The sequence below is a fragment of the Thunnus albacares genome, chromosome 6 (genome assembly GCF_914725855.1).
Source record: "Thunnus albacares chromosome 6, fThuAlb1.1, whole genome shotgun sequence".
Lineage (NCBI taxonomy): Eukaryota > Metazoa > Chordata > Actinopteri > Scombriformes > Scombridae > Thunnus > Thunnus albacares.
In genome coordinates this window covers 10392869-10452261 of record NC_058111.1, presented here as the reverse complement: position 1 = coordinate 10452261, position 59393 = coordinate 10392869, and the positions used below count along the sequence as shown (strand labels likewise).

General features: G+C 37.2%; 10 protein-coding genes across 12 annotated transcripts in view; 7 read left to right on the top strand and 3 right to left on the bottom strand.

The window, feature by feature from the left end:
- Positions 1–2601: 2601 nt before the first annotated feature.
- Positions 2602–3534, bottom strand: LOC122984211 (olfactory receptor 4D11-like). Its single transcript, XM_044354545.1, has one exon. The coding sequence runs from the start codon at positions 3526–3528 to the stop codon at positions 2602–2604; it is 927 nt and encodes a 308-aa protein (XP_044210480.1). The 5' UTR covers positions 3529–3534.
- Positions 3535–8268: 4734 nt separating this feature from the next.
- On the top strand, positions 8269–11499 carry LOC122984210 (olfactory receptor 52K1-like). Its single transcript, XM_044354543.1, has 3 exons — positions 8269–8300; positions 8492–8944; positions 11031–11499. The coding sequence occupies exons 1-3, from the start codon at positions 8269–8271 to the stop codon at positions 11497–11499; spliced, it is 954 nt and encodes a 317-aa protein (XP_044210478.1).
- A 1438-nt stretch (positions 11500–12937) lies between these two features.
- Positions 12938–13903, top strand: LOC122984159 (olfactory receptor 52E8-like). The gene has a single exon (XM_044354486.1). The coding sequence runs from the start codon at positions 12938–12940 to the stop codon at positions 13901–13903; it is 966 nt and encodes a 321-aa protein (XP_044210421.1).
- Positions 13904–17110: 3207 nt separating this feature from the next.
- On the top strand, positions 17111–18079 carry LOC122984082 (olfactory receptor 52E8-like). The gene has a single exon (XM_044354387.1). It carries the CDS (start codon positions 17111–17113, stop codon positions 18077–18079), a length of 969 nt encoding a protein of 322 aa, XP_044210322.1.
- Positions 18080–21837: 3758 nt separating this feature from the next.
- LOC122984209 (olfactory receptor 52E8-like) lies at positions 21838–22800 on the top strand. The gene has a single exon (XM_044354542.1). The coding sequence runs from the start codon at positions 21838–21840 to the stop codon at positions 22798–22800; it is 963 nt and encodes a 320-aa protein (XP_044210477.1).
- A 2047-nt stretch (positions 22801–24847) lies between these two features.
- Positions 24848–25839, top strand: LOC122984208 (olfactory receptor 52B2-like). Its single transcript, XM_044354541.1, has one exon. It carries the CDS (start codon positions 24883–24885, stop codon positions 25837–25839), a length of 957 nt encoding a protein of 318 aa, XP_044210476.1. The 5' UTR covers positions 24848–24882.
- Positions 25840–26597: 758 nt separating this feature from the next.
- On the bottom strand, positions 26598–39641 carry LOC122984207 (protocadherin Fat 4). Its single transcript, XM_044354540.1, has 15 exons — positions 39587–39641; positions 38999–39340; positions 36912–37825; positions 36641–36815; positions 36342–36522; positions 35824–36074; positions 31376–35704; positions 31178–31279; positions 30775–31076; positions 30572–30657; positions 30274–30453; positions 30007–30134; positions 29691–29908; positions 29343–29601; positions 26598–28756 (listed from the first exon to the last, which is right to left on the bottom strand). The coding sequence occupies exons 1-15, from the start codon at positions 39639–39641 to the stop codon at positions 27342–27344; spliced, it is 8937 nt and encodes a 2978-aa protein (XP_044210475.1). The 3' UTR covers positions 26598–27341.
- Positions 39642–42375: 2734 nt separating this feature from the next.
- hmgb1b (high mobility group box 1b) lies at positions 42376–45004 on the bottom strand. The gene is made up of 5 exons (XM_044354866.1): positions 44890–45004; positions 43642–43797; positions 43363–43508; positions 43084–43258; positions 42376–42958 (listed from the first exon to the last, which is right to left on the bottom strand). The coding sequence occupies exons 2-5, from the start codon at positions 43786–43788 to the stop codon at positions 42818–42820; spliced, it is 609 nt and encodes a 202-aa protein (XP_044210801.1). The 5' UTR covers positions 43789–43797; positions 44890–45004; the 3' UTR covers positions 42376–42817.
- LOC122984416 (testis-expressed protein 26-like) lies at positions 44904–48283 on the top strand. Of its 3 annotated transcripts, none has more exons than XM_044354864.1 (7): positions 44904–45093; positions 46728–46812; positions 46923–47085; positions 47199–47355; positions 47544–47705; positions 47795–47956; positions 48062–48283. In XM_044354864.1, the coding sequence occupies exons 1-7, from the start codon at positions 44904–44906 to the stop codon at positions 48184–48186; spliced, it is 1044 nt and encodes a 347-aa protein (XP_044210799.1). In that variant the 3' UTR covers positions 48187–48283. The 3 variants fall into 3 exon arrangements, with proteins under 3 accessions (XP_044210799.1, XP_044210798.1, XP_044210800.1); XM_044354863.1 differs by having other exon boundaries at positions 47541–47705; XM_044354865.1 differs by lacking the exon at positions 44904–45093 and adding an exon at positions 45593–46293 and having other exon boundaries at positions 47541–47705.
- Positions 48284–48867: 584 nt separating this feature from the next.
- The window catches only part of wdr95 (WD40 repeat domain 95), a 17516-nt gene continuing 6990 nt past the window's right edge, over positions 48868–59393 (top strand). The window contains exons 1-21 of the mRNA XM_044354867.1: positions 48868–48942; positions 49420–49678; positions 50959–51012; positions 51106–51189; positions 51374–51439; positions 51838–52068; positions 52853–52938; positions 53047–53139; positions 53231–53276; positions 53384–53430; positions 54843–54960; positions 55113–55182; positions 55655–55895; positions 55977–56082; positions 56212–56363; positions 56632–56734; positions 56886–56992; positions 57080–57159; positions 57274–57328; positions 57415–57460; positions 57841–57900. Coding sequence (XP_044210802.1) covers positions 48875–48942; positions 49420–49678; positions 50959–51012; positions 51106–51189; positions 51374–51439; positions 51838–52068; positions 52853–52938; positions 53047–53139; positions 53231–53276; positions 53384–53430; positions 54843–54960; positions 55113–55182; positions 55655–55895; positions 55977–56082; positions 56212–56363; positions 56632–56734; positions 56886–56992; positions 57080–57159; positions 57274–57328; positions 57415–57460; positions 57841–57900 — 2172 coding nt within the window. The 5' untranslated portion in view covers positions 48868–48874. The remainder of the gene's footprint in view (positions 48943–49419; positions 49679–50958; positions 51013–51105; positions 51190–51373; positions 51440–51837; positions 52069–52852; positions 52939–53046; positions 53140–53230; positions 53277–53383; positions 53431–54842; positions 54961–55112; positions 55183–55654; positions 55896–55976; positions 56083–56211; positions 56364–56631; positions 56735–56885; positions 56993–57079; positions 57160–57273; positions 57329–57414; positions 57461–57840; positions 57901–59393) is intronic.

The window sequence follows — 59393 nt, the reverse complement described above, 5'->3', positions numbered from 1 at the left end:
AATATGAGAGTGTCCAATCAGCGACAAACCTTGTCGATAGCAGGTACCTACCTTTTCCAGTAGAAGTTAATGTCATTGTGTTTTCTGCTTTTGCTGTTTTGATTTCCAATTTGTTGTTGTGATTTCTGATTGTTGTTGTGTTTTCTCTTTTGTTAATTTGATTTGCAATTTGTTGTTGTGTTATGTTATTTGCTGTTGTGTTTTGTGATTTGTTGTTGTGTTTTGTTATTTGCTGTTGTGTTTTGTCATTGTTATTTGCACTTCAGGGCCACCATAAAAAACAGGCATTACTTGTTACTCATTCATCACTATCACTATATAAACCATTGTAGTAATATAGTGATAAAGATTTCATCCCACTACCCCAAGTTGTAATTGGGTAAAAAGAGGAAAACATCTTTTTGGACAGTACAGGTTTATGTGCAAAACTTTTATCTTGCTTAACATATATTACTTTTGACTGAAGAGCAGTTTTTCAGAGAGGAGGCTCTTGGCGGAGCTTGGAGCGAGTAACCACAGAGGATTTTTACCAAATGGCCATACTCCATTGATTGGAATCTGTTTATCAATTGGTCAGCTGATACTACAGAACTACAGAAATGTGGAGAAAGAAATGACAGCACCAATAGTCAGTGTAGTTATTCCTATTCATCCAGAAAATAAAAATATTACAAGAGTGTAGAATTTGAATCATGAAAACACTCTTGTAACTTTGTTCATTTTTCTTCATCACCCATTCTTCCTTTCTTATTCAAAGTCCAAGGTCATCTTGGCTCATTTAGGAAAAATACAGGCTACAGCTTAATGGTCCTATACAGCCTATAATACCAGCCTGAAAAGGACGACAGTACTTGTGGTGGTCTTTCATAAACTAGATTTTATATATATATATATATAAATATATATATATATTTATATATATATATATATATATATATATATATATATATATATATATATATATATATATATATATATATATATATATATATATATATATATATATATATATCTTTTTTTTAAAATGCCCTTCTATATGAGTTGTGATAATAATGTGCTAAGTGCATTTCCCCTTTCACCAGCAGCTGGCAGCACTGACATTTGTGAATAGCAAAGTCCTCAGATGGAGTATGACCTGATATGCAAAATTATTTACCATTGCATATATTTTAAGTTTAATATTAATTAGTTAGTGTTGTAGATACTTAACACTGATCAATTATTTTTTCTTGCAACTGTTTACATTTCCTGTCAGAGTCACACACATATACAGGTGTCCAGTAGTAAGGTGCCATTTAGAAGTGAAATGGACAGGTGTTGATTGTGTGGTAGTAAAAAAACAGACTGTTGTGAGGCAAAGCGTGTATCTAGCTAAGTTCTTGTCAGATAGCTTGAAGCTGGCCTGTGCAATAAACACTGCCTTTCAAAAACCACCAGTTTTCCCAGATCCTATCCCAGAAATAAAGTTCTTATAAAGTAATGCTAACACATGGTTTTAAGACCTCAAATAAATATGCAAACAAATTCTGCAAATATGCTACAAAGTAAAATCCTAATACAAGAGTAATCAAGGATAAATTATTTACTGTATATACGTTAAAGAAGCAAATGCAGGAGGCACTTTAGCATGTTTTCCATAAAGACTGAAGTAGAAGATTGAAAAACAACCAAATAAGCAAAAGGTTTCAGTGAAAAAAGGATCACACTGAATATGGCTTTATATACTATAGATGATATAGATCAATCAAGAGATGCCTTGATCAGTGCTGACACAGACTTCACAAATCTCAGTAAGTATTGGCCATATTTTAAGGATTAGAGCTGGTGAAAATCTTCTGGAGCTCAGGCAACTTCTTCTAGTTAGACACAGCAAATGGGGAGTTCCACTTTACTTCTCTGGCTCAGAAAAATATTTTGCCAAATGTGGGAATTTAGATGATAAGCACAAGCACACAGCCTCAACCACCCTAAATCTGATGAATTTGAATTTGAAGTTTTGAATAAAAATTAACCTCAACATTATTAACTCATCAGTTCTTTTTACCATGATTACTTTTTTAAAAGTTTGAGGAAAGTTTGTGAACACCTACAGCGGCGTACATTTTACTGACATAAACATAGTTACAGACACTAAATAATGCTGTTATATACAGTATGTATTTGGTATACTGAAAAGCACTGGGAAAAAACAAATAAAGTTTATTATATACAGCAATTTTTCCTCATAATATATTCCATCAAGTGGCACGGTGAAGTTGTGAGAGAATTGCATGTTTTTCGCTGGCTCTGTGTGGGTTTCCTGCAGTTTCCTTCCACAGTCAACAGACATGCAGGTAAAGTTAACTGGAAAGTCTAAATTACTGGCATGTGAACATGTGAGTGTGACTTATTGCAGACCTGTCCAGGATGTAGACTGCTTCTCACCCAATGTCTGATGGGATAAGCTTTTGTCCATTACAACCCTGAACAGGATTACTTGTTCAGAAAATACATGGATGAACGATTCCATCATTTTATCATAATAGTTAGAACATAAAAGGATGCATCTTCCATAATAAAGTATTAACAAATTGACAGTTCATGAAGATCTACTGAAATGTCTCAACTGTTTTTGAAAATCCTAAAGATTTTACATCTAATTTCTTTTGTCCTAAGACAGTACACAAAAGGATTTACAAGAGATGGACCAAGGATGGCCCCGATCATTAAGCCATGGCGAGCCTCAAGAGTTAATACCACACCCATCCTTGTCAAGACAATGCGGATAAATAATGGACCATAATAACATGTTACCACAATAAAGTGACTCAAACAAGTGCTGCCCATTTTCCTTTTGTTACTATCTGAGGATAATTTGACAAAAAATATGATCAAAATGTATGACAGGCAAATAAATGTGAAAGTGAAAAATAAAAGAAAAAATACTATGACAGTAACCAGATTGAAGTAGGGTCTGGGATCAACACATGTAGTTCGTATTATGGCAGCATAGTCACAGAAAGTATACTTCAGCGTTGAGTGGCAGTGAGGGAGAGGTAGCAGAGTTGCTGGCAGAATGGATACAAAACCACAGGCAACAATCCACAGGATATATGTAAGTACAAGAGTGCGCACATTTGTTAAATAAATGTGGTACTTAAATGGACAACTAATAGCAATCAATCGATCAAATGCCATAATCGATAAAGCAAACATCTCCATTACCCCTCCCAAGTGGAAAGCAAACATTTCAATGAAGCATGGCACATAGGATATGGTTTTAACACCAGCAACTAGAACCCCAATCATTGTTGGACTGGCACTGGAGGTGTACAGTATATCAACAACAGCAAGGTTGCAAATCAGAAGATACATTGGTTTGTGTAATCGCTTGTCATATATGATGAAGAGGATGTTCATCATATTGGCTAATATAGCAAGAACATAGGTAATTAATATAACCACACCAACCACAAAAGGCTTTTCAGTTTTGTCAAAACCACCTATAATAAATTCTGTTACTTTGATTGAAGCATTCTGTAAAGACATATTCAACAAAATATCAAGATGACCAAAATAGCAAAAAAGAAGTTGATGAAAATACTCTTCTTAAAGCAAAAGATCATTCAATATATATCATAAACAGCCAGTTGTAATCAGATTTGAAAAAGGTAAGTTGACCTGAGCTCAATCAAACAGATTTCAGAAGAACTAACAATTGAGTTTTAAGGCTCAGCTGAAAAGTAAGTTTTCATTTGACAGCCCCATTGTCCAATCACACTGGATACTGACACCAGCTAATTTGAGCTACTAGCTAGTTAGCTTATTCTAATTAGCAACATCTGAAATCCTATATCCTAGATAATCAGTCATTTATCTGCAAACTAGGGGGGGATGATATCACCTAAAATCAATATCAGGATTAATTGTCACATTTACCTCAGTCATGATTAATCAAACTATACCTTATTAAGTACACCTGTCCACAAGTGTCCTCACTGTGGAACTCTTATTAATTGTTTGTAATGAAATACTGAAAAATAAACAGAAAACCCTGGATTATGACTTATGTTGTCATATTTATTTACCATAGAAGAACACTTGCAGGTATTTGTTTGCTAAAACAGGAAATTCAGAGTAAAATAATGCCATTTCACATACCTTCCAAACGTCAAAATAAACAATATAAATAAATTTGAATAACACTTTTGGGATTTTTCTCATTATCTTATCAGGCAGATCTTTTAGAGTGACATTATTTCAACAAATGCTTTTGTAACAGACATCTGAAACAATGAGCCCCAGCTTCCCGAAAGTGGTCAGGAAGCTGAATGCTTTACAGACTCAGGGCTAAGTTGTAGCTAACCTCAGTTCTTCCATCAACATATTCAGCTGCTGGTAAACAAAACTAGTGAACTTCACTTGGTTGTTGAGGAGTTGTAGCATTTATTTTCTGACAAACTGTAGATCATACTGAAGATTCTCTGTTACATTTACAGTTCACGGCCAACATCCAGCATACCTGCCTGCCTGTCTTGAGCGCAACCTCTTTCTCTGTCTCTCCTGCACACTCACACAAGAAGCTTAGTTTTGTCCTGTATCATGTTGAATGAAACCAAAGTGTTTCCATATGACAAAACATCTTTTTTTCTGTGCCAACTTGTTCTCATCGGCACCTCTCCCCAGCTGCATTTCCCTTGACTTGAGTCTGAGTTTTTTCTTCACTGGACACATTAGATTAAGTACATTGCTTTAAACTGCAGGTGGACATTCTGTATGAAGGAATGAATTTATTGAAAATTTCCATATGACTAAAACGAGGTCGATTAGAAGGCCATAATGTTGGTTTCGGTTACTTTTCCATTAATTACCCCACCATACTGCAAACAGTGTTTTAATACCCATCACTGAAGAAAGCGAGCCAACTGTTGCAGCTCAGATCACATCCCCTAATAAAGAGGTCATCAATGCTCCACAGAATACAAGAAGAAAACAACAAGCAGGGCTAAGATGGGCAGAGTGCAGGAGTCAGTGAAAGGCTGGCCATTCCTTGGGCTCAAGCAAGGAAGAACAAAGGCCAAAACAAGTTTAGTTGATAGTGAGCTACAGGCTTACACGGCTAAATGGTAATGTGCCTCATTTTGTTAAAGGAGACAGCTCCATTTATTTATTGTTTATTTAATAGGGACCATGCACAATACATTTATTGTACCAGATATAGTCAAAAGTTTATTTCCATCTGTGGTCTCTGGGTGGAGACCACCAGTGACGCGCAAGTTATTGAATTAAAAGAGGACATTCCCTTTGAGCCACCCAAAGCCCCTCACTAGAGTCATCCATGCCTGACTCAGTCGCTGATTAAAGTGCAGCCATTGCCTCTTTGGATTCAGGAAACAACTTCATACGCCAGGGGAGTAATGGATAGGCTGAGTCACCCAGGGTAACTAGCCGTCACGTCTATTCCCTCAAATGTTTCCATCCATCTTGGTCTTTTGTCCTGGCCACAATCATATAGAGAAGAGGAAAAACAAGAGCACTGTGGACTTTGCCAAGTCCAACATTTATATCCTAAAACTTGGTTATTGTCTACCACACCTTGTAAAATTCATTTCGATTGTAGTAGTCTGTTGGAGCATGCGGTAGAGCCACAGCAACTTCTAATAATCCCATGTCATGAAAACCTTGAACTATTGTTCTCAAATCAGCTGCAGAGGGTGTTTTGATGTGAGCGTTTGTGTGTTTACACTGGCACAATGTTGAGTGTCGGTCACCCACAATTTGGAAGCATTCAGCCCAATACAGTCACTGTAGTAACGCATAAAAAAGGAAAATAGACTTCAAGCATAAATAAACGCTTTGGATCGCTTTTCCCGTGCATGAATGTGACTCAAAGTGGTCCACATGGCCCATGTCCACAGCTGGATTGATTAAAATAGTTTTTCAGATAACTGAAAAGCTTGGCTGAAACGTGTCACTCTGATTATATTAAACATTTATCAATACGGAGGTAAATATGGACCAATGTCAGAAGAACTAGGATGCTTTCTGTGTAAATGGGGTTAAGTTTTGTTTTCCTGTATCAGCAAGGATTGTGTTTATTGGTTATTTAACCAGCGAATTGTCTTTGCATAAACAATGCCTTCCTCTAACTTTTCTTATTTTTTTATCTGTTTGGCATCAGAGGAGCTGGAGTCTCCCAGCACACTTTGACCGAGAGGCAGGGTACATCCTGGACCGATCAGTCTATCACAGGGATAACATTGATATTACTGGTCAACCACATTCATATTAATGGATAATCTAGTGATTCCAGTTTACCTTAATTGAATGTCTTTGGACTAAACAAGGAAACCCATGCAGAATTGCGGAAAGTGTGCAAACTACGCAAAGAAAGTTCTTGGTTCTGAGTATTGACCACTGTGTCATTCAATTTTTATTGTGTGAATTCTCATCCAATATGAACTTTTATGCTGCCAAAACTAACCTCTTGTAAGCACCAGTTTATTGTCAACAAATTTGTTAAACTGATTTGCAAAGTTACATGTGCAAATAACATACAATTAATGATGTTGTGTCAAAAAGTTTTGTCTTGGAGGCAGAGTGACATGTTTGTGCAACAATACAGTTGAGCTCCAAGAGGAAGCTAATTAGTCTCTCATGTCAAAAACAGTCTCAAGTGTGTGATTAAAGTGAGCATGTGTGAGTGTAGGTCTCTCTGTGTGCATCCTTGTACCTTAGTGAATTCTCCTCCCAAAACAATCTTATGTAATGTTGTTTTACCCTGAAGGGCATATTTTTATGTACATATGCCAAACACTTTTTTCACACAAATTTGTTACATAAATTATTTTCATTTTATTTTTTTGTGTTTTTGAGAACATCAACTCTAAAACCAGTGAATTTCTACATCAACATCTTAGATAAGTTCCATACACTTTGGAGACCAAAATATTACATGCTTATCTGTGTAGCCTGTAAGGCAGCAATACTTTCAGTTCAGTTCAGTTTTATTTATATAGCGCCAAATCACAACAGAAGTTATCTCAGGGCACTTTTCCTATAGAGCAGATCCAGACCATACTCTTTAATTTACAGAGGCCTAACATTCCCCTACGAGGAAGCACTTGGCAACAGCAGTAAGGAAAAACTCCCCTTTAATGGGTAGAAACCTCGAGCAGAACCAGGCTCTAGGTGGGCAGCCATCTGCCTTGACCATTTGGGTTGAGAGAGAAAGAGGGAGGAGGAGGAGAGAGAGACACAGAGAAGCATACATACCATACTTGAGGCCTAAAGCCTCTCTGGCCAAAATACATTTGTTCAGAGGAGGAAGCACTGCCTGAGACTGCATGTTTGTTCCACAACAAGAATAGAGCTCTTATTGTTTAAATGTTATGAAAGATAGAAATTTAAAAAAAAAAAAAAAAAGCTGTAACTAGCAAATGTGACATTTTAATTGATAACTGCTTCTTGTCATTACCTAATTGACGTGACTTGTTATAAAACTAAATTAAGTGTGAGACATACATACACAACTTCTTTCATGGTAAATTTACCATCTGTGTATCTGAAGCTTCAGTTAAGTATCACTTACAGCACTAATCATTTTTGCTACCACTATTATCATTATTATTATTACAATTATATCACTAAGACTATAAATATACTAATAAATATGGTAATAACAACAAGGCATTGTCTAACAATTTAAGAAATTTAAAAAGAAAAGAGAAGCTAACAGGCTCCATATTTCAAGTTTATTATTTGCTTGTAATCTTGAGGGTTATGCTGTAAAGACATCCACTCTGCGTAAACACACGCTATGTGCTGAGAGACCACCATTAAACACTAGGGATATTAACTCTCCTTATGCAGAGTCAATTTAGATACACATTGGGATTTTCTTAAATGACAGTTGTTTACTCCTACAGGCTTTATAATTCATTAGCATAATTGAATTAATGCTTCTTTCCTATTAACCATCACGAGGTGAGTGTTCCTTGCTATGAAAAGTATATACATTTTTCCAGTCACTATGTGGTTTACACTCCAGACCACTGGATATGCATCTACTTTGAAATAAGAAACTTATAAGAAACAATAGTACTTTTACTATTAATGTTTCAATTACACAATGATACACAATCAATGACTCCAGTTGGTTTACTGTCATTTTTATTCATCTTCAGAGTAAATGATGGATGTGTTTCTGCTTGATGGAAACCTACCATTAGTGTGGCCTAGAGAGACTGATTGAAGAAATGTGAATAATCCACAGAGAATAAAAAAAGAATGGCTACCATTACTTCATCACAAGGCATATGGTAAAACGTCACTTTAAGAGGTAAATCCACATGTGAATCAGCAGAGTCAAAGACAATTGACAAAGACAATCACCAAAGACAATTGGTTATCAGTATAAGAAATGGCATACAAGCATTACTATAGTTTATATGCATGAGACAATGTTAAAATGTTTTATCTAATGTGTTCAGTGCCTCCATTTTTCTTTTAGGAAATTCCCTGGACTTCATTCGAAGTACCAAGGCATTGCCTCAGCTGTACTGTTCTTAGTTTATTCCTTAAATATGATAGGCAATGCAACAATATTTTTTTTATTTGCAACTGACCGCAGCCTTCATAAACCAATGTATCATATCATTCTAAATCTGAGTGCATGTGACATTCTCTTTAGCACAACCACTTTACCTAAGATCATCAGTAAGTACTGGTTTCAATCAGGGACCATTTCATTCACTGCTTGCTTTGTCCAAATGTACTTTGTTCACTATCTTGGCTCAGTGAATTCCTATATTCTCTTCCTTATGGCTTTAGATAGGTATCTGGCTATTTTCCATCCTCTCAGATATCCACTTGTTCTTAAAAACTCCACTATCTGCATTATCAGTATTACTGCATGGGTTATTGCCAATGCAGCCCCTTTAATGTTAGTTATTAGGGCCTGTGTATGAAATTACTCCTTGTGCCTTGGTTTTGGCATTTCTATCTCTGAAACATCTAAACGCAGCATAAAAGTCTGGTATTCTCTACAGTAGAGAGTGACCAGAACCCTGGGCTAATACAGTTCCAGTATACAGTATCCGGGCTGAGACGCGCCTCTCAGCCCGGATATGGTATCTACACCTATAAGCATAGCGATGGTTGAAGAGCAAAACCTCCTATCTGAAAAATGCACTTTTTTGAGAAAACTAAAAAAAACTTGTTTTCTTGCAGAATGCTATTTGTTAAGGATACCCAATACATAATACATTGTTTTTGGACTATATTATTATATTATGTGTTAACAATACCGACTAGATATTAAAGCTTTTGCACTTTTTGCAAGTTGGAAAAGGTTCTCTAAATTAAGTTAATAATGTAAATTAAATTAAAAATAAAATTAAGTTTGTTTTCAGGTAAAAAGATGTAGTAAATGTAATAGTTACTACATTGTAGTATACTAGAGTCAGAATTCCTTAAGTGGGAAATTCCTTAAAATCAGTGTATTTGCTTCCTTGTCCACTGGAAATGAATGTTCAGTGATTGTGTAACCCACTCGTGCTGTAGCCTCTCTACACACCCAGGGACTCTGCGTTGTGTTTTTGTTTTGTTGTGTGACTTTTCTGTCACAACGAAGGGCGGGATTATCTTGCAGACAGACTGAATATGAGCAGCCTTCCTTGTTCTCATCATTCAAAGTGAAATCCGCCAATCAGAAAATTCCACAGATAGGAGGTTTTGTGCTTTGGCCATCGATAGCTGGATTGTCTGTGCATTTTTCCCCCCTGTGTGCAAACCCATTTTTGTGCTATGAAATTGGAAACTTTGGTTGCACGGACCCAAGTCCCCCTTTTTCTTTTTGGTTGAGTGATAATATAACTGTAACACCACAACCAACCACAGTATATGTAATCCAAGATTATAAAATAGTCCACTATGAGGAGGATTTTTTTTTTTTTTAGATAATAAATTCAATGCAGGCCACACGGCTGTATGGGAAAGGCTGGTGGAAAAGTATCCAAAGTGCAAATTTAAAAAATGATGGAAAGAGAGACAGAGTTTATGAAATTTCAGATTGTATGTGTGAAAACTCAGTCTGTGGGTGTCTGTGTGTCTGGCTTAGCAGTCGCAAAACAAGATGTTATTTTGATGGGTTAACTTAATTTGCAAGTTGTTTATTTCAAGCTGTTATTCCATATCCTAAAATAATACTAAGTCTGCTAAAACTAGAACTGCCTAAATCAACAAGGGAATTCATGAGGTAAGCATAGCATAGTGCACAGAGAGTATCCCACTCCAAACATTTCATTACGTCAGTCACTAAGGAACATTTATAAGATGCTGTATAGAATTCAGATCGGCTGGGTATGCAGGGCAAACTTGATATTCAGGATTAGGTTTTGCCTCTAAGTTCTCTAACTAAAAAAATGTTTCAGTCACTTCAAAGGTGATGGACGCTATAGAGACAAACTATAGATAATGTCTGAATGATGATCGATGACTTAATAGAATCATGCTCATTTCTTTTTAGAGAGCCTTTTTTGCACATAAATTATAATGATTTATACAAATATAACAACAATCAAAGACTTCATAATAACTGGATTCCCAGGACTTCACGCTACATATTATGGACCAGTGTCTGCCCTTCTTTTCTTCACCTACTTGGTTATTCTTGTTGGAAATATTTTTATTTTAGTTTTAATTGGAGTTGAGAGGCGTCTTCATAAACCAACATATCTGATCTTCAGTCATCTGGCAATGAATGATTTATTATTTGGTACAGTGACCTTACCAAAAATAATATCCAGATATTGGTGGGATGACAAGATAATATATTTTGGTGCCTGCTTCACTCAGATGTATTTTGTTCATGCCTTGGGAGCAATTCATTCTCTCCTTCTGCTGATTATGGCCCTTGATCGTTTCATCGCAGTTTGTCTTCCTTTAAAATATCCAGTTCTTATTACAAATAACACTATTTCTATTGCTTGTGGGTTGTCATGGATTGGGACACTTCTGAGGATGATTGCAGTTGTATTACATGCCCTTACCTTGCCTTACTGTGACTCAAACTTCATTGTGCAATGCTATTGTGACCACATTTCAATTACAAGGCTGGCATGTGGTGAAGATGTAAAATATGTTAAGAGTGTTGCTCTCGGTCTTGCAATGTTTAGCCTCCTGCTTCCACTTTCATTTATTCTGTTTTCTTATTTTTCTATCTTTTTAGTTGTTATGAGAATACCAAACATGGAGGGACGATACAAAACCATATCAACTTGTACACCACAGTTATTAATTTCCTGCCTATATTATTTACCAAGATGTTTTGTTTATCTGTCTAATGCGGTAGGGTTTACTTTCAGTTTGGATGTCCGCATTTTACTGATATTGTTGTACAGTCTTCTTCCTTGTGCTGTTAATCCGGTTATATATTGCTTCAAAACCAAGGATATGAAAGATGTTTTGATGAAGATATTTAAAAAAGCTAAGATTGGAATGAAGCAAGTTTCAAAGTAATGCATATAGATTATGTGCATTAACTCTTACCATATGTATAACCATCTGTATAACTAATGAAAAATATTTGCCCCGCTAATTCACATCAATTCTAGAGTAATTCAGATTTGCAAGCTTCTGCTAAATGTCCTATATTCAATACAGTAGTATGGATTAATTGTTTTACAGATATGCACTTTTGCAGATCTGCAAACTAAGTTACAGTACTAGTTATATAAGTATATATTTTCTGTAAGTTCTGTAAGTAAACACAAATAAAAAAGGAAAGCAAGATTGTCATGATTCATGTTGCATTCAAATAGAAGAAACAATACACAATCCCACACACAGCAGCTACTTGTTTTTCTTTTACATTTAATGTATGTTTGTTTCACATTTTGATACATTTTAATCAGCCTGATGCTTTTTCTTGTGAGTTGCAAATAATATTTACAACGCTATAATGTCAGATCCAGCTAACTGCACAGTATTTACAACACAAACCTAAGAGAATGAACAGAGTGTATTATATTAGCACATCTAATCCAACAGAAAACCAGCTGCTCATTTGACCCTTTATCAAGGTCTCACATGGCAAGTCAGGTCTTATCTAAACAGGCTAGTCATTTTTATTATTATTTTTAATTAATAAATATTAATTTATTAATTTAAAATTAATTTTTATTCTCCAAAAACATTCTTCACATATATTCAGTATAAAAAGTTTCCTTGTCATCTTGATAAAAAGCATTACATTTAGTACAAAACATGTTATATATAAACATAATTTTTAAGAGAAAATATTTAGGGAAATTAATTTTCTGGTCAAGGCTTGTTGGACACAAACTAAGTTGAAAACACATGGTGTTTCAACTTTCTTCAGAATGATGTATTGTCTTCAATGAAAAGAATTAATGAAAGGAAGAATGTTTGTGTTTGTTTTTTATTTTATGTTGTTTTCATTAAAAAATCATCAAATTAGTTTTCTTCTTTCATCAATATTAATTTTTGTTTCATCTAAGCTTTGAAAAAGTAAAAGAAGAAGTAGAAAGTGTCTGCACTGTTTTGATTTGTTCCCTGAAAAAAGAAAAAAAAAAAAGAAAGTGTGATTCACGTTATGATCCTTTGAGGATATGTTAGGTCAAACTTGATAAAAGGCTGATATTACCTGGCACCCAGACATTCAAATGAGCTTTTTGATACTGAACTCCAATCCAAAGAGTAAGAGCCACATTAAGACTCAAAGCAGGAAAAAGAGAAGAGCATCGGTGTCTTTAGATATACTTTGTTCATGGGGTATTTTTGATAGCTGGGTTTTGGATGTCTTTGTCAGACTGCATGGCATGCTATTAGTATATTCTAATAACTAAGAAACTAATATTTTAAAGGTCTAATCGGTGCTTTTACCTTCCAGGTGCTTAGTTGTGTCTTGGCTCTGACTTTATTGTGAACTCAAATTATGATTGCCAATGTCACAAGGATGAAAAGCTTCGTCATCCTCGGATTCCCTGGACTTTCACAACAGTATTATGGACCTGTGTCGGCTCTGCTTTTTTTCTTCTACCTAGCTATTGCAATAGGAAATATTTTCATATTAGCATTCGTGATTTGTGAGAAGTCCCTTCAAAAACCAATGTATCTGGTCTTTTGTCACCTGGCACTGAATGACTTAACATTTGGCACTGTGACTCTCCCAAAGATCATATCAAAATATTGGTTTGGTGAAAGCTTAATTTCATTTTATGGGTGCTTTACACAGATGTTCTTTGTTCACTATTTAGGATCAGTGCAGTCTTTCATCTTGTTGGTAATGGCTCTTGATCGATTTATTGCAATTTGTATTCCACTGCGTTATCCTGTCCTTATCACAAACAACATCATATCTGTGCTCTGTGGCTTTGCCTGGTTCATTCCTTTGCCTTTGATGATAGCTGTTGTACTCCATGTTCTCACATTACCTTTCTGTAAAGCTAATGTCATTGCTCAGTGCTACTGTGACCACATTTCTATAACAAGTCAGGCCTGTGGTGAGGATGTTAATATAGTTGCAGTCATTTCTCTTGTTATTGCCATGTTTTGTCTCTTGCTTCCTCTTGCATTTATCTCGTTTTCTTACATTTCCATCATTGTGGTTATTTTAAAAATGTCTAACGCTGCAGGCCGCAAAAAAACCTTATCAACTTGTACCCCACAAATATTCATCACTTGCCTTTTTTACCTTCCCAGATGTTTTGTTTATGTGGCAAATACTGTAGGATTTGCTTTCAGTTTAGATATTCGCATTTTATTAATACTGTTATACAGTCTTTATCCTGCTGCTGTTAATCCAATCATATATTGTTTCAAAACTCAAGACATCAAGCAGACTTTGATAAAGAAGCTGAAAAAAACTAGAGTTGGGATTGAGATAAAACTTGCATTTTAATAAAAAGCTGACAGGTGAGGCTGAATGCATGTGTGACACTGAAGACAGACTTCACCATCACAATTTGGGTTTTACATTTAACTTCTACTGTTTGAGTCAGTTCTCAAATGCGAGAATTTGCTGCTTATCCTTGTCTTAACATTGTAGTAAATTGAATATGTTTGGGTTTTAGAGTGTTCATTGGAGAAAACAAGGCATTTGATAACATTGCCTTGAGCTGTAGGAAATTGTGATGTGCATTTTTCAGTTTTATGTTTTAGGGAACAAGCAATTAATCAAGGAAAATAATCAGCTGATCAATATAATCAATAATAAAGTAATTGTTAGTTGCACAACTGCAACTAAGGATTATTTTCATTACTGATTAATCTGCCAATTATTTTTTTGATTAATCAGTTCATCATTTTATCTATAAAATGTCAGAAAATAGTGAAAAATATAATTTCTTAGAGCCCAAGGTGACATCTTCAAATGTTTCGCTTTGGCCAATCAACAGTCCAAAGTCCAAAGATATCTAGTTCATTACTATGTATGACACATAAAAGCTTCAAATTCTCACATTTAAGAAGCTGCAATCTGCAAATGTTTAGCATTTTCCTTAAAAAATGACTAATCAATTATCAAAACAGTTGCCAATTAATTTTCTGTCTATTGACAAATCAATTCATCGACTAATTATTGCAGTCCTAAAAAAAACAACACAAGGACTTTGTTTGACATGAGCAGTACACTAATAACCACCAGGCTGAGATTTAAGCTGAACCAACAATAGTAATTAATGTCCAGGTTATTCTAAACCATGTTTGAGCCAGTGACAGCCATTATTTGCATGTTGTAAACTTTGTAAACTAGATTTTTAATCACCTGACTTTTTGTGTCTTTGTCTTCTTCTTGTCTTCATTAAAATACACTTATTTGTACATTTCTGTCCAAACACCACAGACATTTCGATGAAATGTTGACAATGTTATCTCTGTCATGGAATGTTAATAAATATGGGGCAACCAGTGGGTCCTCCCTTCTCTTCAGGCAATAAAGGAAACTAATCAAATTTGTATTATTTGTTCATTTAGAGTAGTTTAAATAAAGATTTCATATTATGATTCCATAAAACACACAGACTTGCAGTCCTTAGTTTAGACTTCCTACAGTAATGCAGAGCAAGTTTTATCTTTTTCACTTATTTAATCTTTATGTGACCAAAACAAAGTCCCTTAACCATCTCCAATTTGACATTACACAATGTAAGATAAAACTTTTAACCACACAGAGTGAACAATTGATACATCAATTCCTGCTCCCATTCACACATGACCCCATGCAGGAAATGCTCCTGAACATTTCAGGGATAGACTGCATGTTTGAACTAGGCATCCTATTTTTTTGACTGTATAAAAAATAGATTTAAGTGTGACCACACATAACATATTGATCAAAACTGTTTTTGTGAATCATTACATTCCTAATATTCAGCTGCTTCCAATACCAATTTTAAAATTTATTTTAAGTCACCCAGACCCAATGTATGGACACCAGAATATATTGGCCAATGGTAACACAAATGCAATTGCAATTTATTTCTTGTTAGGTGGTAGTCTGGTGATTGAAGTGGTGCAGCTGTGGGTGTGTTAAATGCAGATCAGACAATTTTGCTTCACATTTTGGCCTAAAATTGTGCTTGCATTTCCGACTGCTTAAACTGCATCATATTGCAAACTCAAGCACAAAAGACATTTTTCATGACAAAAGGCTTTTTTTTTCACTTTCTGCATTGGCACAAAATTTTGCTAGTTAACATATTATGTCACTATTGCAGTAACTGGCACTAAATATAGATGCTTTAAGTTCCTAATTAAATTGTATGGGCAGGGGGGTTGTATATCTTTTTTTTTTCTTTCTTTTTTTTTTTGATACAGTAGTAGCACTAGTAGTTGCCAAAGTCAAAGGTTTCAAAATCTTAAGTCTTTCACAAAATTGTACTGATTTGTGGGACATATTAACACATACAGGAGAAAAAACTTCAGTCAAAACAGTCATTTTAATATGTTTAGTTCAGCGTCAGAAATGCCAGATTTTAGCTCAAGCATAATATTTCAAGTTTAGGCTGTAAATCGTAAATTTGTTTTGCTATATGTTCATGAGAAAGTTCAGCGGGAGCAAAGTCAGAGCCATTCAATCTTTTGTCTATAATAACATTCAAAACATTTTATGACAAGCTCTATAAAACCACTTGGAGTGTTCCTGTGAGAAGTTAACCTGAAGGAAAAAAAACATCTTTGTTTAAGGATTGCCACAATATTTTTTCTATACGGATTTTGTTTGGAACAATTTAGCTGAAACTGTTTTTATATTTATTCCTCATGGAGGCATGTAGGCTTTCCATTAAGTAAACTTTAATTTGTTAATGAAGGGAAATGGAAAACCATAGCGTTATTTGGGCACTTCCATTCATTCATTTGAGAATATGATCCTTTGAGGATATGCCTGGTCAGCTTTTGAAAGGAGCAGATATTATCTGTCACCCGTCCTTTACACTTTTACATGCTGGTCTGCGATCTAAAGGGTAAGCCTCTTACTTAGACTTGCAGTTGAAAACACAAGATAACTCATGGCTTTAAATGTCTGATAACTGAATTTACATACTTCTATGCTAACAATTGTGAAGCAAGTACTGTAAAGGATTTATGATAAATGCTTTTACCATCGGGTGAGTTTGGAACTAATAAATTCTTATCAAAGAGAGTGTAGAATGAATTAGATGTTTACTTTAAGGGCTGGAAATTATGTTTTATTGCAGTGCTCACTAATGTTAATTGTTTTCAATTAATTGGTTTGATCATTTACCTTATTAAATGGCAAAACAATGGTAAAAAAAAAGTTACGAGAGCCAAAACCAATGTTTCGAAATTGCTTGTTTTTTCTGACCAACAGTCAAAAAACTCAAAGGTATTTAATGAACAATATAATGAAAGAAGCTTCAACTTGCAAATGTTTGGTGTTTTTCATGACAATCAAATGTAGTTGAGTTGATTTATTGTATCTAATTAGTGACTAATTAGCTCCACACAGCATTATGTATGTTATTGTTAGTTCATGTTATATATTACTTTTGACTACCATAACTAATTCATTTTTTATTGATAAGTATATTATATATATTGATAATTTTGGCTTCCCTTGTCTTTGTTCTGATTGTAATAGGTGATTATGATCTACACCAATGTCACAAGGATGAAAAGCTTCTTCATCCTTGGATTCCCTGGACTTTCACAACCGTATTATGGACCTGTGTCGGCTCTGTTTTTCTTCATCTACCTAGCTATTGCAATTGGAAATATTTTCATTTTAGCATTCGTGATGTGTGAGAAGTCCCTTCAAAAACCAACATATCTGGTCTTTTGTCACCTGGCACTGAATGACTTAACATTTGGCACTGTGACTCTCCCAAAGATCATATCAAAATATTGGTTTGATGAAAGCTTAATTTCATTTTATGGGTGCTTTACACAGATGTTTTTTGTTCATTATTTAGGATCTGCGCAGTCTTTCATCTTGTTGGTAATGGCTCTGGATCGATTTATTGCAATTTGTATTCCACTGCGTTATCCTGTCCTCATCACAAACAACATCATATCTGTGCTCTGTGGCTTTGCCTGGTTTATACCAGTGTCTTTGATGGTGACCATTGTACTCCATACACTCACATTACCTTTCTGTAAAGATAATGTCATTGCTCAGTGCTATTGTGACCACATTTCTATAACACGTCAGGCATGTGGAGAGGATGTTATAATAGTACAGGTTACTACTCTTGTTATGGCCATGTTTAGTCTCTTGCTTCCTCTTGCATTTATCTTGTTTTCCTACATTTCCATCATTGTGGTTATTTTAAAAATGTCCAACGCCACAGGCCGCAAAAAAACCTTATCAACTTGTACCCCACAAATATTCATCACTTGCCTTTTTTACCTTCCCAGATGTTTTGTTTATGTAGCAAATACTATAGGATTTGCTTTCAGTTTAGATATTCGCATTTTATTGATATTGTTGTACAGTCTTTTTCCTGCTGCTGTTAATCCAATCATATATTGTTTCAAGACTCAGGACATCAAGCAGACTTTGATAACAAAGCTGAAAAAAACTAGAGTTGGGATTGAGATAAAACTTGCATATTAATAAACTTTCATTCTAATAATGGATTGATAAATTGATGAGAATTTAATCATACGTCAGCTATTCACACTGAAAGTTTGGCTTCATTAACAAGAAATGTGACTGTAAAACAGAAGAAAAAAGTTCGCGCAATGTACAAATTATATTTTTGTGTGTCTTTGTGTTTTATCATTGTAAAGAATGCATTTTACAGGAATAATATCTACCTAAAGGGTACTCACTGGTTATCTAATGTGTAATCACTTTACAAATACTGCACTGTTTATCTTACAATGGATAAACAAATAGGAAGAAATAGTACTCCACAGTTTGTGCATTATGATGACTCTTAAATGACCACAAGTCTTGTTTTTACTCATGCACTACACAAGGGTATATTTTTCATGTCAGTTTGGAGGGTAACATCTACTGGGAACTACCTCTTTTGTTTGCCTATACCTCTCAAGCTTTTGATGAATACATTAGTGTTACCATTTTGTAGTGTGATTAGCTGAATTAGATGAATGCTACCAAACCATGCAAGTCTTCATTTTATGTTCAGCTCTCCAGCTCGTAAAGTCCACTCTCATTAACCTTATTTTTTCAGCTGCAGCAGTCAGCTTTTTTTCCAGTGAGAAGGCTTTGATAAACCCACCGTACATTACCTGCTCTGCACCAAATAACAGATAGACATTGTTAGTGACTCGCTGGTCAAGATACTGTAGCATTTAACAGCTACAGAGCCAGATATTTCTATCAGGACTTAGTGGAGACCAAAACAAAAAAGGACTAATTATTGGACTTACCTTCAGAAACATGACTCAAAATGAATGCAAATGTTGCTCTGTCTACAGAATATGTGAATAAAAATGTTTTCTAAATGTTTGCCATCCCACCTCATAAGGTGACAAATACAGTATGTCAATGTTGTGTTTTCAACTTGTTCCACTGCCACCAAGTGGCCAAAATAACATATTCTGCCTAATGCAGTTTTAAAGGATGGGTCGAAATCTTTTTAAGGCTATCTAAATACAATACTCAACATGCCCATGTGGATGCTGAAAGACCATTGTTTTTCTGTAATTATTACTGCTTTCCATACTGAAGTGATTGCACCCTTGTGCAATTCCACTGAACTTGTTAAAGTTTAAATTGAGTGTGTGATGAAATCTTAGTGCTTATCTGTGGTGCATGTCATCATCTGCTGTATGTCCATTGTCAATGGGTCCAACAAACAATCCACTTTTCTTTTCAGAGACCATCACAAGCATAAAAACAACCCACAAAGACAAGGCTACATTACTCCTATATGAAATCTAAAAAGCACCCATTTTTTAAAAAATGTCTTAGCAAGACTGACTCATTTATAAATGAAAGAGAACCTCAATGCTTTCTAGAGGAACTGCTCAGAACAATGTTAAGCTAGCATGGCTAACTCCAGAGAAAATAAAATGCTGACATCAAAATCTGTTAAGTTCTGCCTTTTACTCCTCATAACGTGCTTTGGATGAATCGTTTTAAGAGCTTTGAAATATTAACTCCATGTTCTGTCCTGTCTAGCTGTTGAAACACATTTTCCTCTGAGGCACTGCCCTCTGCTGGAGAAAAAATATGCACTGAATGCAGATGGAAATAAACTGGAAATACACTCAGTCTGCTTATAGTGTATTTTAAATGGGTTATATTTAGACAGTGTTAGGCAATCAGGTATCACTTACTAATGTAACTTACTAAGTACTTATTAAGTAACAAGTACTTACTAGAATACGATGTGAAATCCCAGTAACGTAATGGGACTTCAACATTTGGGGTAGGGGGGTGGGGGTCAGCTTATTTGGTGTTTTATTGTGAGTTTGAAGGATTGATATCAGCTTCAAACACACTTCCCAGTAACTCCTTGCAAGGGTTAAGAGCTGGTACACTGTAGTAGAGTAGTGCGATCCCCTGATAGTTGGGGCACACCCTCCAGCCCCCTTTTTTGAAAATGGGAACCACCACCCTGGTTTGCCAGTCCACAGGCATTGTCCCCAGTCTCCATGCGATATTTAAGAGACATGCCATGACAGCCAAGCAATGTCCAGAGCCTTCAGCATCTCAGGGCGAATCTCATCCACACCTGGCGCCTTGCCTCTGAGGAGCTTTTTGACTACCTCAGAGACCTGTGCCAGGGATATGAGTGAGGCTTCCCCTGAGTCGTCCAACTTTGCCCCCTACATAGAGGGCATATTGGTCAGGTTTAGGAGATCCTCAGAATGTTCCTTCCACCACCCAACAATGTCCCCAGTCAAGGTCAGCAGTTCTCCACCCCTGCTGAAAACAGCTTGGACTAAGCCCTGCTTCCCCCGCCTGAGTCACCTGACAGTTTGCCATAACTTCTTTGAGGCCAACTGAAAGTCCTTGTGACTCTTCCCACACCCAGGTTTTTGCTTCAGAAACCACCTGAGCTGCCACCCTTTTAGCCCTTCGGTACCCATCTGCTGCTTCAGGAGAGCCCTGAGCCAGCCAGTCCCAAAAGGCTTCCTTCTTCAGCTTGACGGCCTCCTTCACTGCTGGTGTCTCAAAGCAGGTTCTCAGGTTGCCGCCCCGACAGGCACCAATTACCTTCCAGCTACAACTCTGAGCAGCCACCTCCACAACTAAGGTCCTTAACATGGCCCACTCAGATTCCATGTCCCCAACCTCCCCCGAGATGCGGGAGAAATTCCTCCAGAGGTGGGAGTTGAAGACCTCATGGACAGGGGCTTCCGCCAGATGTTCCCAGTCCACCCTCACTACTCATTTGGGTCTCCATCTAACTCACCACCAGGTGGTGATCAGCTCTGCTCCCCTCTTTACCCAATCTAAGACATGCGGCCACAGATCTGATGACACAATTAGTCAATCATCAATCTTTGGCCTAAGGTGCTCTGGTACCAGGTACACTTATGAACAACTTTATGCTTGAACATGGTGTTTGTTATGGCCAACCCATGGCTAGCACAGCAGTCCAGCAACAATGCACCACTTGGGTTCAGATCGAGCAGGCTGTTCCTCCCAGTCACTCCCCTCCAGGTTTCTCCATCATTGCCCACATAAGTGTTGAAGTGTTGACTTGCTGGGCTGTGCCCCCCCCCCAGGGCCCCACCCAGAGACTCCACGAGGGCCAGATACTCCAAACAGCTGTTCAACGCATACGCACAAACAACAGTCAGAGTCGCCCTCCTAGCAACATGAAGTCGCAAGGAGGCGACCCTCTCATTCTGTGGGGAGAACTCCAACACCACTGTGCTCAGCCAGGGACTGGTGATATAAAATGTGTAATTTTTCACCACCAAGTTTTGTGAGTTTCTGAGCACATTTAGCCCCTCAAAAATGTGATTCATTTACAAGAATAATAATGATAATAGAGAAAAAAAAGAATAATTCCTTCAGATACAATAGGCCCTTCCCACCACTCAGTGCTCGAGCCCTAGTAGGCTAGCACAAACTCAGTAGGGATTTAACCTTAACAAGCACATATTAGGTGGCGCTACAGTGACATGTTGCAGTACGTTCATGGGTGCAGCTCTTCTGTGAGTTTTACAAGGTAAGATTTACAGTTTAGATCCTCCACAGAACACATGAAATGACACTGTGGTGGTTTATGTTTTGTTTCCTTGAAATGTGTGCATAGTTGTCAGATTATAAATTCTTGAGTATATTGTTAACACTTCCATGTTATTTAGCATTTTTGTCAACTTGTCACATCAAATAACTCTCTGTGCTTTCCTTTTAATAGGTTGTTATTGTAAAATCAAGTGATTATGTTCTACACTAATGTAACAAGGATAAAACATTTCTTCATCATTGGATTTCCTGGACTTTCACCAGAGTATTATGGACCTGTGTCAGCCCTACTTTTTGTGCTCTTCCTAGCTATAGTGGTGGGAAATATTTTCATTTTAGTGTTTGTTAAATGTGAAAGGTCTCTTCACAAACCCACATATCTGATCTTTTGCCACTTGGCATTAACTGATTTAGCATTTGGGATTGTTACTCTACCAAAGATTATATCAAAATATTGGTTTGATTACAGCATTATTTCATTTTATGGTTGCTTTGCCCAAATGTATTTTGTTCATTTTCTTGGGGCGACTCATTCTTTCATCTTGATGGTGATGGCTCTTGATCGCTTTACTGCAATTTGTACTCCACTGCGTTATGCAGCCACTTTCACTAACACCACTGTTTCTGTGCTTTGTGGAATATCATGGCTTATGCCAATATCATGGATGGTGGGTATTGTTTTGGATGCTCTTACATTGCCGTTTTGTAATTCAAACATAATTGTGCAGTGCTATTGTGACCACATAGCTATAACAGCACTTGGATGTGAGAATGTAAGAGAAGTTCAGGTAGTTGCTTTTGGTCTTGCCATGTTGAGTTTGTTGTTGCCCTTGGGTTTTATTATCTTTTCTTATTTTGTCATCATCATTGCTGTTGTGAGAATGTCCAGTTCTGAGGGACGCATGAGGACTCTGTCTACCTGCACACCACAGCTTCTTATCACGTGTCTGTATTATATGCCAAGATGCTTTGTGTACTTGGCAAATAATGTGGGATTCACTTTCAGTGTTCCAGTTCGCATTGTTGTTGTAATGCTGTACAGTCTTTTACCTGCAGCTGTCAACCCGATTATTTACTGTTTCAAAACCAAGGATATCAAAGAAAACTTAAAAAAGAAATTCTATAGAAAGAAAATTAATTTCATCATGAAAACTGGATGAATTACAATCCAGAAATGTGCAAGGAACCAAATATGTTTCTTAAATCACATCTTGACACTCACTTTTACCAGAGAGCCTTCTAAGTAAAACAATTCATTTTTTACAATGCTGTACTTTGTTTTGAAATGTCACTATGTTATTGTATTATTTTGTTTTCTGCTTTTATATTTTCTCTGTCTTGTAATTTATTATTTTAGAATATTTGTGTCATTTCTCTCTGATTTACTATGTTTTAAAGTACTGTACCTATGTAAATAAAATCTATTATATTATTATTATAAAATTAAAGTAGTATTTATTTCTGATATTGAAGACTGTGCAGAGTTTGTGTCAACAGTGATCATCTTGAGATCAGAGTAGACACACACTTGAAAGACAAAAGATGGTGGTAATGCACAGTTCAAGTTCAATGCTGTCAAACCAACTTCAAGCTTAGTTAAATACAATTACATTCCATGTATTCACAAGCTTTAGCGTGCTGCTTTTAATAGTCTCATGCCTCACTCACCGAGCAGTTTAGTGACTACAGACCAGTGGTGGGCTAAGGCTGTCTGAGGGGCAGGGGTGAAAAAACATGAAGGGCACCTGATATGTTCAATGGGCCCCCATAAGCAGAGAACAACGATGCATGTTTGGTAAAAAAAAAAAAAAAAAAAAAAAAAAAACATCTCCAACTAAGATTAACATTTTATAGGGTGATTCAGAATATGAGGAAAACAACAACTCTGTATTAAAATGATTTACCTTTTAAACATTTGTTTTGCAGACATCTCTGTAATAAAATACAGGGAATGGATGTTTTAAATGTTTATTCCTCAAACACATCTTTAGTAAACACATCGAACTATTAGTCTACATACATTAGTAATGCATCCTTAATATAAATCAAGTGCAAATAAGCCTTGCTGTGACCTACCTCACAAATTGTAGTAGGATCAAGGTTACAGCTTAGACTGCATTGACCTAAACAACCTAAAGAGAGTGTGACTGAGCAAACTAGTGAGTACTACTGTGCCAAAATCAACTGAATGGAATTATGTCAGCTACAACAACTACAACATGTTTTAAGGGTGTTTTATTTCCTAATGGTCAGCCTACATAAAGGATACATTAATTTCTACCATAATAGCCAGTTTACTCAAACGTAAAGGCATCTTACAGGGCAAGATGTTTGTTTTGTTTTGTTTTGTTTTGTTTTGTTTTGTTTTGTTTTGTTTTGTTTTGTTTTGTTTTGTTTTGTTTTGTTTTGTTTTGTTTTGTTTTGTTTTGTTTTGTTTTGTTTTGTTTTGTTTTGTTTTGTTTTGTCACTTTTTGGGGTTCTTTACAAGCCACTATAAAATTTTCTTCCACTGACAGGGCACCCAGGAGGGCACTTCATTCCAGACTGCCCTCTATAGCGCATTTCATCCTGATTTACCCATAACTTGGACAGTCATTACAGAACTGTGGTATGTTTTCTCCTTTGTGCACTTTAGAGGGCACTGATCATACTGTGCAGTATTTTTTGGTCCACCAGGGCACCGGTGGTGCACTTGCCCACTCCCTAACAGACTCTCCCTGCAGTCAGGCCCTCACATTTCAATACAAACAATTCTTTCAAGAAATCTTCACAGGTATGCATGAACTGATCTTTGCTTCTGTTGCATTAAACATGATGTTTACCAAAACTTACACAGAAAACCTTCAACATCACAGACCTGAGACCTTTCACTGTATGTTTTTCATAATATATGCAGTCAGACACTTTGAAAAAAACCTTGAATTCACATGAGAGTTGACACCTCTGAGTGTTAATCCTCATCATTACACCAGACTACAATATTAAGTGATCAATATGGTCAAGATGGATCATATCCTTTTTAGAGTTTAAGACTAAAAGGTAAGATGTGTAGACAATTTGTGACATGCGGTAAAGTCATCATTGTGATAACCTGTGGAATATCTCATCTTATTCTTTTTTTGTATTACTATCAGTATTGACGGTGAAGTACTATTTCTTTCATCATTCTTTTCTAATTTCACTTCCAGGCTTTTATTTCATTTTCATTTTTGGTCAGAGGCTGTCTCTGTCTACAAGTGATTATGAAGTACACAAATATTACAACTATAAAAGACTTTATTATCACTGGATTCCCTGGACTTTCACCTAAGTATTATGGACCAGTGTCTGCTCTTCTTCTCCTTACTTTCACAGCTATTGTTGTTGGAAATGCTTTCATTTTAACCATTATTGTGTATGAGCGGACTCTTCACAAACCGACATACATGATCTTTTTTCACCTTGCAATGACAGACGTTATATTTGGGTTTGTGACTCTTCCAAAAATCATTGCCAGATATTGGTGGAATGATGTGATATCTTCATTTGGAGTCTGCTTTACGCAAATGTATTTTGTCCATTCTTTGGGAGCTATTCATTCTTTAATTTTGCTGATTATGGCCTTGGATCGCTTTGTTGCTATATGTCTTCCTTTCCGATATCCTGTTATGATTACAAATAAAACAATTTCTATTGCTTGTAGCATGTGCTGGGTAGTAACATTCATACGTATGTTGGGAATTGTGCTTCATGCCTTAACTTTGCCTTACTGCAACCAGAATGTCATCACACACTGCTACTGTGATCATATGTCAATAACTCGGCTGGGATGTGGTGAAAATGTTAAATATGTTAAAATGGTTTCACTTGGAAATGCCATGGTAATTCTCCTGGTTCCTTTAGCTTTCATAATTATTTCTTACTTTTCCATTATCATAGCTGTTCTGAAAATGTCTCATACTGAGAGCCGCCACAAAGTCTTGTCCACCTGTGCTCCTCAGATCTTTATTACCTGCCTTTATTATGTGCCAAGATGTTTTGTTTATCTCGCTCACAATTTAGGATTTAGTTTTACTGCTGATGCCCGTATTTTAATAACCATGTTGTACAGCCTCATACCTGCTGTAGTTAATCCACTGATATACTGTTTCAAAACTAAGGATATAAAAGAGGCTTTGGTGCAGAGATTTAAAAATAAAAAAGCCAGCATTGCAATTTGAAATTAAAATTGACTTTCAACAAAATGTTATGTGATATTTGACTTAATTTATTGGAATCAGTCAGAAAAGATGAGTATAAAATATATAGGACCCGCTATATAAAATAATTCAGTAAATGATTAAATATAAACTCGTTGCTATGAAATGTTGTTTCATTTTTCTATATTTTAGCAAATTTTATTTGAGAATTTGCTTTTTAACTCTATATTTTTCTGAAAGATTTTTATAATGTTTTTCTGGTGTGAATTAATCAAATAACTTTCTATAATTCTTGAAATCCCAAACTGTGATGGTCTGTTCATTTAACTGCAAAATAGAAATTCTACTGACTGACAACAACTTACTGCACATTATTATAATTATACTACAATTTGGTTGGAATCTCTCCTTGTGCAAGAAAGCATCTGGAAGATTTTCTTCAGAATATGAATTATTATTTTTGACATTGTGCAAAGTATCTTTTTGCTCGCAGGTTTGATTTAGAGTGCTGTATTTTCCCTGACTGAAAACAACTCTTCTGAGTATCTTGATTTTTGAGAATGCCTGTGAAATCGTTAACTCTACTTCACACTGTGCCCGAGCACTGTACTGCACCTCTGACTGTAACCTTGAATTTGTCCACTAGATAGAGACAAATCATCAGTGTATGATCAAATCTACTTACACCTTCAGTTTTAAATCAGAAAATCAACACGTGAGGATGTGAGTGGAGGGTTTGAAGGGTTTTTTTTTAATGTTATAAGTCATTTGTTCACTGTGGTTCAAAAACATGCATCTAGAGATAGTTGAACATTCTTTATTAGTACAGTACAGCAACAGACTCCACCTTCCATCCCCTGACCAGGATTTCTGTCTTTTAAACTAATTTTCTCTGCACACACAATTTTGCTCTCTTTGTTTTGTTATATGACATTAAGCTGTCATAACACAACTAATATCCTTTATCATTTACTTACATTCTCTTACTTATTGGTGTTGAAAGCACAAAGATTTCAAGTGAGATAATGGAGAATGTTTCATTTTAATTCATTGAATTTAGGAGCACTATAATCTATCATTTGATATCATGTTCTTATATACCTTTCACTGTTTGTGCAATACATGCTCCAATCAAAAATTTAGATTTATGTCACATTTACATTATTCATGTTTTTTGATGACGTAAACAGCATAATTGTATCAAATATGTTTCAGTAAAGTGTTGATGTAGAAAACTTTTATGCATCCCTTATCAATCTTCATAATCAAAAAGCACAAAAATGCTACTTTTCTGGAACACATTGTGAAGCACATTTGATATTGTGTCAACTCTTTTTTTAATTATTAGTTGTATGATCTATATTTTATAATGTTCCTGACTAATCTAATTATGGAGCTGCTATATATGTGCAGAAGCGTGTCTGTCATTCTCCTGTTCTGATTTTTAAATTAAAAAAAAAAAAAAAATCATATAAATACTTTGTAGTTTTCAATCTGACCCAAAAACTACAATATAATCCCCGTCAAATTATTTCCTCTATGTCACTATGCAGATCATAGCTGTGACTGGGTTCAACAGGTAGACATGCAATATCCTCAAATACAGAAGCATACATGCTAAAAGGAAGATTCATATTGAAAATATTTTCCCATTGCTCAAAAGTACCAGAGGGAGTACTGTCAGCTTCAAGCTGATCTGCAGCAGACTGGCAGGTGTGTTTGAACAATGAGTTGACAGGCAAGATGCCTTGTTGTCTGAAGCTGCATGCTGACAGAGTCGATTGTTTATGTATATATCTCCTGGTGTTGATGATAGAAAACTGTCCATACTCAGACTCCAAGCAGGTAAATGTGCTGTCTGTTTCACTGTCAGATGACACACTGATCATCGTGGTGGACTTGGCAGGTCCAGGCCTCAGGGATGCTCCATGTGGCACTGTTTGCTCTATAGGAGAGTTTAATTTACTTATTTCTTCAAAAGTGAGACATTGCACAGGTTCTAGGAGCTCTGGTTGTAGGATCCTCTTTGTGCAACAAGGCTGTGTTTTCTGGGACTGCACAGTATTTATCTTAGTCAACAACTGTTTGTTTAGGGATGCAACATGTTCAGGTTTTGTAGGACTGTGTGTGCTGTCTTCACCGGGGCATCCTTTCTTAAAACCCTCAAACAGCATCCTCAAATCTCGCCACTGTTTAGAATCAGCGTTCACACACTTTGTGCTGTACAAATGCTTGTGCCAGCTGAGCTTGAGTGAGGCAGTGTCTGATAGAAATGCACTACAGATGCTGCTGATTTCATAATACTCCAGCTCACTGTTTGGCACTGGCTGAACACTTGATAGACTGGTATCACTGTAACACTCCATACTTGACCTCTGCCGATTAGCACTCATCAGATCACGCTCTTTCCCTTGTTCTGCAGCATCTGTTAGCATTCTGCTGTCATCAAAGCAAAATGCCATGTTGTCTGTCCCTTGCTCTGTTTTCTGTGGTGAGCTGTCTCTCTGACACTTTGGATTCTGTCGTCTCACTCTGTAAAGAGCAATAAACATTCCTATAATAACCAGGATGGAGAGAACTGGAATAATCACAGCAATGAGCCACAGAGGCAGGCTGCCCTGCATCTCAGAGCATCCATCATAGCTCTCTGTTGTGGAGATGCACATATCACAGACATGGTCCGAAACATTATGCAAACAGATGCAGGATCCGTTCTGCACCACAGGTCCACACTGCCATCGGTTTTGACAATGTGTGGAGAGACAGTTCTTCCTAGCTGTGTCATCTTCGGTGCAGGGAGAGGGCAGGCAGTAATCTGAAGAGCTGCAGCTTGACTGGATGAGAGTTGAGCTCGGCCAAACATCCACCATCTCACTGTGTCCGCTGACTGGCAGAGTGTAACCTGTCACATTGAAATACTGCACACATCCAGTGAACCCTATCATTCAAAAAAGAATTAAGATAATTTGTCAGTTTTAAAAAGAGTTTACCACAGCATGCTTTGACACTTAAGACACGTCATACATACAATTTGTGTTTAGGGTGATCTATGTAAAAAGTAAGGAAAAATTTGTTCTTTGCTTCTGCTCTGCAGAAGGCAAGACCCAATAATAAATAAATGTTTTGCTTTTCTAATGCCTTTTGTTGAGAATATTTACATCTAAAAATAACTATATTTATTGATGGACCCTGTAAGGAACGTGACACTATGGCTTATACACAACAAAGATGCTCTCTTCTTTCTGATTTAGTGTTTTTACCTGTTACCTGTAAGATACACCTGCACACACGTTTTATATTCTTCGCTTGAATTTGCTAAATTAGCAGTGTGTGTAAAGTAGTAATGTGCCTGAGATTTATTCACTACTTACAGAAAAAGAATGCATTTATTATTGTCATTGGTATTGCATGATTATTAAAATCTAAATTGTACTGTGAAAATTAAAGCAGACAAAATCTATACATTTTGTAATTTTCACATTAAAATCGAAAAAAAGATAAGATTTATCTATTGTATATCTCACCTGCCTCCTGGGGCTTCGAATCTCCTGTCGGGGCTGAACCAAAAATAATCTTTTCCACATTAACAGGAGTGAGATCAATACTTCTGTCTGTGATGTTTAAGACTGCTTTTCCATCCAGAAGCAGAAAAATGTTCTGACCATTGCTGAACAAGGAGAGGACATGCCAGATCCCGTCAGCCACTGAGGAGTCCACAGTGAACTCTGACAGCTGTCCTGATAGGATGTCTTTGGAAATGTATACAGGCTTTCTGTCTTTTATCTGAGTTGGACAGAAGAAACAAGCTCTTTTACACTTCAAACATAAATACAAGATGGGTAAATGTCTATCTAAATATATTTTATACCCACCTTAAGCACAGTATATTCTGTCTGTCCGAGAACAAACATTAACACTCCATTATATTGGGTCTTGAATTTTATGTTAATCGCTGTTTGGTTTCTGCTGTTCCCCCGTTTCTCATCATCCAGCAAGTCCTTAAGCAGATAGTCTCTCTTGGATCTCTCTTTGATGACATACTCTATGTAGTCATTGCCGTTAAATCTCAATACAAGCTCCTGTGACATTTCTTCTCAAAGGGGAACGAACATGCGAACATATTTATTAACATACAATTCTAAGAAAAATAAATTCTGTATATCAAAAGGTTTTTTTTTTTTTTTTTACCTTTGGCACAGTTTCTTCCAGTGAAAGGGCTTTTGCACTCACAAAGATAGTCAGACCAAAGGTCATGGCACACACCACCATTCTTACATGGGTTTCTGTGACATGGTGATGCTGTTGCCCGAGGACACCTACATTAAAGAAATATTTTGCTGATATTAACACTTTTTAACACTTTTTTTGAAAGATTCTGTATTTAAAAAACAGGGTTTTTGTGTTTTACTGACGTCTACCTACAGCATGTAAATGTTTTGAATTTAATATACTTACCTATCAAGAATGTTATATGTTGTAAGGGCCATTGAAGGTCTCAGCAGGACGCCATTCACATAAATGTTTCGAATACACCCAACAAAGTCATGGGTTCTTATCTGAGCAAAATGCAGCAAAATGGATTCAACGGTCCTCAGTCCCCCAAATGTTATATTACTATTTTCAACATCCAGTGTCCTGCTTGTAGATACACACAAAGAGAAGACAGAGAAATAGATTTTATGAAGAATGATAAAAGATACACTGACACAAAATGATAAATTATGGGGTAGTGGCCATATTATTTCACCGCTACCTTTCTGAGCTACTGCCATCACTCTGTGAATAACAAAATCCACTGCTCTGAACATCTGTGCAGTTGTCCACATACAAAGAGCCCATCTGTTAAATACAAAAAACTTGCAGCATCAGTCATTTTAAATCCAGTTCTCCCCCTTTAACCACTGAAAACGGCTAGCTAATTAACCTTGTGTATGTGCTGACATATTTAAAACTCACATTGCCAATCCTCCTGGCAGTGATGCTGTGGAAATGTCCATCTGCCACTTGCTTGTTTGTCTGCAGCCTCACAGGTCCTGATCCCAGGTCATAAGAGAGACACATGGCCCCGTCAAGTATCTCCAGTGCAAAGAATTCCCTGCTGGATGATCCTCCAGGGTTGAACAGGAGCAAGGAGTTCCTTTGCACTGTGGCAAACTCAAGAGAGATTAAATTAGTCCTGCGATCCAATGGGGGAAACTCCATAAAGGACATCTCCTCAAAGCCATAACTGGGCTCCTCGCAGTGGACACCACTGACTCCTAAAATAAAGATGAAATAAAGATGTTGTTAGAGCATTTTAATAAATAAATTGTTCTCAGTTGTAGGTTGGAAATGTTTTTTTTCTTTGCATTATTCTTACCAAAGGCACAACTACAAGAGAATCCTGTCTGTGAATTGATGCAGCTTCCTTGGACACAGGGGTTTGATCTACAGTGGTCTAGGAATTGCTCACAGGTTTCTCCTGAAAAAAAGCAAATAAACCCAAGAGGTTAAAAGGATTCTGGACTCTATTACTGCAGAATAATGTGATTTGCTTTAAATATATTGAAACGTCTACCTTCAAATCCAGGCAAACAGTAACAGTGATATCCATTTTGAGTGGGGCTACAAGTTCCTCCATTTTGGCACTTCACTTTCAAGCATTCATCTACATCAGAAGAGCAGATAGGGCCAGAAAAGCCATTCTGACATTGACAGTAGAAACTTCCTGGAGTATTCACACATGTGCCTTTATTCTCACAGGGACTCATCTCACATTCATTAATATCTTCCTCACAGAGTGAACCAGTGAAGCCGGCTGGACAGGTGCAATTTAAAATCTCTTTCTGCGGTGACACAAAGATGACCGCCATGCTTTCCAGGACGGCAACATCCTGACTGATGTATATGTTTTTGTTGCACGTTGCCCCGTTTTGACACGAGCTGGTGAGACACGGATCACTAGTGATGTGAGAAATTGTCACATTGCTCTGTGACTCTAGTAATTTCCTGTGTCCGGCGGAGATGCCACTCGCGACTTCTCTGCTTAGATATTGACCATTGTAGTTTTTGACCGCAGCAAACAAAAGCATTTCAGTGCCAATATGTTTGATTCCAAATACATGAGTCTTAGAGGCCTGTAAGTTAAACAGGCTGTCCAGAGCTTTCACAAATCTCAAATACTTGTGAGACAAAAATTCTTCCAGTGAGGATGATGACACATAAAAGAGTATACAGCTGTCCATGGTAGCATTTGTGAAACCTTTGTAGTGGACATAGACACTGTTGTTGACTGGGAAGTGAAGCTGATCTGTAGCTTCAATAGTGATGTTAAAAGTAGCCTCACCTTGGAAAGGAGATGACCACAACTCACATGTGCCATTAGGTATCGTGAACATATTAAGGGACCCGCTTTTGATGCTGCAGTTGAAAATGTCAGACTCATCCTGATCATCAGGATGGACATTACCAATCATGCCTCCTTGGAAAGAACTGCCGAAATATTTCACCTCAATAAAGATATTTCTGGGCAATGAAGGGGTATCATTTTCATCCACAATCCTAATGTGGAACAGTGTTGTGGATGACAGCGGAGGGATCCCTGCATCCCGTACAACCGCCAGGACTCGATATGCAGAGATTTGCTCCCGATCAGCAGCCCTTGTGGTGAATAAAATGCCATCGGGAGTTACTGAAAAAGCACCATCTGTTGAAGTATTCACCAGCCAGTAAGTAAAAGGTCCCTGTTTTGGTGGCAAATCAGAATCAGATGCATTTAACTTCGTCACTATGGTGCCTGGAGGCTGGTTTTCCTTCACCTGAGCCTCGGTAAACGTGAGTTTGGGGGCGTTGTCATTGACATCACTAATAGTTACAATGACATTAGTGGTGCCAGTGGCTGGTGGAGAGCCATTATCAGTGGCTGTAACAGTCAGGTTATAAACTGGCCACTGTTCTCTGTCAAGTGGAGCGTTCACTGATATAACACCACTGGATAGATCAATGGCAAAAGACAAGTTTGTGTTTCCATGTTCAATGCCGAAGAAGAAACGATTCCAGTCCAAGACAGAGTCCTGATCCTGAGCACTCACTGTTATCACAGATGTCCCAACCAGGTTGTCTTCTGTAACATTCACCAAGTAGAGAGCAGAGGTGAACATGGGTGCATCGTTTGTGTCTATCACACTGATCTGGACCAGAGCTTCATCTATATCCATGCCAGTAATAACACCAGAGTTCTTTGCCAGAACTTTTAAAATGACATGACTGTTGCCTTGTTTCCTCAAACTGCCTGTTGTGTATATTTCACCGGATAGATTGTCGATTTCAAAGCCCAAATATTTGTTTTGGCCAAACATCAGGTAAAACACCTTGCCTTCAGAGCCTTGGTCATAATCTGTTGCTGTTACTTTCCCAATCCTTGTTCCAATGGGCACATTTTTAAGTATCGAAAAGTTAAACTCCTTTTTCTTGAACGTAGGTGTGAACTCATTGACATCTGAGATTTGGATGACAACATGTGCCAAACTAAATAAAGGATGACCACCAGTGTTTGAAGATTTAATTGTTATATCAAAGATCTGCTCTTGCTCATAATCAAAGACGTCCAAAGTGGTGATTGTGCCATTTCTTGAGTCCATTGCGAACTTATCCACATGACCAGCAATGAGAGAGTAGGTTATTTGGGCATTTGCACCAGAGTCAGCATCAGCAGCCTTCACATTGAAGACATTTGTTCCAATTGCAGAGTTTTCAGGCACTGAGATGATGTACTCTGAGGCTGAAAAGAGTGGAGGATTGTCATTGACATCCATAACTATCACTGTCACATTTAATAAACCTGTTTTAGAGACCCAGCCTCCATCCGTGGCTTTGATTCGGAGATGATAAAAACCTTCTTTTTCAAAGTCTAGTTCCCTGATCAGCGTTAGCAGCCCAGATGCTTCTCCTAGAGAGAATGGTAAATATTGATTTTCTGGTGTAATGTGGTACATGATGGCGCCATTGAGACCATAATCTCCATCTTCTGCTTGAATTTTCCCAATTACTGATCCTATAGACAAATCCTCAGGGACAGAAAAAGTGACATCTATCTCTCTAAAGCTTGGAGAAAATGTATTCTTCCCAGTAATTTCAAATGTGATTTCAGTTTGTGATGATAAAGATGGGGAACCCTGATCTTTTGCCATAACTAATACAGTAAGAAATAAATTTACACTCTCTGTCAGACTCTGATTTAACATTACTTTTCCATTGTCAGCTTGGATCGAAAAGAAATCAGATGCATTACCTCCGACCAAAATATATTCAATACCAGCACTGCTGTTATTCACATCTGGATCTATTGCTGTAATCTGGACCACCTCAGTTCTCAAAGACACGTGATATGGGACAGGAATCAGAGGCTGTAAAGGCAAAAACATTGGTGGGTAGTAATTATATGGCTCTAATCTTACTGTGACAGTAGCGTTACTTTCCAGAGGATCACTGCCGCAGTCAAATGCAATAACTGTAAATTGGTAGATTTCAAAAGCTGAATTGTGTAAAGTTAATGGCTGCTTCGTATAGATATCCCCAGAGGAAGCGTTCACCCAAAACTCCTCATTTGGAGGTTCAATAACATACAGAATCTCACTGTTTTGCCCCATGTCTGCATCTGTAGCAAGAACTTGCATAACAAACACCTCTTTATCTCTGGTTTCAGGAATCACAACAGTGTAGAAATGATCAGAAAATACTGGTCTATTATCATTGACGTCTGTGATGACTATAGTGACATCGGTGCTTATGCTCCATGCTGAATCATTTGCATTTACTTTTATAATATAATGATCCTGCTTTTCCCTGTCCAGAAGTCTATCAACAGTGATGTAGCCAGTGGTGAAATCAATATTAAACAGATCATCAATTTGGTCAATTATGGAATAATTAATCAATGCATTGGCATCAGTGTCATCATCAGTTGAAGTCACTTGTATTACTATGTGTCCAACAGGGGAATCTTCAGGTACTTCTGTTAGAAAAATTTGTGAAAAACGAGGTGCATTGTCATTTCTGTCTAAAACAACAACGATAACGGTTGCTCTGTCTTTATGAAGAGGATTGTCTAATTCTGCAGCTTCAACTGTTAAATTGAATTCAGGGATATACTCTCTGTCTAAACTTCCCGTCGTGCTCAACATACCATTTTCAGGGTCAATTGTAAAAGCGTTATCAGTGTTTCCCTCTGTTATATTGTACTGCACTGTGCTGAAACTGCCAGAATCAGCATCAATGGCAAGAACATCACAAACCCAGGAAGGTGGGGAATTCTCAAAAACCTCACACCTGTACTCAACTTGAGTGAACTGTGGAAAGTTATCATTTACATCACTGATGCTTATGTGAATTTCTGCAAATGATGAGAAAGGAGGCGAGCCTGAGTCTCTGCCTTCTATCAACAAAGTAAACTCCTTTTTGTTCTCATAATCCAGGGGGCTCTCCACTGTCAGCGCCCCACTTAATTGCTCCACATGAAACGTGTCGTCAAAGTTTCCAGAGGATAGATAAAAGGAGATGGGCTCGGCCCTGAGGCTTTCTGCAGAGACCACAGCCACTAAAGTTCCCACTGGCTCATCCTCAGAGAGGGAATAAGTCAGCAAATCCACATTTATCTCTGGAAAGTCGGAGACATTCTGAAACCGGATACTAATGGTGCTGATGTCAAATTTAGGATTTTCTCCAGCATCTTCCACACGTACGTTGACAATAATGTCTTCTGTTCTCCTGAGAGCACTTGAAGTAAACACAGTGCCACTATATGGATTGATGGAAAACAGATCTGAACTTTGTCCATATAAGGAATACTGAAGTTCTGCATTCATCTCAATGTCTCCATCCTCTGCCCTTACTGCGCAAACAACTGAACCTGTAGGGAAAAAAACACAAATAATGAACAAAATAAACTCAACTCTAAGTCTTTTTTCAAGACCATGTTATCCAGGATGAAATAATGTATATAAATGTGAAATGGAAGTAAAAACTCACCTGGAGCCATTTCAGTGGGCACATAGGCCACATAGGGGCTGTTCAGAAACTGGGGCCAGTGGTCATTAATATCCCCAATGAGCACGGTAACAAGCACAGTGCTTGACAGAGGCTGAGTGGGATGCTTATCACTGCCAGTCACCGTCAACTTGTAAATGGCTGTCGTCTCCCTGTCCAGGACATCAGTGGTAAACAGCTCTCCAGATGTTTCCTCAATGGAAAAAGGCACATTGGGGTTCTCCATGAAATACCTAATAGGAAGCCAAAAATACAGTAGCTCAATAGAGTACTACCATAAAGTATAAATGAACATGATGTATATATAGCATCCAAGAGTGATTTCTAATTGTTGTTATGCAGCAAGTTCAGCAAATTCACAAAAAAAGACTCATGCTACTATCTTCAGGAAACATGATGTCAAAATAGGCCACAGCCAAAATTGTGTAACTTTAACAACAAGTTTAAAATATACAATGATTTTGATTTCCCCAAAGCAACTTTTTGATGTGACATTTTACCTTATTTCCCCGCTGACACCCTCATCGATGTCAGTCGCCATTATCACAGCAAACACAGTGCCTTGAGGACTGTCCTCAGATACTATGGTGTTGTAGACTTCTTCAGTAAACTCTGGACGATTATCATTAATATCATCCACAACAACATGTATGGTCAGAGTACCTGTTAGGGATGGTGATCCTTCAAATGACAAAGTAAAGAATGAATTATCAAACTGTTTGAAGTGACCCTGGCATTTAAAATTTTGTAGAGCAATATACTATAAAGGTAATCGCATTTTAACTTGGATCAGAATTACCTGAATCAACAGCAATGACAGTTATGATGTACAATGATTCCCTCTCCCTATCCAAGCTGTGTGAAATTTGAAACGTGCCATTGGGAGAGATGTAGAATAAACCATCTCCATCTCCTTTCTGAATGAAATAAGTAAGCTGACTGTTGACACCTAAATCTTCATCGAAAGCTGAGACCTAATCAAAAAACACATGAACAATTCAGAAATTAACACCAAAAATCTCTGTTATTAATATTCAATCAAATCTTCAGCTTGTGAGATCCAGTAGTACCTGATGTTGTAGCTGAGAGGTGTCCTCTTCATTCTCCATGACATGTATGATCAGTGTTTCTGGAGAAAAGAGGGGTGCAAAATCATTGATATCCAAGACTGTGACACTGATAGCAGCAGTTGCAGATCTGGGCATGTCACCCTGATCTACAGCTTCTATGATTAAGGTGTAGTTTGAATCTCTCTCTCTGTCCAGTTTATCCATGACTGTGATGACACCTCGAACCATGTCCACCACAAACGGACTCGTCTGTCTCAACAAGTACCGCACTTGTCCATTCATGCCAATGTCCTGATCATGAGCCTGAACCTGCAACAGGCTTGTTCCCCTGGTGACGTCCTCTCTCACTGTCAGGCTGTAGGTACTTTGTAAGAACTCAGGGTCATGGTCATTTGCATCCTCGACTTTTATAGTGAGATTAATAGTGGTCGCCATCCTGGGTGAGCCTTTATCAATAGCTGTTATAGTAATAGTCAGCCTATCTAACTGTTCTCTGTCTAATCCCTCCTCCAGGTATATTCTTCCATTTGTGTTATTGATGCTGAAAACGCCACCAGATATATTGTTTAAATAATATAAAACCTCCCCATTGGATCCAAAGTCTGCATCCTCTGCATGTACAGTCATTACAACAGAATGAAGTGCAGTGTCCTCTGGTACACTGATACGTTTGGCTGACGTAAACCATGGAGCATTGTCATTGACATCCTCCACCACAACTTTAACATGTGTTGTGCTGGTGAACTGTAAAGGCAAAGGCTGGGCGCAGTCATTGGCTGTCACAGTCAGATTGTAGGAGGATTGTCTCTCTCTGTCTAACTCTGTGTTCAGACATAAACTACCAGTGGGGGTTATGAAGAACACTTCCTCTTCATCACCACCAACCACTCTCAGGTTCAAGTCTCCATTGTCACCTGACAGAGAGGAAAAGATCATGCATGACTTTATCACAATGATGAAATTGCCTTTAAGAGTCTGCTGTGTTAAAAGGTAGTATTGTGCACATTGATCTTGCCATGCATATAATAATAATACACTTGACTCAAGCACTAATTAGTAACTAACAAAAGAAGAGAAGAGAATTGAACTTTACTGGCAGCCAAAGTAGAAATGTGCAGACATTAGCCTCCAACTCAACATGGTGTTTTCAGCCAACAGCAAGACATGACCAAATAAGTAAATATGTTTAATGATAAATGACATTCATATCTTGATTTGCTAAATCTGGCATGTGTAGCCAAAAATATGTGTGTATATTAACAATGTGTTTTTGTTTGTTTGTTTGTTTGTATGTTTGTTTGTTTGTTTGTTTGTTTGTTTTCTCACTGGAATAGTTTGGAAGGTTTTATCAGGACATCATGACATGATTGGCAGATTGAGCCCATGTGTCTAGTTAAATCCAGTTAATGAGAGATATTTTTGTTACCATCATTTTCATTGCTATAATGAAATGAAATATATGGATGAGGATTGATGCCAAGTACAGAAAGTGTATAACTAAATGCTCAAATTTGGTAAAATAGCTGCCATAGCATCTTGTTAGGTTTGGCTAAATTGTGCAATGCAGTGAAGGTAGTGTATATGATCCCTTTTCATAGCTGGAGACTAACTTGTTCAGTATTAAAATGGGTACAGGACTTTGAAAATTAATCCTATTTTTGTAGTCATGACTAGTAAGTACTTACAAAGATTTTCACCATATATTATGTACTTTTGCATGACTTTTGCTTGGCCTTTTCAGTAATTACATAACTGAACATTAAAAAACACTTTGAGGTTTTGATGCCCCCTCTATATACTATAGTGAATTATCCCAATACTATACATTTTGATCAATAGTGCTTACAAAGCATGCAGATACTGCTTTAGCTTGTTAACAGGCCAGTTAATTGTGCTCTCTGGAGGTAATGTTTTGGTTTTTTTTTTCATGTGGGAAGAAACTTTAGCACAACACCTGAACTACATGGCTGTATTTCCCACAACTCTACGCAGTCGGCAAAAAATAATTTGATATGTGTCCTTTTTTCAAGAGTATTTAAATGCCATAATCATCTACTGGATGTTGGAAACATACTTTGTTTACTCACCATCATCTCTATCTGACACATTTAAGGAAAGGAAGCATGTGCCAACCCGAGTATCTTCCAGCAATGATGTAGAAAAGGTTTCCTGACTGAAAACAGGGGGGTTGTCATTCACATCCAACACATTGAAGTACACCCTGACACTGGATACCTGCGAATCCCCCTGCTGCACCACCACTGTGAGAACGAAAAATCTTTGTGTTTCGTAATCCAGGCTGCGGGATAATAGGAACTCCCCTGAGAGGGGGCTGAGAAGGAACAGGTTCTCTCCATCATCCTCCTGCACAGAGTATGTGATAGGCGTGAGACTCTCAAATTTTGTTTCCACCTTTCCCACAACTGTCCCTGTGAACACATTAAATAATGAATAATTATTGTGTGATCTAAAGACTCTAGAGTGAAAAGAAATGTATCAAACACAGAAGGGGCTGAAGAAAGTATTAATCTAAAAACACAGATTAAATAACATTTAAAAAGCTATCATGTAATATTAAAAGCATTTGTTTTCATCCTCTTCATCTTGTTGTCAACAAACATTATACATTACTGCCTAATTGACATGGATAAGGCCTTGCTCCACAAATGACTAACCTGGCACTGTGTCTTCTTTCACTTCAAATGAATAAACAGTTTTGGAGAAAGCCATCTGTGCTCTCCATCTGTTTTCAGAGTGTATGCTGACTGTGCCATACTTGGGCACAGCATCAACAGATGTATGATACCAGGAGGGGAGCGTATGCTGCCCTAAGACGATATTTGCAAACTGCCTCTCGCTACTTGCATTCACTGTATTTCCAGATGAAGGTTCATTGGAGGATACAGTCTGAGGAACCATAAAAAGGAAAAAAAAAAAGGGTCTCTCAGTTTCTTGTTAAAGTGCAATATGCAACTTTTCAAGCATTTCAGTACACTGTAACCTTATAATTTAATAAAATATGAAAATGTATCAAACACATATTCTTGCTGCAACATATAGTTTGAGCTAACAGGCCAACTTACCAGAAAATGAAACATTAAAAGTGTATATTTTCTCCAGCGTCTAGCAGAGTCCATTGTAAAGTTTACTTCCAAAATGCCTCTTACTTGGTCATAATGGCACAGTCAAGTAAGTCCTGGAAACTGCACTGCGTTACCTCCACAAAGGACCGACAAATGGACAACTAAAAAGCTGTATCCATAGTGATTACTCAATCTTCTCAGCTTGTAATCCTGATTGACACGCCCCTTTGACATCACTCTATGCAAATCCTGCAGCAGAAAAAGTACTTTGGGGGTCCAATATGCAGCAGATTGAAAGATTCAAAGTTTGTTCATGTTCTTTAGTAACATGTATTTCATAAGAAAAATACCAAATAAGCTTGAAATAAATCAATCCTTGCTTTCTTTAGAAGTGAAGTAAAAACATAGTAATAATATAACCTACAATGTTTTGCTGAATCATTCTGTTTTATATTCTTTCCATGGTATTTGCTATTGAGATTCCTGAGTGTAGAGATGAAATGGAGTCTTTGAACAGTTGAATCCAGTAAGGTAGCCTAGACGGAGCCTTTTTTGCTGCATGTCAGATGGGGAATTCATTCAGAGTGCAAGGCATTCATTCAATGGGTGAAAAGAGAGAAAAGAAAAAAAAAAACTGCCGCTCTGAATCACAGATTTCAAAAGAGCTCAGACATGACACTGTAGCACAGAATGTTAACTGAATTTGGATTAACAGCTTGTTACGGTGTGTACCAACATAACAGTCTCTTGGAGCAAAAGCAAATGGTTCACTGAATTACTGTTGGTACATATGAGAACAGGACCACCATCTTTATAGTGCTTTAAATAAAAACTTTTAACCCTGTTTAAGCCTGATTCTGTGATAGACCCACTGAAAGAAGACCTGGCTTTATTCATATTTGCAAACACTTTTGAGAGGAGGACAGTTCTTTGTATGGCAAAGGGCAACGCTGCTGAGAAAAGTCTGATAAATGGACATGTGAACCCCCCTTAAGTGACTGTGAGGCCACTGTGACTGTGAGATTGTCTCAAATTACAGGCGGAGGGAACTCAACCCAAGCAAAAGATCACAAAAGGTCCCTGCTTGGATTTACTGGGGAAGTATACACACAAAACACAAAAAGTACTTTTCTCTGGACATTTGGGTGATACCAAAATAGATGTTTTAAATAGGGTCAATCCAACTCAGCCAACAGTTGGGACTCGTCCTCCTTTAGCCACAAAAAACCCCCACTAAACGTTCTTATGGCTATTTGTCTTATTTGTAAAGTACATCAGTGAAAATAATTTAATACCCTTCCAATATTTAGGGATATACAATAAACATACTGTATAGTAAAGTTTGGCCTTTTCGCTACTGTACATTTTACTTAATACAGCACCACCGTCTGGATTCAGGTTGTTCAAACCATAAGGATCAACCAAAAAGACCTCATTCACTTTTCAAACGAGATACAGCGAGATAACATGTTTGTTTAAGGCTGTATCACTGAAAACTACTCAGCTCTGCAACCACTGAATCTAATTTGCTCATGAACGCAAATAATCTTGCTTTTAATTTGACAAGTTTACATTATTCATTTCTAGTTGACATTGTGGGTGTATGTAATGTGCTATTGTGCATAGCTTTATATTTTGTATAATGTGTCCTGTGTGTTTTTTGCTTTGTACCGTTTGTTATTGTGCTGTTATATGTTTTAATTGTAAGGGACTGCAGGGACTGAAAATTAGCTATAGGCTAACTCTGGTGCAGTACATCAAGTGTTAACATTTAAGTTTAACACTGTATATGGTCCCAATAAATATAACAACTATACAAACATTTACAATGCATTATTTTCATGACTAATCGTTTGGTCTTTAAAAAGTCAGAAAATGATGACACATGTCAATGACTGTTCCATAAAGCCCAAGATAAAACTCAAAATTTATCTTTTGTCCTGACCAACGGCCCACAACCTGAAGATATTCAGTTTATTGTCATAGAGGACTAAAGAAACCATGAAATATTCCCATTTAAGAAGCTGGAATCAGAGAATTTTTCCATTTTTTCTTTAAAAAACAAAACAAAAACTTCAAAACAATCGATTATCAAAGTAGTTGGCAATTAATCTTCTGTCAATCGATTGATCATTGCAGCTCTAATAATTTAATAGCAGAATGAACAAGCTTTGATCTTGCACTTATTCACTGATAAGCTATATTTTTTATTTTTATATTTTTAAATGAAAAGCATCAAACACCATTCAGTGTTTTAATTATTCTTGTAAACCTGAAAGGCCACATGTTCTCCAAGTTGGGTCTGTGATGACTGACTGGTAGTATAAGAGACACAAAAAAATAAAATAAGAGGAAAAAAAAACACAACAACAAACAAAACCTCTTAAAAAAAACGACCTTTATTGAAGACATTCTTGAATGTCGACAGCTGCATTTGATATTAGAGTGGTATTCAAAGAACGATAAAAAGACATTGGGACAGCACATAAAAAAATATTTTTCAAAATAAAGAAAAATACACTACCAACTCAGAAATCTCATTTTTGAGTTTTAACACCTAAAGACTACTTACTCTCATTTTGGGATTTGTAGTCCTCCTAAATTGTTACATAATATGGCAGGGATAAAGAACTACCACTAGAAAATCTCAAACTTAGATATGTAGTGTTAACTTTACAAAAAAAGGAGAATAACACTGTACATCTTAAAAACATTAAATATACACATGTTCTTGTTCAATCTGACTTCTGTTTCAAGATGGTGAATTGAGTATATTAGAGTTATATGGCATAAACAAAACTTCAGGTCCCGTCCCTGTGCGAACTACTCATCATCCTCGTCATCATCATCATCTTCTTCGTCGTCCTCCTCTCCCTCATCTTCCTCCTCATCCTCGTCATCATCATCTGCAGCAGCAGCTGATGCTGAATCCACTTTGCCTTTCGTGCGGTAGGCGACGATATCCTGTGGAGTGCAAGTGTTTCAGTGAAACAGAGAAGCCTACTGTTTTCTATACTTAAAAGTCAATAAACCGGATTTATTCAAGTCATAAAAACAAGTCAAGCTTCAATTAGACAAAGGCTGTTTACCTTGTCGTATTTCTCCTTCAACTTGGCAGCCTTCTTCTCATATGGCTGCTTGTTTTCTGCAGATGAGCTGTTCCACATCTCTCCCAACTTCTTTGCAGTGTCCCCAATGGAGAGCCCTGGATTCTCACCTTTTACCTTGGAGCGAAAGTCGGCGCAGAATAGGAAGAATGCAGACCTGTGGGGGAGGGGGGTGGGGGGATAATGTGTCAGTGTTCCTAGTTATCATAAAAACAAATGAAAAAAATAGTTAGTCTGGAGCGACTTGATTATAGTGCATACGGTGGTCTCTTGGGTGCATTGGGGTCCTTAAATCGCTTCTTCTTCTGCCCCATGGGGGGTGTGTAATTCTTCATTTCCCTCTCATAACGCACCTTGTCTTGTTTGGCCATATCTTCAAACTTGCCTTTCTCTTTTGGTGACATGGTCTGTGGAAAAACAAAAGCAATTTTTTTTAATTTTTTTTTTTAAAAAACAATCTTGAACATCGAAACTGCTTGAAAAATAATATTGGATTAAGACAAATATTGTTAAAAAGAATCTCAGTGTAATTTATCCAACCTTCCATCGCTCAGAGCATTTCTTGGAGAATTCTGCAAAGTTGACACTGGCACCAGGATGCTTCTTCTTGTGCTCCTCTCGGCATGTTTGCACAAAGTAGGCATATGAGGACATTTTGCCCCTCGGCTTCTTTGGATCCTTCACCATCTTGGCTTACTAAATGCGAGGGAAAGAGAATGTTTTGAATTAAATATATCCCAAATCTATTTTTGGAGCAGCACAAGCAATATCTAAATATCTCCCTGCTCAATTGTCTGCCTCTTGCTTTGTCAGGTCCATCTATTGTTTAAAATCGGGTGGTGGGAGGGGGGTGTCTGGGGTGACTGATGATCCATTATATGTAGAGGTCAACATGCTGCTTCTTAAACTACTAAGCTACTCCCAACTGCAATTTCGTTTAGTGATGCTTATAGCATGCACTCACGGTGACATGGTATAGAGCTAGTGAGAGCACATGCAACTGTATCTTGTAGCATCCACTTGATATAACGTGTAGCTAGCGAGTTTAGAGGTGTAGATGTGGAAATTAGCATTAGCTCTTTGATCGTTCGCTAACTGTTAGCCAGTATGGCTCCGCTCTTTGCTTTGTGTCCCCTTGCCATGAAGCTAGGCTAGCTAGTAGCAAACTGCTAGCAAACAGGCTCATCATCATGCTCGTATCCATGAGACGATTATTAAAATGGCTGATTAGATCACCAACAATGGTTAGCAGGCTGCTTTCAGGCCTAAAATTTCAGCGCAATGGCCTGTCTGCATAATGCAGATTATCGCATTTAAAGTTTTAATCAAAGTGACGATGATCTCAGACAAAGATGCTCTGTCTGTATCACCGCCGTAGGGGTTGCTTCAGCACCAGTCAGCGGTGTTAAGTTGTGTTAGCTTTTGTGCCAGGCTAACAGCAGGCATGAGTTAGCTTGTTGCCGTTAGCTGGAAACACATTAGCGGACGTAAACGTTACGCTAACACAAGAGTGGCCGTTAACTTAGCCATTGGGGGGAGTTATAATTTATCGTGGTTGTTATTTATGGCCGCAACTAATGTCAGTGTCAGGCAACTATACGTCGCCATATTAGCAAGACAATGTTTAACATCATTGTGTTAGCATCCTATCCAGCTCTGTCATGCCACTAAACATGTACAACCCCGATGTACTCTGCAGAATACATATTACAGCCCGCTGGTTCATTCATAACAGATAATGTTACATACTAGTCTCTTGGTTAATAAGTTAACATATATGACGCTTACCCCTAAAACGCTGTATGAGGCCGGCTGTACGTCGTTACGTCTCAAACAATGGGAAGAAAGCACCATCAATGCGCGGTTCTCCGGCTGTGAGGATCCCTCTGTGTTTATCCTGCGTGTCGAGCTCCGGCTGTCGGACATTGGCTGCCGCCAACTCCGTGGAGTATCTTATTGGACACTCGCTATCTCAGTGCTGCTTGTTGTACGGTTGGTTGTCCAAAACACGGTGGGGCGATGCAAGACGATGGCGCTAAACATGAATTACAGACAGCGTTCATTATCCACATAATAACAAAAAGATGCATACAAGTTACAATGAAGCTGGGATGGGAAACAACAGCAGAATAGTGTGGTGGAAGAAGTAGTCTACCTTATTAAAATAATAACACAGTTTGAAATTAAGCCATCAATAAAAGTACACATATCAGCAAACTATTCTTATCAAATAGCATCAAAACACCTTTTCAGAGCGTTATATTATTATATACTGCATGGTGTATTATTACTATTATTACTGTATTAGTGTAATATATGAAGAAACATATAAATTAAGAAGCATTTTAATTCTGCAGCTAGTAATTAAATAGTAATTAAATATAAACAGTATGCGTATATATATATATATATATATATATATATATATATATATATATATATATATATATATATATATATATAAATTGAAAATTGGCCTGTTTGTGCTGTCTGGTTGAATAAAATTGAGTGTGAATTAGATAAGACATTAAGAGACAATTAGAAAATACGACATTAAATATTTATAATATATATAAATAAATATCTATATTTTCAGAATAGTAACATAATAAAATGTTAAACATCGCCTTTCCCCGAAATAAAGGAGCTAATGGGTGCAAGAATCTGAACTAATTTACACACAATCTGTCATTTTATAAGATGATTCCATGTTTTGTCAGTCTTAATCTGCCAAGTATTAAGTATTCATATAGTAGCAGAGGAGTAAAAAGCACAATATTTCTTTCTCAAATTTCATGGAGTTGAGGATAAACTAGAATAAAATTAAATTACACATGTAAAGTACCTCAAAAGTACAATACTTGAGTAAATGTAATCAGTTACTTCCCATTAATTTTTAATGCAACATCCCCCCTGCTGAGCAGCTCACAGCCATTCAAATGTTGTAGGTCTCCATAACCACAGCACCTAGAGACATGCTGAGATCAGCTCTGTCTGCATGTAGATATATCTCTATTTGTTATACATAGTGGCTCAGACTCAGGCATAGCCTCTACATTTACCAGTGACCCATTTCAGCAAGAAATCCATGAAGTGAAATTTCATCTGGAATGCAAATGAAAAGGTGTACATTACACCAGAAACAACCGTAACACAAGGTACCAAAACAGTGGTCACCAATGGCAACCAAAGGTAATGTTAAACCGAAGAGATTTAAAGATAGAAAGAAACCAACTTGATAACAATTTAATCTAAATTTTGATTAGCATTTGATTTATTCTGGACTGTTTCAGAGTTGAATTTAATTTTTATTACTCCAGTAGTTTTTATTTCATTATAATATTTATGGTATTATATACTATAAATATTATCATGTTCCTCATTCATATGTCATTGCATTGGGTAATTTTAGTTCCTACTTGCTGTTGTTGGTGTTGGGACAATTGTGAGTATAACAGGGAAAGTCTGATGTGAGTGAAGGTGGTTGTGTTTACTGTCTAGACATATTGGGTGGTGGGAGGTTTATTCAAAGAGAGACCTGCTTATATCCACTACCCAAAATGACAAGAATATGCTGTATATCAAGAATTCAGGGCTACATTTCTAATATTAAAATTGTTTTGCAGAGGGGAAACAGTGGTGGGATCCCTACGAAACATCTCATAGAAGAGAATTCATTTATCGACCTAATTCAGCTGCAGAGATTCTGCTGTAAGTTCTATTTATGGATTTCTAGGCTTGTGGTGAAGTTACATAGGTATATAGCAGTTGTGTGTTTTTTTTGTATGTGTGTAACTGTATGTCTGTCTATGTTGATGTAGGTCCCCAAAGTCAACATCATTTATAGACTCCCATTCACAATCTGAACCCTTTGGTTCAACTGTGTACAATAAGGATTTTTGCTGGAAGCCAACCTGTAGACCTGAATGCATTCGCACAGGAACAGCCTCAGGACAGAGGAGAAACAACCCACATCCAAGTCAGGTTGGTATTTAGGCTGTGTAAGCCTCAGCCGAAGATTTTACATTTAATGTTGAATGCCATGCCCGACCCCTCACAGTGCACTGTAACCTTCAAATCAAGCTATTTTCCCCAAGTCTTTCATGATGTGGAGGCTGCCTAGGGACACCACACGAAGCTCTGACTCTGGCAGGTTCCCTTGGAAATGTCCCCCATCTCAGGGGGAGATCCGTAAGGCTTTGACAGCACAGTACCGGTCCACCTACAGATGTGACTTCATGGGCTTGCCTCAAGGTAGGGGAAGTCTGCTGGCTAGTTCTGTGTTATGTGAAATTATGTCAGAACAGCTGAAGTAATAACATTCACGCAGTCAGGGATGTATAAATTAAAACATCACTATACTAATAATATGTCTCTCTACAGTTTCTTTTCATTTTGTCATGGAACTTGTTTGACAAGATATTATCACATTAATAAAGCAGAACAAAGAGCCGCACCTCTGCACAGCAAGTGTCAAGTGCTGCTCTCTACTGACACAGAGATGAAGGACTATTACCGCCAGCCAATGCAACGACCTGAACTGCTGGGTAATCACTCCCACCGTCACCGCAAAAGAGATTATAGTGTGGCCTGCCGTGGTATAGGTACATGTAAACTCAAAAACACTGACAATGCATGTAAACAATGTAAAAAAAATAGAATTCATTAAAATCTAATCCTCTATATGTTGCAGTTCCAGCTGTTGTGCAAAGGCACATTCACACTCAGCAGAAAGGATTGGATTTGACAACCTATGACAGGTTTTGTGGAAAGAGAATCACTAATGTCACATCTGTGATAAAGTCACTACCGCCCCAGGAGCTGCAGCAGATACACACAGTTGTACCCGAGGAAGGTTAGCATCACCTTACTCATTTAAATGTTTGAGCATTCTGACATAATGCTGACTGATTTTGACAGACAAGTAACTCATGTTGAGTATCTGTCTCTAGGTTTCCAGAAAAGGAGGCTGTAAAAACAATTTTGAGTAACGAAGCTCATCCAATCAGTGGGGAGAAACTTCCAGCTGTGGTGCTCAATTCCTGCTCACCAGAGTGGATATCAAGTTGGCCAGAACCTCTTTAAACCTAACTGCTTATATTTATCTTTCTTACACATTTCATTTGCTAATTTTTGCTGTGTAACTCTGTTGTGATAATTAAACATCTCTGCCTGATGAAAATTGTCTCCCTTCGTGTGTCATCGCCCCCAAATTCTGCTATCTGACATTATGCAGTCTGTCTGCAGCCTGATAACAATGAGAAAGAGAATAAAAGCAACGATTTAATTGATTCTATCTGCACAGAAAATAACCAGCAATGACAGCTCTTGTTAGGTATTAATCATTCCTCTGTTTTAAATTATGAAATATTTGCAAGGAATATTATTAATCTTTACTTATAATAATCTTTTTGTTTATTTTATTCTTTCCCTCAGTAGTTGCAATTAAAAAAACATAAAAATTGTCTGCAATTGCTACAATATTAAACTGATTAATTTGCAATCTAACGGCACAATATATATTAGTATTATTAAGATTTAATAAGACAATTAAGCTGTTTTTCTCTTTGGAAATGCAGTGTCTTGTTTTTACTTTTGTAGTCTCAGTTTTCACTCTGGGTTTCTTAGTTACCAGGGCCACCTGCTCTGCTCGGGTGTAATGTTAGAGCGAGTGTCAGATAGTCTGTTTGATTAAGGTCTGTTTGAAGGTGTAACTGTGGAAATGTGCTGCACTTAACTCTGCTTTTTACAACACCTTTAAGAGCTCACAAGGATGCCGTTGGGAAAAAAGGTTCGCTCTTCCTCTGCTTCAGGAAGATTAGAAACCCTACATGTGCCCAGGTAATTGCTGTTTTTTTTGTTGGTCTTTCAGCACAACAAATCACGCATTTGTTGTTAAATGTCATTCCAATTTAATTCACATTTTTATACCAGGAGGTTTAATCTCCCCGGAAGGGATGTTAAGATGATCGGATGAGGTATTGAATTGTTTATCTGTCATGTATTCCTCTTTGTCCTGTTCAGAAAATGTTTACTGTTGTCATGGTGCTGGAGTTGCCATCTGTGGCAGCACTGAGCAGTTACCATGTAATACAGGAAGTCACCTGGGATTCATAGTCACATTCCTAACATTAGATAGATGAAGTTGGTTTGCAATGTTGGCTACATCAAATCAAGTGAAGTTTATTCTCACAGATATACATATGCTTTAAATTAGGGGTAAAACAATTACTTGCTGAAATTTACCCATAATGACAATAATGAGAAACATGCTTACACTTAATCAAAATAACAGACACAGAGTTTAAATTCTCCCAGCATCCTTTCTGAATTGGGGAGCACAGGAGAAAGGACAAGACAGACTTCGGGGCTAGGTTGTCTGGGTGAGAAAGTCACAGATGACTCCTCAGCATCAAGACGAGTGGGTGTCAGCGAGGACAGAAAAGAGCAGCCTGAATGGTTGGTGCGAGAGCTGCTGAAACAGAACAGACGAAGACACTCTGTCACACTTGGAGACAAGGCTCAAATCATGAGACAACAGCACCAGCACTCTATTGATTCAACCCACAGCCTCAAGGTACATTTTTCAAAACATCTCTGTGAATGTGAGCTCAGAGGAGTGAATGCGAGCCATTTAAATGTCAACCCATCCATCCAAAAAAGTCTAGATTATTTTGTGCCATCATACAATTTTTCACCTTTCCCCAATGAGTCACTTTTCTCAAATTGCCAGTTTTAGCCTCAAGGTGTCACTAGAGTGTTACATTGCTATGCTTGCCAGTTTGTATGCACTTTCCAAAGTACTTAAACTCAACTCCAGCAGAAGCATGTCTCACCAGCAGAATGAATGTGAAGTAATGCCAAAAATGCCATTTTAAATCAAGTTGATGATCAATTTACTTGCAGCCTGACAGCGCATCGGGCAGGACCATCTATCCCAGTCCCTGGGATGTCATGTTTCAGGCCAAAGTAAAACAAACACAGTTGCTGAGCCAACTACTTAAAAGGACCACAGTAGATTCAAACTCAAGCTTTCAAGCTGACATGAATGATAGAATGACATAGGAGGCTGGTGCAAATGCACCAGCTGAAGTTTGTGGGTTTTGTTTGCAGATGTCAGTCACACTTTCCTGCTTAATGTAATGAGCAATGTGCCATAACAGATTAGGCGGAGCAGACTCAAGAGTTCAAAGTTATGCAGCTCTAATAAAGGGATTTGGAAAGCAGTTGAGGTTATATGAACACTTTCAGTATTTCCATCACTCTGACTGATTAAACAATTATCTCCTCAATTCAGGAGATACCGTTGGGAACCCACGACTCTAGTTACATCCTTGAGGAATTAGGCTGTTTATCCCTGTTATTTATTAATGATAGATCAAAGAGTGTCATGGATCAAGAACCCGTTGCTAGGAAACCATGGCAAAGTGGAGAGAGGCCATTAACACAGACAGCATGGCCTGTCATCTGAGACATGTCATGCTGTAGCTGGTGGCTGCTTGTGGTGGCCATGACAGACAGTCATTAACAGTCAGAGGTGGAGCCCTAATCATGTGTGTTGATAATTATACATAGCATCTCCTCTCCATTGCCATTAACATCTCCTCTCTAACCTTGATTTGTATTTTTAGCACTCAGACTTTTTGAACTGTCTGGTGAGTGGATTTGAGTGGACTGAAAAAATAAAAGGAGCATTTTGCCATAACTTGAATACTTGTTTTCTAGCGCTACTCAAACATATTAATCTTCTTTGTCCTCCAATTGTTGTCTTATAATATTCATAATCAACCAGCATAATAGTAATGGTGTGTGTCATTATGTAATGACACATTTTTTCTTTTTCCTCTCTGCAATTAGATTGATGAGAAGATTTCACTTGATAACCTCCAGAAACTGAAACTAGCATTTGAGGTACTGTATGAATGGCATCTTTTAAAAAAAACAACAACAGATAGTCTGTTTTTTTCATTTCTGGGCGATTTGACTGTATTTTTCTTTATAAAGGAATTTGAAACAGGAGGTTTGGGATCCATTGATGCGAAGAATTTTGGACATATAGTGACGAAGTGTTTGGGCTTTCCTTTCACAGTAAGACCGTGTCACATTTCTCTTCCTGTCACTCTTTCACAGATTCTCTCATCTCTGTGTGACTCAAATCCTTGCAATTAAGGACCAGACTTAGCAATAACCTGATTAATTATGCCATTTTTTCTACATTAACTATCATCTTTGGGTCATTGTTCTTTATTCTTTTGTTCTTTGAATTTCACAGAGCAATGCACAAATTCAAGGGTTATTTAAGAAGATTGATTATTCAGGCCAGGGAAGGATTTCATGGGTGAGTTGAAATTCATATTTGTTTCTTATGGAGCCTACAGTCATTTTATTCAGTGCAACTGAAATTGCTATAGTTATAACGCTTTGCCATGCATACTAACACCAGGAATCTACAATAAAAAGTTAGGCCACCATGAAATGGGACACAATGATTTGGGCTAAATCAGCTTTTCTAGTGCCAACTTGACTGTTTCGCATTTATCTTCTGCTGACACCCAGGTGATGCTTTCACAAGTTATAGCCTTGACTGTACTGCTTGACTTTTAAAATAATCTCAGGGTTTTTTTTCTTACTTTTCTTTTATTTCTTTTTCTTTCCTATATTGTACACTTGAAATGAAGAAATTTCTGGTATTACACTGGAGTATGAGCTTTTATAACACAAACTAATGTGATGCAGGGTGAGTTCTGCACAAACATGCTACAGGAGTACAAAGAGAAGGAGGAAGCAGCAAGACGCAGTAAACAGGTGGCTTTCACTCTGCCAGCCACCATGAAGGCGTTGTGTCACGGTATTCCCATCATCAACATCTGCTCCACCCATGATGGCACCATCATAACTGTGAGAGAAGATGGAGCTGTTTGCTATTGGAGTCCTGAACTTAAACTTCAGAGGACCAAACACATGTTTGTATGTTTGAACTTTTGTACATTTACCTGAAATCTTAGAGGATAAGTCTGATGTTATCCTACATTTTTTCTTTTTGTTAAGCCGGGCACTATAGTTTGTAGCAATAATTACGCAAGAAAGAGTACATTTTGCATTTGCTGAGCACCATTTTCAGTAGCAGATTAGTATAGATTTGGTATGTGGAGTTGACTCTGAATAAACTATAGTGCCTGTGTTCATGGTAACAAAAGAACATGTCACTCAGTGCACATGTGTTGCTCAGTGATGTGTTTTTAACAGTCTTTTAATAAAAATGGAGGTCGGTAGTACTGATTCAATGTTGGTTTGGATTTTTTCGTGAGATTTACGGAGAAAAAAAATACAGAATATCACCAGACTTAGCCTTTAATATTGTCCATATGTACAAAAGGCATTGTAAGGCATTCATTTTATTTGTCACTCCTCTATTTGTATAGTAGGGAAAAAATATCATGAACACCACGAATTTAATAAGATATGACATCATCAATGCAAGGCACAACCTCAGAAATTAGAGTTAAATCAGAGCTTTTATGACAAGCAATTGACACAAATTAAGTTTCTCAAGTATTTATTGCAAGTATATCATAATGGATTGCATTGTAATATATAGAACCATTCAAAAGTTTGGACTCACCTTCCCATTCACTTGAATGAGAAAGTGTGTCCAAACTTTTGACTGGTACTGTAAATGTGTTCGTGGTCTTGTTTCCACCTACGTGAAATTGTGAGAAACTTAACAAATGGATTTGCTCATTAATCACAGAATGATGGACCTGCCAACAGGAAGTCGAAGTGGGCAAGTGATTTTACTCTGATGACAGAGTACAACAAGCTGATGATCGGAACAGGGTAATATGAAAAAAGGTGTAATAAAATGACTAGATTATTGATTAAGCACTGATTCCTTGTTACCAGTCTATACGTTTGTTTATTGTACCTGTCATTCCTATCATGCAGGGACAGAGAGATACAACTTTATGAGCTTTCCACTCTGGAGCCTTATTGCCAAATCAATACACTAGACACAGTCCCTTTGACATTAGACTACGGGTGAGCAACAAAAACAGCATGTCACGATCAAATGTCTTACCAAATGTTCCACTAAGTCTCAACATGTGACGGTTTGTGTTTTTGCCCACAGCTACACAGGTTCTGATAAATGTTGCATTCTGTATGGAGACACTGAGGTAAGTATTTTTGTTGAAACCAGATCCAATTATCAGACAAAAATCAGTCATTATATCTCACTTGATTCATACTGTGATAGGTTATTTTGTTTTTATTTGTGATGCAGGGATGTGTGAATATCATTTTAGTATCTTCTGTTGCAGATACCCTCAGGTAATGTAATTTTTCTAATCTTCTACTGGACCTATTCTCTCTAGTTCAGTTAATCCTCCTCCTATTGTACTTTGGTAACATTTGAACAGGAATGAGAGGATGCAAAGTATCATAGTTAACAGTATACACATTTTTTGTAGTATACTGCATTTGTATCAGAAAGTTCTGAGCATTTTTGCCAGCAAATCTTCCGCCAGCCACTCTGTCAGTGATTAAATTCTGATTGTCTACACAGCTGGGTGACCAAAGAAAACTCAGAGGGTGACATCAACCATTAACAACCAATCAGATATGTGTGCTTTCTTGCTTCCCTCCTAGATCATGTTCTTGGCTGATCAAAAAGAATTAGTCAGTGAAAAAGAAACAAGAATCTTTCTTATGAGTGAGCAACATTTGCTGCATGTTTACTGAATCCTGAGCAGAATAACACCTGTTTCGTTGAGTAAAAGGTTTGGAACCCTCTACAGAGTATATTAACATTACCAGTGGTAGTCATTGCAGCAAGATTTTACAATAAATAAAATCACACTCAGAATCAGAATTACTTATAGTGATAAGAGTAATAGGATTGCCTGATTTGCCAAAGAAGTAAAAGCAAATCTTTATATACATACAATAACAGAACCACTTAACTGAATGAGATGAATAATAAAAATATTAATTATTTCATAATTGTTATATATATATTTGCAGCAAATAATTTGCAAATATAATGCAATGTAATTGCACAAAATTACATCTTTTCTTTATAATGTAAGAAATAATGTAAGAAATAAGCTTTCAGTTATATCACAAAAATATGGAAATATACAGCATAATATACAGCTTTCATAGGAAGATATTTAGAGCAGAATATTGGTTGCAGTGTTATCAACAATTTCTAATGGCAAAGTAATTTATAGCGACAGATGGCAATTTGCTGAATTTTACATATTTTAAAGGAAAGTTAAAGATTTACTGTGTATTTATTATTTATTCAATTGATTTTTTTTTTATTTTTCCTCAATCAACCATAAATATATCTGACTTTATGAATTTCTCTGTATGTAAGTGTCTGTATATTTTAGTTGCTCAAGAGAGGCAGCAATTATTGATTCATTCATTCTTTTTCAGTTAAAAAGCACATTTCAGTGTATTCAGGATGAAAATTCATATACATGTACTGTATGTGAGCTGGATTCGTGGCATGTCTAATGCACTTATTTTGTTCAGGTTATACTGGAACAGAGTGTATGGACTGTGAAGTCTGAGAGTCATATTTGCACGGCTACTTCAAAGATATGGTGGAAAATTATTGCTTCCTATAGGTTCCCTACCTTTCAGAGAAATTATATACAGTGTGTGGATGTAAGGATGTGTACTAGAAAATGTGAGCAGGTCTGACTGTGAATTTTAACTATTATTTTTTATAGATTATGGAATAAATTACCAAAGATTGAAAATATGCCCAACATAGCAATTGATAATGCAGTGCTCTTTCCAAGTGTGACATTTGTGAGATGGAAGGTTCATCAGGACTGGGTGACACAGGTGACATTTTACCTTCCACTCTATGTGTACACTTCACTTCTGTTTATTTTTTGAAGAAATATACTCAAGTTTAGCCAAGTGACAACGTATAATATCTTCCAAAGCAGTATAACAATCAATATTGAGCAACTAACTCTCTTCTCTGACTTTAGGCAAAATATTTGCCAAGTTTCCAAGCTGTTATCTCATCATCAAATGAAGAGGCTTCATCTCTTGTTATAGGTAATTTATGTTAAGCTATTTTCTTTGGCTTTTTTTGTTGTTTTTTTTTTTTTTGGCATATGTTCTGCACATGCCCAAAAATAACAATCAATCCAAGATGTTCATTATTGTCACCTGTGCTTAAACACGTACTTACCTCTCTATTCCTACACATGCCATGTTTCTATGTAATGAAAGACCAAAATAGAAAATTGAAGATGATAATAAAAAGTATCAAGTTCTATATGAGCAGCAATTAAAATTTGTACTGAACATGAGGCGCCCTTGTAGGAGAGCTGTGAGGGATGACTCATCTATCACAAATCCACCCATCAGTGCCAGCGTGTGTGTGCATGATCTCCCGTGTACGTGGGCATGTCCATTTGTCAGCTTAGTCATTCTCATAATGACTCACCCTTGCTCCAAAAAGCATGTTTTGATTGATGTTTGTACACATGTCCTTGTAATAAAATGCTTTTTTTCCCTTCTTAAGGTTGTGTGCTGCCTTTAACGGACGCTGAGCAGCAGTTGAGTGAGATCAGAGAGGCTTGCTATGAAGGTAAGACCAAGAAGGTCCAGCTGAGCTGGACTCCACAGCTCCGGGCATCATGTGACCAGACAGTCTTCACCATCTACAAAGGTGTGAAGACGTTTGATCTTTGTCAGAAGCACAGCCTGCTGGTTACTGGAGGCATGGATAGACTCATACGCATGTGGAACCCACATTTTTCTGGGTGAGGAACGATGTTTTATTTGGCTCTCCTACTAATAAATCAAAAAGACAAATAAATATATGTTTCTTTTTTTCTTTTCAGAAAACCAACTGGGATTTTGAAAGGCCATTCTGCTCCCATCATCTACCTCTGCATCTCCTCAGAAGACAGTCAGATCTTCTCAGTCTCCATAGACAGCACTGTGAAAGTGGGGCATGACTCAATTCTTATGTTTCACTTGTGATATTTTCTGCCCTAAATGATACAAATTAATACAATATTCATATGACTGTACATGCAATACCTACTGATGACATTTCACCGGCTCCCATTTCAGATCTGGGATATTCAAGATCAGTGTTGCCTGTTTACAGCAGACCCCAAGGCCACTGGGATTCACGGTGACATATCTGCATGCTCATATTCCCCAGCTATGAAATCCCTTTATACTGCAGCAGACTGCATGGCAGTGCTGTCCCTCAAGATAAGGTTGGTTTTCATGTCTTTGTGTGTTATTCATCATAGACTCCAAAGTGCTCTAGAGATATTTTGAAAATGCTGTAATGAGCTAATTTATGGATATGTCAGGTGTCATACTTCTAAAATAAGACAGCTGATGATGTAGTAGATTTCCTATTAAGGGACTGAATATCCTAGATTTACCCAAAAGATATAGATTTGAAGTTTTTTCTGTCTTAGTGATGAATGTAGTGCTTTAATATTCATCTCACTGTTTATTATCTTTTCCCTCTGTGAGGCCACAGCTTTGCAGCCGCCTGAATGTCTCACATAATGAGCCTATAATTTGCTGTGGCTACAGTGAGGAGTTTCGTCAAGTTGTCAGCTGCACTGAGGGATCTGTGAGTAAATTAGTACTTTACAACATCACGGACCCAGATGACCAGCTTCACATTTCTAGTGAAAAATGAAATCAGTCTGTGGAACATGGACATTTTATATAACCAAATGAATATCAACTGTAAAATTCATTTGAAATGTTACTGGCTTTAGGTGGTGAAAGTTTGGGATTTTGACACTGGACGTCAGGTTTTTGAGTTTGGTGGCACACATGACCTGTCTGCCATCACTTGCATGACTTTTGACCCCAAAGGGAGGAGGTACAGTATAAGAGTCACCTTGTCATGAAATATGAAATATGTTTACCCTTCACTTCATCACAGCACAGTATGTTCTTGTGTTTGCAGACTCATCACAGGGGGAAGAGAGGGCTGTCTAAAGATCTGGAACTTTAACAATGGGCAGTGCCTAAAGACCCTAAAGAAGGGTACGAACTGTAAATGTTCACTACTTCCTCAAAACAAAATGTTTTTAAAAGAACAGTTTTTAGTTTCCAATAATTATGAAACAATGTTTTTTTTTTCTAATCTTGCCTTTATAGATGGTGAATGTCACGAGGTGTGCGACTGCATCTTTTTGAAAGTTCACGGGAATTCGTAAGTAATGATTTGGTATTTGGTAAATGTTCCAGGCTCTGTATAAATATTAATCCATGCTGAGCTTGTGCAATTTATGTTTGAAGCTATGTGATGTCTGTCGGCCAGGACCGGAAGATTGACATTTACTCAGTGAGTACAAAAGAAAAGAAAAGACATATCTTCTATCTTCTTTGTCAGTTGTATTTCAGGAATCCAAGTCCAATTATTTCTCCAATTCCTCCATCCCTTCAACATATCACATCCCATTTGCATTTGTTTACATTGTCATTACCAGCTGAACTCCATTCTGCAATAGCAAAAGAATACTGATAGTTCGTGCCACATACTGTATAGCCTGTTTTGAATTTCATTATAAAACCAGACAATAGCAAAAGAACTCATTGTCACTGTCTGGTTTACAAGGATGTTCTACCACCTACTATTTTTGTGATCCAAACTTGACAAAATGTATTGAATTTTGAGTTAGAAAATGTCTCTTACGTGCTGACTGTGCTGCTGTATTTTGTCAGGACATACCTGAGGACCCTCATCATATCCAGAGGCCACGGCCTTCATGGCAGGATGATCTGGTGATTAATGAGCAGAAAACTCTTTTGACAATAACTAGATTTTCAGGCAGCCCAACATAATAAGTAGTTTGATGGGCTCTGACTGAGGGTTTGTTTCCCCCCAGTGAAATTTATTTCAGACAGACAGTGTACAGTATATATGAATATATTATTATATAATATAGAAAACTACCAAGTAGTATATAAAGTAGTTCAAATTGGCTCAACATTGTTCACACACACTATTAACACACAGTTCTACTTGAGTGCATAATAATCAAATAATATAATACATATAACAATATAAGAATCTGTTAAGGAGCCATTCTGCATAATTATTACTTTTGATACTTGAAGTATAAGTATAGTTTTGCAGATAATACTTCTATACTTTTACTTCAGTACATTTTTGAAAGTAGGACCTTGTAATGGAGTATTTTTGTAGTATGGTATTGCCACTTTTACTAAAGAAAAGGATGTTAATACTTCCATCACTGGTGTTTTTATGTAAAGTCACGTTTCAAATATATTATAACCTGCACTTGGTCATGTGTATTTGCATCTACTTCATGTCTGTATGTGTATGCAGAATGCGTTTTACCACAGTACATTTGCTTTCCTACCTGTCTAGTCACTGTGCATTATATAGCAGGGGTGCTTGGTCTGTTCATGCTCTGACTCAGTCAGCGGTGCACCTGCAGGGCTGTGAAGATAAAGGTTTCCTGCTGGTTCTGTGTTCATATTACACAGACACATAGAGGACACTGTAGCCTTTGGTCCTAAGAATCGTTTTTTTTGCTGACTGGCTGGAAAGCTCAGAGAGAGATGGATAGCAAAGCCTTCCTGATCTCTGTCCTACTGTGCAGCATCGCCTTCAGAAACATTTTTAACTTGAGCAGCGGGTTACTCCATACCCCCTGCCTCCCTTTTTTCTTCTTCTTTCCTTTGTTCCATTTCTCTCAGTTTTGAGATTTTCAGTTACATATTTGGAAAAGTTTTTAGTTTCTTTCCTATGTCTGCTTATATCTACATGTACTCATATCTCTCTCTCTCTCTCTCTCTCCATATATATATATATATATATATATATATATATATATATAGAGAGAGAGAGAGAGAGAATCTACTGTGAATACATTACAATTAATGGTCATATTTCATACAATTTTCTATATATATATATATATATATATATATATATATATATATATTATATTCTTTTCATAATTGTTGATGTCATCATACCACATAGTTTTTCTTTGAGTCAAAGTCCCAGCCAAAGCCATGCTTTGACCTGTCAGTAATCGTGTAGTTTATGCCTGCTCCAGAGAGTCTGAACACTCACTGAAATGTAAGGACGGTTTTACCACTGACTCAGTTCAGGTGTGTACCAAATGTACCTTTGCACTCCCACTACAATGTATCATAGGGTTATCTCTGTTTTTTGGCATGTTTTTGTTTTGCACATGAAATGATATCGGATTTGAGTCAGATCAAAGGTTTAGACCTATTTT

What these genes read in the sequence shown, in the direction of transcription:
- LOC122984211 (XM_044354545.1), bottom strand. Translation starts at nt 3,528, where the DNA reads ATGTCTTTACAGAATGCTTCAATCAAAGTAACAGAATTTATTATAGGT.
- hmgb1b (XM_044354866.1), bottom strand. Translation starts at nt 43,788, where the DNA reads ATGGTGAAGGATCCAAAGAAGCCGAGGGGCAAAATGTCCTCATATGCC. An exon ending in AATGCTCTGAGCGATGGAAG is followed by an intron (nt 43,509 to 43,641) that starts GTTGGATAAATT and finishes GTTTTTCCACAG; the next exon opens with ACCATGTCACCAAAAGAGAA. An exon ending in AATGCACCCAAGAGACCACC is followed by an intron (nt 43,259 to 43,362) that starts GTATGCACTATA and finishes CCTCCCCCACAG; the next exon opens with GTCTGCATTCTTCCTATTCT.
- LOC122984209 (XM_044354542.1), top strand. Translation starts at nt 21,838, where the DNA reads ATGTTCTACACTAATGTAACAAGGATAAAACATTTCTTCATCATTGGA.
- LOC122984159 (XM_044354486.1), top strand. Translation starts at nt 12,938, where the DNA reads ATGATTGCCAATGTCACAAGGATGAAAAGCTTCGTCATCCTCGGATTC.
- LOC122984208 (XM_044354541.1), top strand. Translation starts at nt 24,883, where the DNA reads ATGAAGTACACAAATATTACAACTATAAAAGACTTTATTATCACTGGA.
- LOC122984210 (XM_044354543.1), top strand. Translation starts at nt 8,269, where the DNA reads ATGGCTACCATTACTTCATCACAAGGCATATG. An exon ending in ACTTCATCACAAGGCATATG is followed by an intron (nt 8,301 to 8,491) that starts GTAAAACGTCAC and finishes TTTTTCTTTTAG; the next exon opens with GAAATTCCCTGGACTTCATT. An exon ending in TTAGTTATTAGGGCCTGTGT is followed by an intron (nt 8,945 to 11,030) that starts ATGAAATTACTC and finishes ACATGCCCTTAC; the next exon opens with CTTGCCTTACTGTGACTCAA.
- LOC122984207 (XM_044354540.1), bottom strand. Translation starts at nt 39,641, where the DNA reads ATGGCTTTCTCCAAAACTGTTTATTCATTTGAAGTGAAAGAAGACACA. An exon ending in GGTGTCAGCGGGGAAATAAG is followed by an intron (nt 36,075 to 36,341) that starts GTAAAATGTCAC and finishes GCTTCCTATTAG; the next exon opens with GTATTTCATGGAGAACCCCA. An exon ending in CTCTTGTAGTTGTGCCTTTG is followed by an intron (nt 31,077 to 31,177) that starts GTAAGAATAATG and finishes TCTTTATTTTAG; the next exon opens with GAGTCAGTGGTGTCCACTGC.
- LOC122984416 (XM_044354863.1), top strand. Translation starts at nt 44,904, where the DNA reads ATGAGGCCGGCTGTACGTCGTTACGTCTCAAACAATGGGAAGAAAGCA. An exon ending in ACAACCCACATCCAAGTCAG is followed by an intron (nt 47,086 to 47,198) that starts GTTGGTATTTAG and finishes ATTTTCCCCAAG; the next exon opens with TCTTTCATGATGTGGAGGCT. An exon ending in CACAGTTGTACCCGAGGAAG is followed by an intron (nt 47,957 to 48,061) that starts GTTAGCATCACC and finishes CTAGGTTTCCAG; the next exon opens with AAAAGGAGGCTGTAAAAACA.
- LOC122984082 (XM_044354387.1), top strand. Translation starts at nt 17,111, where the DNA reads ATGATCTACACCAATGTCACAAGGATGAAAAGCTTCTTCATCCTTGGA.